A 72,089-nucleotide genomic window follows, 5' to 3' on the forward strand; every position below is an offset into this window, starting at 1 on the left:
CAATCAATCCAGTTGGAACATCATACACTAGGATCTCTATGAGATTGTTTCTAAGGCCTTTAACGAGAAATCACTTCTATAAATGACGCATACGTTGTGCTAATCTCTAAGAACCAATCTCCTTCAACTCTAGCAGACTTTTGGTCTATCAGACTTTGTAATGCTTCTTACAAGATGATTATTGCCAAGCTTCTTGCCAACAAGGTTGAGAGAAATTGATGCCGATTTCTTTGGTTTTATGGCACATTTGGAAGGCTCGTAACAGCCTTATTTTCGATAGAAAGCTGACTTTTCCCCTCACTTTTGCTCATGCAACTCAGGGAGTTCAAGAGAGTGATGGATCAAGCAACTGATTTTTTACCTTAAGTGAACCTACTTCGCCAACTGCCACTAAAGCTTTAGCTTTTCAGGAGGCTCTTTTTTTGCCCTTCTCACATAATTTTAAAGGCTTCATCAATGAGGGAGATATTATGGGTATTATCTAGTTCTTGTTGGATAGGGATGACAATGGAACAGGTTTGGGGAGGGTTTTGTAAATTCTAAACCTTATCTGACTCCCTAAACCTCCCAACCCATACCCACCCCAAAACTGTAGCAGGTTGGATTTTGAGAATCTAAACCTTCCCTACTTTCAAGGGTAAGGGTGTGGATTGGGTTTAAAGCCCACATTATTTCTTGTCATATGTAAGCAATAAATAAGTAAAATAACACAAACAGTGGCTGGGGAGGGTTAAGGGAAAGGGGATGGGCTACCCCCTGTTGTGTAGCCCCATGAAGAGAAGAAAAAAAAAGTAAAATAACACAAATAAACAACATAATTTCCAATACATAAAGTTTATATGCTTTCCAACAATATACGGGTCGAGGAGGGCCGGGTTTAGCCTAATACCATACCTGCATAGGTTGTAGAATTCCAAAACCTATCTCTGCCCCAAAACCCATCCTTCAAGTAAAAAACCGACCCCATCAGAGGAGCGGGTACCCACCGGGTTGGGTAAAAATTGTCATCCGTGTTGGAGTCTAATTCCCCACTTCCTTGGCACATTGCTCCGTGTCGGATTGCAGGTAGCTTCTCTTCTGTTTCAGTTCCATTTCGCTCTCTCATTCTCGTAGGAGTTATGACTTGTCGCCCACCTCTGGAATTGTATAATATGCAATACATATTGTGCACGTTGATGTTTTGAACCTTTTCTTTTCATGCCTCGTTCTCTCAAATCAAACATAGCGTTATGGAATACCTAAAGCATTCCAAGGGAATTATTGGACAACCAAGGTATTCTTCATCCCAGGGACACAATTTTCGCCAGTTGATAAGACTTAAGAGGCGAAGTTCAAAGAAAATGATCATAAGATAACCAAGACGAAAACAATAAAACAGCAAATTAAATGCACATGATCACCAAATGGTGGGTCATCCGTGTGAGTGTAAGCAACACTAAAATACAAATGTAGTTATCCATAGTTGGTAGAAATATAAAATTATAAATACTTGCCCAATTAGGAGTCTAGATCCATGGAACTTAAATCAAGTAGAAACTTTCAAAATAACATTTATATTTCCCATAAAACTGAACCTGATTCTGTACGTGTAAATCCAAAATGTTTCATAGAAACGACTCGGTGCAACGAACTAATAATACGCACGAAATAAACAAAGTAAAATAAAACCATGACCTCTAATATAATTGATGTATACATACGCTCACAGGAAAATCTGGCAAGAATTTGGGAAGGAACCTTAACCTATAAATAAATGTGCAGCATCATTTCTCTGAACCCGACCCCATTGTCTGTACAGGTGGGGCAGTCACAACCGCAAGTTTAAGATCGGATTGATTAGAATTTCCTGATTTGTCACGGATCTCCCTATATTCTTGACAGATCGCACACAGGTGGCAGAACAGGTGAGTAGTTAAATCCCCACAAGGTGCTTCCTGTGCAGCAAATCAGAACAAATATATTTTATTTCTATAAGATTTTATCAGGTAAAATAAGAGGAAGAAACGGCTCAAGACAAAACTACAATGTAATAGAAGAAAAACCGAGCCCCAAATACAAATACAGGACTATCTAAGAGCCAAAAGCAATTGAATTCCCACCCATTACAAAGTCTGAAAATTGGGTCCATTCTAACTCCTATAAAATGGATGTCCAAGAAAAGATGGTTCATTCAATTACCCCAGTTACAACATGGACATTATAACTCTTCCCTTCAAAGAGTGCAATCTCTCTCTCTCTCTCTCTCTCCAAATACTCTAAATACTCCAAAAAACGGCATATATAGAGGAGCAAATTCCAAAGAAACCATTCCTTTTTCCAGTAACCGTAGTCCGATAAGCATCTATTAAACTTAAAAGGTCACCAGGAATAACCCAGGGTTGATTAAACAGCTTGAAAAAGTGCCACCATACCTACAGAATTGGCAAAGAATCAGAAGGTGCTACAGCAGCTTTAAGGAAAAGGCACACAGCATGAATATCATCAGCAGCATCATCATCATCCATGTCTTATCCCAACTATATGGGGTAGGCTACATGAATCCTGCTTTGCCAATCCATTCTATTTAAATCCATGTCCACTGTTATATTATTAATGCTTAAATCATTTCTTACTACTTCTACCATGTCCTTTTTGGTCTACCCCGAGCTCTTCTAGCCCCTTCAATGTGTAACAAATTACTTCTAACTGGCGCAGTTGGTGGCCTTTTATGCATGAACTTCAATCGTCCTAATCATCCAAGAGCCATAGATTAAGTAAACTCAAGGTTCGAAGTATTGATACAATATCAGGCATATCATATTGTATTGTATCTTGGGAGTTGGGGCCATCAATATGATATGATATTTTAGGGAAGTTGTTAGATTTCAATGTTTTTATGATAAAAGATGATGTGACAAGACAGCTGTTAAAAACTCTCAATATTGAAATTTTGCATATTGAGAGTACTATTAACAATGGGTGGGGTACCCACGGGGTAGGATACTGGAAAAGATCACCTACCCTACCTGGTGGGTACCTGCCTTTTGGGATTTTACAAACCGTACGGGTACGGGTAGGGTACAGTATTAGCTAAGCCCAACCTTCCCCAACCCGCATAGGCATATGAACTAATGTATAAGGTGTTGAGTTTAATAATATTTTGAATTTTATGTGAAGGATAATTGATAGTTTATTTGTTTTCTACATGTTTTAATCAACTAATTGGAAAATTTGATGTTTGTTCATGTTATTTTATTTGTTTATTGCTCATATATAACAGAAAATAAAAGGAAATTAGATGCAGGTTCTAGAACAAGCCTGCCAACCCAACCCGTCCACCCTCAAATGAGGGTAGGGTCAGGGAGGGTTTTGCATTTTCATGTGTGGGGAGGGTTGGGGTTTTGGAAATCCAACCCACTACTGGTTTGGGGAAGGGTACGGGTTGGGAGGTTTAGGGAGATGGGTAGGGTCTAGAATTTACAAAACCCTCCCCAAACCTGCCCTGTTGCCATCCCCAACTAAAAGGATACTTCACTACTTGAAGGCTATTTCAGGTTAAGGCCAATTATTTGCTAATTATGGCTATTTTCAAGTAGATGCATATAGAAATGCCAGTTGGGTGTTCAATAGATGATAGAAGATTTACCTCAGGATACTGTACTGTAGTTGGAGAGATTCTAGTTATATGGGTAAGAAGAAATCTGTGGTGACCAGGTCTAGTGCCAAGGCTAAATGTAGGGATTTTTTTTTTTTTTTATAAGAGGAAGATTTTACTAATGAAAGCAAAAAACAGGTGCATCTAGATAGGGTGTCAAGGCAACACCCACCCATATACTTGGAAAAGAAAAAACTAATGGAACAAACATCAACAAAAATAACTAGAAAAGTCACAGGCTTGTAATTCTGGCACCTCCCAAAACCTTTCCTCTAAATCTCCATTTTTTATCTGAGAAAATTCAGGGTGAACCAGCACCCAGCCAGCGGAAACTTTGCCAACAGCAGCCACTAATTTCTTCAAACTCCAGCATCTGTCTTCAAAACATCTCCTGTTCCTTTCCTTCCATACGCACCAGCAAACCACAAAAGGAATGCAGGACCAATGCAGCTTAGCCTTTTACCACCTCTGAATTTTGGATACAAAGAAAAGAACTGAGCAGGGGAACCAGGTTGGATATATCTCACCCTAAATAATGCAGAAAACAGCTTCTAGATGAAAACAGTCACCTTACAATGGATGAACAGGTGACGCACAGATTCCCCTTGCTCTCTGCATAAGTGGTACCTACTAGCAAGACACAAAACTCTGCTCTTAAGGTGATCTGCAGTGAGTACACTATCCATAGAAATAAGCCAAGCTAAAGCTTCCACCCTTGGGGGCACTAGGTTATCCCAGATACCTGCACTCTGATCAAGCTCCAGATAATTTTTACACAGCTAAATAGCATGATTTGACTGTGTATTTGCCATTAAAACACTCATTCCACCACAGCTCATCTCTTGAATGGTCTGTAACCTTAATGCCTTCCAGTTTTTCCAGCAAATAAATGCATTCCTCCAACTCTCCCTCTAGCAAAGATCTCCTGAACCTCTGATCCCCTTGCCACTCAAAACATTGGCTGATGGTGACACATAGTATTTCTGAATTATTATGGGTAGAACATGTTACCTGTCTTAATTGGTTTGGGAGTTGATGTTGATTAGTCTATGAGACTGTATTGTGATAATAAGGCTGTAACAGATATTGCTCATAATCCTATCTAGCATGATTACACCAGGCTTAGGGTACACTTAGGACTGGAGACCAAGAGACAACTCAATGTGATCTTTGCCACTACTTCGGTTCAATAATTCATAACAAGGGAGAGCTTGAGGAGGATGTCACCCGTGGACTTAGTGTAGAACGAGCAAAATGGAAGAGTGCATCTGGAGTATGTGATAGGTGAATACTGCTTTAGATTAAAAGGAAAATTCTATAAAATATTTGTAAGGAAACAACATGTCCAAAAAAAGAGTGTGGCAGAAATGTGTATACTGTATAGAAAGATGGATGAATGGAAAAACTGGAAAGGATAGGATCAACAATGAAGTCATTAGATGGAACTTAAGAGTAGCTCCATTGCTCCAACAGTGATAAAATGAGAGAAAGTAGATTCAGATGGTTTGGCCACATGCATAAAAGACCACCACAGTATCCATTAGAAAAGGACATGTGCTGAAGTAGTAAGAAATGATTTAAGCACTGATAACTTAGCAGTGGATATGACATTAAACAGAATGGAGTTACAAAACAGGATTCAAGGAGCCAACCCCATATAGTTCGGATAAGGCTTAGATGATGATGATGATGATGATGATGATGAGCATGACTGTGCCGAGCACATGGAGGTAGGCTAGCATTTTATACATGAGAAAGTGGACAGCCAAGAAATTTGCCTTATGTGAAGACTTAAGAGCAGTTTGCTAATTTTCTTACCCAAGCTTTTCTCAAGGCCAGGTTTGTAGACATTCTTAGCAAGTTGAGTATGCTGGATGTGAGTCGACTCATTCTCATATAAATATCAATGGAAAGAGTAGGCATAAGCCAACTCATTCATGTAAAAATTTCTCCCTTTGTTCTTTGTTCTCTATTTTTCTCCTTTCTTAGACTCTCTTACTCTATACATAATATTTGTCAAGGCATCACCTAGGTTCCCTTGGCTGGGCATCTCACCTAAACACCTTGTTTATAGCAACAAGGCACCTGCCTAGGTGACAAAAAAGACAAGGAAGCTTTATTATAATATCATTCATAATGTTCAATTGTTCATATCGCTACTCTTATTCCTAGCATTAGAAGCACCTAAATTAATGAGTACAAGGGTGCCAATAGTGGAGTTGAAACGTTAGCAAAATGAGTACCTGTGTGAGAAAAGGCTGAAGATGATCAAGCTGTTTATCAATGCTGTCCTAGACGAGACAGAATTTCTCCACTTATTTAGAGAGGGAAAAGCCACCGTTAAGAGGGAAAACCCAGACATCATCATCCTCCAGGAAACTAAAAAGGAAATGGTGGACAGGAAGTTATTAAAAGCTATTTGAGTGAGAAATTAGGAGGGAGGAGTGTATTGGAGGCAAAGATCTATTGTAAAATGGTTGAAGGAGGGAGACAATAATACTGGATTCTTTAATAGTTATGTTGCAGGAAGACAAAAAAATTACATCTCAAAATTGGAGGTGGATCAAAGAGAGGTGGAAGATCAAGAGGAGATTGTGGAGAAGTTCCTTTCCTTCTTTAAGGACTTGTACACCAAGAGCAACAACAGATCCTTTTCTTTGGTTAACTAGGGAGGTGGTTGTCTATTGGAGAAGCAGGAATGGAAGGAAAGGGAATTTGATGAACAATAAGTCAAAGAGGTGGTCTTTAGTATGGATGGAGACAGGGCTCTTGGGCCGGATGGCTTCCCTTTGTGTTTCTACCAAGTATGTTGGGATATCTTAAAGTTGGACTTGTTGGAAGTGTTCATAGACTTTTTTAATTCAGCCATTATAAATAAAGGCAACAATTCAACCTTCATTACCTTAATTCCCAAGAAAGAAGGCATCCTGAAAGTGAAGGACTTTAGGTCAATTAGTCTAGTTGGAAACATTTACAAAATTGTGGCTAAAGTTCTGGCAGGTAGGTTAAGGGAGGAGTTGGGAGATTTAATTCCTAGCAACCAATATGCTTTTGTAAAAGGTAGACAGATCATTGATAGCATTTTAGTGGCCAATGAATGTGTAGAATATAGAAGACAAAGAGGCAAGCCTGAAGTGGTCATAAAACTTGGTTTGGAGAAAGCTTATGATAAAGTCAAATCGGATTGTGTTCAAAATATCTTGGATTGTTAAGAAGATTTGGAAGCAGAGGTGTGTTGGATGAAAGGGTGGATTGTGTTCAATTCTGTGTGATTCTCAATGTTGGTAAATGGAGAGCCTCAAGGTTATTCTCAAGTGGGTCGGGGTCTAAGACAAGGCTATCCCCTTTCCCCTTTCTCTTCACTTTGGTTGTAGACATCCTCAGCTATTTCATTGAGAAGGCAAAAAGTCTTAGTTTGTTAAAGAGAGTTTGAAGTTGGAAGGGAAGCTGCTCATTTGTCTCATTTGCTTTTTTCTGACGATATCATCTTGTTCTTGGAGGCAAATCTGGAGAACATCAATAATTTAAAGAAGGCAATCACTTGTTTTGAAATGGTCACAAGCAAGGTTCTAAATATCAATATAGCTGATACTCCGGCAGGGCGTATCGGCCTGTATCGGTGCTTTTTTTTGTGTGTTTTATTTTTTTTTTTCAAAACCGGTTCAGAGGGGTTTGTTTAAGTCCCGGCTACCCTCTGAACCATGGCCTGACGTGATACACCCCCTGTAGGAGAGTATCGGGAAGGCCTCGATACGATACGTATCGGCCGATATGTAATGATATTTTGAACCTTGGTCACGAGCCTTAAAGTAAACTATTTTGAGAGCAATATTGTGGGAATAAATACAAGTGAAAGCTTGATTCACAGTTTTAGGGAGATTCTAGTATGTAAATTGGAGAACTTTCTCATTTCTTATTTGGTGGTGGAAAATTGTGAAAAGAGATTGGCCATGTAGAAGAAGGGTTACCTCTCAAAAGGGGGAAGGCTCACCTTAATCAAGGTCTCACTAGCTAACCTTCCAACTTATTATCTTTTGCTTTTTCAGATTCCAGCCAAGGTCAAAAAACAGAACTGAAAAGTTGCAATGGGATTTCTTGTGGGATGGGGGTGGATATAGCAAGGTTCCCTTGAATCAAGTGAGAGCCAACCAAGGTTCTAAATATTGATACAAGCCGATACACTGGTAGGGCGTATCGGTAATTTTTTTGTGTTTTATTTTTTTTTTTTCAAAACCGGTTCAGATGGGTCGGCCGGCTACCCTCTGAACCATGGCCTGACCCGATACACCCCCTGTAGGGGCGTATCGGGAAGGTCCCAATGCGATACGTATCGGTCGATACATAACGATATTTCGAACCTTGGAGCCAACAACCCTTGGAAAGGCATTTGCTTCATTTATTTTTCCTTTATCTTTTTTATTAGATATAAAGTAGGGAATGAGGCTAAAATTATGTTTTGGACTGGCCTCTGGTGGGGAAAAATGCTTTAGCTAACACTTAACCTCGATAGTTTAACCTTCCCCAAAACCAAGAAGCCACCACAGCATCCTGTATTTCAGATCCACCTCTTGCATTAAGCTGGAACATAAACTTAAGAAGATCCTTAAGGGACGTAGAGATTGCTGATTTGCAAGTTTGACACAAACTTTAAGGGGAGTCTACCTCTCCCCCTCAAACCTAGACCAAAGAATTTGGAAGCTCCATCCTGTTGGAAAGTTCTCAATAAATTCCTTTTTCAAGACCTTGGTGTAGGGGGGACTTAAACTCTGGGCTTCCTTCTAGAAGAGTTTGGATTGACCGCATACCTACTAGAGTTTCTCTTTTTGTCTCAGAGGCTTGCTTGAAAAGGATAAATACTTGTGATTTATTACAGAAAAAAGCACAAAAGTAGACTGTGCATCTCCCACCATGTCTGCACACTTGGCCTCAGTTATGGTGAATCAGCTGAACACCTCCTGCTTCATTGTTTGGAAACAAGGAACATCTGGTGTCATTTCTTAAACCTCATAGGCTAAGCTGGGTTTTTCCTTCTCACATTGAAGATTTCCCAAGGCAATGGCAAGGAGATGGGTTAGGTAAAAGAGGGAGAATCTATTGGAACACGGTGGCTCAAGCAGTTATGTTGGGCGTTTGGGAAGAACAAAACAATTGCATTTTCAATAACAAAGTTAGATCAATGGAAGATCTAACTTCTCATATTTTTTACGCAATTTAAATGCTATAAGCCCTCTCCCCCCAAGTTAAGAGAAGGGGAGGAAGTGACTCTGTAGTTCAATGGAAGTGTTCTTGGGAATCTGGGATTAGCTGGAATTGGCGGTGTTTTTAAGAGGAAGGATGGAAGTCCTTTGTGGTGTTTTAGTGGTCCAGTTGGGGCTGCAGACTCCATGGCTGAGGTTTTAGCTGCACAAAATGGCCTCTGTATTACTAGAAGTCTAGCCTGACTTGGTAGTCAAAGGTGATTCTAGCAACACAATAAAATGGCTTGGGGAGAAGCAAGGCATGCCTTGGAGACTGGCTCACTACTTGAACGAGGCTAGAGATCTGTTGTTTTCCTTGAATGTAAAATTATTCTGGATCCCCAGGGAGTTAAACTCTGTAGCAGATAGTTTAGCCAAACCTGGCACACACAGGGAGAGCTTTTATAGTGCTAGTCTTATGCCCTTGTAACCTGTGTGTGGCCTCTGTACATCATCTCATGTACTCTCCTTTGTCCTTTTAATATCAAGTTACTCTTTTTCTCAAAAAAATTCTGTCCCTTGTGGGGAGAAGAGACTGAATTGGTTAAGGAGAAGTACCACTTGGCACTTCTTTAGATGCATTATTTGCATGCTTCTTCTGACTTCAACACCCACGTGACCACCCATGCAAGTCAAAACATGCATCTCTAGCATGATTTTTCCAATGCCAGTAATCAAACGCCAATTCTTCATTACTAGAGTACTTGTAGGTTTCTGATGATTTACTCTTCTTGAGATTGATGATCTTTTAGGAATGGAATTATTTTAGATAGCCATTTCCCTGCTTTCTTAACTTTTCATCAAGGCCTAAAACTGGCCTACAGTAGGTAACTCCTCTCACTCAAAATCATCACCATATTAACTTGAACTCTGAATTCAATCAGGCTAAAAACTCATATTCTATATTCTCCATCTTCTAATTAAGACTTCTTCCCATCTACAACACATTCTCGCTCAACGAACTGATAGTAGCCCTTCACCAAACAGAAGCTTTGGAGTGTATATACTCTCTTCCTGACAAATATATGCAAATTCCTGCCTTAACTGGTAGATACAAGCAATATTCTTCCTTTAAGAGGAAGCTTCCACTAGAAGATCCGAAATCTCCTTAGCAGTCCCAAGGAATAAATAGTTACTACTGATATTTTTTATCAATAACAAGCCAAGTTTATGTAAATAATGCTATGCTAAAGAGATAAGCCAAAGCTTCCCTAACCATTGGGCCAATCCCGCTGCCCACCCAATAACAATATAGGAGATCCTTCCTACTGAAATGGAGAAGCATGGAATCCAACAGCAATGCATCCCACTTCTCAAACGTTTGATCTTCTTCATTGGGAATTCCTATTCATATGTCCTTGTTTTGTGTGACACCATAACCACTCCTGTATATTCTAACAGGTGGTGACATCTCCAAGCAATTTTTGCTGTAAGCTTCACAGTAGTGACTTCAATCCCAGGATGATCACCCATACCAAACAAACATTGCAACCAATCAGAGCTAGTACGGTTATCTGAAATACCACTCAAAACAGACATTATGGAAGAAACAACCAATCACACACTTGTTCAAACTTACAATAGAACTTATCTGATGACTCCAAGGCCAACAAATAGCCAACAAATGATCAGAACAACTTTAAGGAAAACAATAGGCTTTATTGAGACACCACAAGATACCCACATCTCAAGGGATCAATGGGCATACTCAAGACTGATAACAACCAATTCTGTTTCCATACAGACTTCATATAACAAGAAACTACAAACCAACATCATCAATGATGTAGGTGATGGACTTGGTCTGGACTCTGAAAGTCTGAGGCCAAAGGTATCTGCATCCCAACAGATCAATTTACGTACTGAAGACTAATAACAGCCAGTTCTTCCAAATGCACTTCATACAATGAGAAACTAAGAACCAACATCATTGAGAGAGGGAAAGAGATATCCCCAGTCTGAATCTAAATTGGTTGTAAGTAACAAGATCTCACAGAAAAAAAAAAAAAAAACACCTGAAACTTTCCAACTTCCAGCTTCTTACATTCTTCTGATCTGGATTTGGTCATTGTCTATTAAGTAAGCTGAGAAGAGCAGCCAACTCCTCTATTTCCCAATTGTTCAGATTTCTTCTTAGGGATGGACACCAAGACACCCTTCCACCTTGTAAATCATAGTTGTCTATCACTCTAGCATCTCTGTTTTCAGCTAGAATTAATAAAAAAGGGAATAAAATGTTTTTTTTTTTCTTTTGATAGATCAAAGGAGATAATATTAAGCTAAGAAAAACCAGCTACAAAAGGTCCCAACCAATTAGGTGGGTGACTCCACCAAACATTGACCATCAAAAGAAACTTTGACAACAGAAACTTTGTCCCTACCAGAGGTTAATCAATAAGAATTAAAGAAAGAAGATACACCAGTTATATGGTTTGCAGCCCCATAGTCTATGATTCAATGGAGTGTACATGAATGATATGCCATGGAGTGGATGCTTAACTTGGAAATGCAATGGAAGGATTAGAAGTTGTAGGCTGCTGAGAGTGGTGACTTTTAGCTAAGTAGTAGTAGTCGTAGGCTGCTGAGATGTGGTGACTAGGTTAGCAAAGCCTTTCTTCTCTCCCTTAAACTTGGATGGTCTCAAGTGAGAATTGAGTTTCTAGAACTTCTCCTGGGTATAGTGAGGCTTCTTACAATAATCACAAATAATCTCCTCAAGTTCTTCACTTTGGACAGCCTTCCTAACTCCTTTTTCCCAATAGAAACCAAGGTTGTGCAATCTAGGTGAGATTATTTTTCCATGAAATACATTGTTCCATCTCCAAATCATCAATCTCCTTCTACAATGACTGTAATGAAGAAAAATACATTGATATAGACAGATCTCCTGGTGAAGATCAATCACTTATTTTCTCAACTGATACACTCTGGCAGTGTTCTCAACCTGTAGTATGCTTCAATTAATGCATCCCAGATCTCCCTGGCTGAATTGAGGAACATAAAGTTCCTACAATACGAGGCTGGATCAACCCATCCATTCACAACATAACAATAAGATTTCCCTGTTCCCGTTTAGAGTGGCATGGATCATCTGGTGTAGGTTTCTTCTCCTTCCCTATTGGGTATCCAAACTTTCCTTTGGCACCTATGGAGAGTCTCATTGATTGATCTCACTCCAAACAATTTGTCCCATCTACTTCACAGTAGTAATTTGCATGTTAGTGTTAGAACTAGGGATCAAGAACCAATGGACCAATAAACATCACACTAGGTCCCAAAGCCCTCTTATTATCATATTCAAAAGCCAATTTTCAAGCCAAAGTTTGACCCTGTTACTTCACATAGTAACAAACTCCCACCACCAGAAGGGAGACTTCAGGGATGGACTGAGAATAAAACACATCAAACTGCTCCCATATAGCAATAAACAAATATCACAACCATGTCAGGGGCTATTAGATATCTACTCAACCACACATAGTAGGAAGAAATGGTTCAAATATACCCAATAAACAGGCCTGGGTGGTAACTTGTATTTGAAGAAAATTCTACCAATACTTCCTCAAGCATCAGAAAAATGCAAGGCCACTTGTCTCCTTTCAGAAATATGAGGCAGATTAAATACACCTAGTCCCATCCAAAAACCTCTTATCACTAATCAGTACAAACTAGAAAACCAAATCTGGTATTTTTCTACTGTAAAATCAATAAAAAATCTGAAATTTCTTCAACCCAGAATCTTTTTTCCATGAAAAAGTTCCTAAATTTGTTCTCTATTAGAATAAAGGGTTTTCTCAAACTAGGCTAAAGGCTGACTGTATGGTTAGTGACATCATCTGTATAGCTAGTGACATCAATGAGGTCTTGTCAATCAGGAGAATCTTCAATGCCACTCCAATACCAACTTGTTATGCTATAACGGTGACTCAATGATAAAAGAGCAGAAAAAACCAGTGGAGTAAGGAAAAGGAAGAGATATTTGGAGGGAAACTTAGGGGTCATGCCCCACTCTTGAATTTTTATATCATTTGAAAGAAAAAAGATATCAAATGAACAATCCCCCTGATAATAATAAAAACATTATATAGGCAAATATACTCTTCACTCTCATACCATTTCAGCAACATAGTTGTCTAGGTGTATAGGCATTTTGGGTGATAGTGAGGCACCTAGTAACCTAGTCAACAAGAATTTCATAAAATAAAAACTAAAGCTTACCTATCTCCCAAGTTTTATATACCATTCAGGATTCAGCATGTATATTAATTTAAAAAATAGTAAGTTTATTAAGAACATTAAACATTTTTCTCTCAAAACATGGCAAATCATCATATCTAGGATAAAAGTATTTCAAATACATTAATTTCAATGCTTTGAAAAATAATACTAATATAATAAATATTGATAGAGAAATTTCATATCAAATTAGCAACCAAAGAAGGCTAAACTTTTATATGGTCAAATTTAAGATAGAGAGTAAATAAAAAGAAAAAGAACAAGGGTAGAGCTGTAGTTTTATTCAATATAAGAGTGAGAGAGAGAATACAAGAAAGAAAAAGAAGAAAAAGAAACATCATTATACTTCTGTTATTTCTTTCTTTTTTTTTCTTCTCAAAACCCTTGGACCTTTTATATTTCAACAGTAATACTTTAAAACGAAGTATAAATGATAATATAGTATATAATAGAATGTATTAACACACATATTAATATGATGTATCAATATGGATGATATTTTAACATGGCTCCTGCCTTGTCATTTTTGTCACCACAGGAGGTGCCTTATTGCCCAGGCAGGTACCTAGACGCCTAGATGGGTGCCTTGTCACAAGTCAAGGCACCTAGCCAAGGGTGCCTAGGCGATGCATTGACAACTATGTTCAGCAACCAAAATCCAAATACATAGTATGCAGTCCAACTGCCTGGTCCTGTCCATGTTTCAGAGTAATAGCTAAACCAGTACAGTTCTACATGCAATCAACATTTCACAACAACCAACTTCCAGTTTAAAATTAGATGACAAAATTGAGAAAAAAAAAATGACCCTAAAGCTGGGCATAGCCCAATAACCAAACAAGGCCAACAAAGGAACTCACTAACTTCTGCTGGCCCTTTTATATTTTGTTTTTGTTTTGTTCTTTCTTTTAGTTTAGTTTTTTTTTTTTTTTTTTTTTTTTGGGAGGGGGGGGGGCTGCAAACTGCTCATTTAATTAAAAAAAATTACAAAAAAAAAGTCAATGGCATACCTGCAGATTATACTTTGTCCGTAATGCTCTGCGGTAACCACAAGCATAACATGCAACAAAGCATCCTGGCAATCCCAAGAGAATGCCATCAGTCAGAAGACAGCAAAGGATATTGGCAAGACCGCACAAAATAAAATGGGTCGTGCACGAGCCAATCAATGTTCCAGAGCCCAAAAACTCCGCATTCTTTGCAAACAAGAAACAAGGACAAAAGAGGCCTATCCAACCTGCACAAAGATGTCGAACAATAAGATTTTTTTTGAAGATATTAACATATCTTTCTAGTAAATTGTTTATAACCATAATGTCATCAATAGCCTCATGATCTTATTTCATAAAACCGCAATTAGATTAATATCTAGATAAGGAAGTAAACCAACATTTGAAGTTAGCGAACTGGATGGAAAGAATAACAAGATAATTATGTGCCACATCATGCACCATGCTTGGTAAATTTCAAGCATAGATGAAATGTGTTCTGTACATAGTTCACATAAATCCTACACCCTGTGATGTAGATGTGCTGCATTCCTTCATCAACCACAAATTTACCAATAGACCATAACTTACAAAAGTAACAGAAACAAGCAACAACACATAATATACAGACATCTCCCAACTAATGTTTTGAAAGGTGGTAAGGTGAGGCAGTGAGGCAGAACCAAACTACTTTGCTTCATCCACATTGCACAAATGACAAGAGGCCTCTACTTCAAATTTGATGAGGTGTATGCCTTGGGCCTCAAATTGGTGAGGACGCACCTCATTTATGCAACATTAAAGTTGATAAAAAATAAAACATTACAAATATTATTAATCTATAACATTCTCCAAAATTAAACAATACTTGATTATTTATTTGGTTACCTCTCATAATAACTCATAACCCCCAAAATCTGTTTGTTTTTCTTATTAACTATATATAATAATACTAATGCCCTACTCTATGTCTCAATATGCTGCATATGAGAATAGCATCTCAATTAATATGTTCACCCATGACAATGTGACAATGGAACCTGGCTCAACCAGCCAATCTACAAACTAAAAATGATAATTATGATTTTTTTTAAATTAAAAAATAAAAAATAATATAGAAATTATTAATAAAACAAAAAACCAAACAAAATTTTCAAACTCTTTTATCCATTCTCAGAGTCTCACAAACTTCTTAGGTCCAACAAAAAAGTTGAATATGATGAAAAATGTTCATTTAAAAATTTATAAATTAGTATTTATTGAAAAATAGATTAGAATATATGTAAATTAAGTAAAATTATAATTTTGTTTAGGTAGAAAATGCTATAAATGTAAAATAAAATTTAATAATGCATATAAAAAAGAATATACATGTAATAAAAGTAAAAAGTATAAATTAACTATAAAAGAAATAAATCATATGTGAAAATATTTGGATAGTTTTATCAAGGAGAATAGTCACCATAATGTAGAGATTTTGAGACTCATTAGATGGTGGGCCATGTAGGTCATAGCAAAAATTCACGCTATGTCCTTCACACCCATAATGGTTACACTTACACACTATACCATGTTCACCAACACCTCTACCCCTAGCAGTACCTCCTCTACCACCTCCATGTCCACCTCTTATTCCACAACTACCACTTCTTATCATACACACCTCTGCTACCTCTGATTGCAGCTAAAGCAAACTTCTCAAGCATGGGAGAACTATTAGTTTGTGAATATAAAACTCTTCTACTTTAGAGAAGACTTCTAACAAGGTAGGAATATCACTACTACCCAAAACTTGTGCACAAATTGGTTCATATTCAGATCTCAGTCCTGAGAGAAACCAGGCAACATCCAAATGATCCCTTTGTTCTTGTTGTACCCAAGGTTCAAAGTAGCGATACACCCATGTATTGGCAGAGGCATATCAGTACTAAAAACCATGCACATTCTATTTTTCTAGTTTTTTTTTTTCAAAAATTGGTTTTTAGGAATGTTTCTACTTTCTAAGTATATTTTTTATTAAAAAAGAGGGTTCAAAACACCTGTAAACAGGTGTATCAGAACCCCAAAGATATGATATGATATGCCCAATATAGGCAGTGATTTAAAAGGCACGCCTAGGCGTACAGGCAATGTGCATTTTGGGGCACCTCACCCAGGTCCTAGGCGCACCCCTTTCAAAAGGCGCACACCTGGTGCACTTACACATGCGCCTAATGCACCTTGTGCCTCAGCCCAGGTGTGCGCCTTTTTAAAATTTTGCACTTTTTGCCTTTTTTTAGTTATAAAATCATTATTTTTCATGTGAGAAATAAGAATTTCGAACCCTAATATAGACTTGTTCGGGCTTGCCTCGACGGGCGTGGTATAAAGGCGACTCATAGAATCAAGAATGCAATATGTTTTACATCACATTAGCTACTTGAAGCAATGCAATTAAGGAAAAGAAGAGATTGTAGATTTTACATGCTTGAAAATGCTTTATATGTTTGCTTTTATTTTAAAATTTTCATTTGAAAACGCTTTACATGTTATGTCTATGTATTTTAATTTTAGATAATTGGCTTTTTAAAAACATTTATTTTAAATTTTATGTTTATATTTTTTATTAACATTATGTTTAATATTTTTTGAATTTTTGCATCTTTTAAAATTTTTTTGGCTTCTTTTTTAATTTTCTGACTTTTTAATCTTTAGCCTTTTTTGTAGTTTTGTGCCTTTCTTAAAAAGGCGCGCGGCTCGCCTTGCGCCTTGCACCTCAGGCGCAAATTGGCCCTTTGCACCTTGCGCTTTTAAAACACTGGATACAGGGCATATCATATCGAAATTTTCATCCTTGGTTGTACCTTTAGATCAATTGACAATGGCTGGTAGGAATTTAGTTTATTGTGCAAACTCTTGAGACTAGCATAGTACTCTTACACACTTTTGTCCCCTTCTTACAAATGAAAATATTCCTGATAAAGTTGATAAATTATTGTATCTTGCCCAAAATACAACTGTTTAGCATGACCCCATATCTCTTTAGCAATGTCAAGAAACACCAAATTCACACTAATGTGGGTCCCATGCTATTCCAAAGCCATGTCATGATTTGCACATTTTCTTGCACCCAATCACCATATCTGACGGTTCCAGATTCTGACAGTAGGGCAACTTGTACAGAGAGCATCCATCAGATCACCCAGTCAGGTATACAAACAAAGCAACAGCAAAGAAAAAGGTTTCCAGATTCTGGTTTATCTTTTTTTTTTTTTCTGATGAATAGGTTTTGGTTTGTCATTCTTAATGTACTTAAATTTGCCCCTGCCAGTCAGATTTACTTCAATAGACTTCACCCAAAGTATGTAGTTTGCACCATTAAGCTTCAATGAGCTCATCTGTACAGCCACACAATCTGGCTGCAACACCACTCTAGACTTAACTTCACTATTCTATGATGCCATAGCTCAGAAGAATAATTCCAATGTGGCTCTCCAGCAGCTTCCACCAAAAATCAATCACACCAACACAAAACGAGCACTAAACAGCAATTTTCAATACTTAGAAAGCACAAAAAAAAGGCCCTAAACACTAGCAGCCCGGTTACATCATCATACCAGCTTTATTATCATCATTAGACAAAGCCATGATAGGAGAATCAATGCTGAAAATCACTTAGCACCATAACAGTCTCTTCCAATACCTCCGGTTGCCTCTATGAACCCTTATCTACACAATCAGCCCCTTATACCACAACAAATACCATACTAGAGAACTATCTTTACTCAAAGGTGTGGATACACCCAGAACAACTGCTGATTCCATAAACCCAACCAAAAAATAACCTTTTATCACCTCAGTCTATCAGCCAAGCACAAGACATAATAGAGAACACAGAAAAGTAACCTGAGACCAGCATCCAAGAATTCCTCTTCAAACTGCCGACTAGAGGAATCCTAAAACAATACTCAACAACCACTAATCTGCTCAAATTAAGGCATGGAAGCCTCTACTTCTTACTGCAATTAGTTCAGAAGCCTTAGATGTAAACTCCTGTGTATGAAGAAGAGCTTTCTATGTGCAAGACTGAAAGAAAACATAGATCTGTTCAGGCAATTAGTAGTGCTCTGACACCATGTTATCTGCCCCAAAATAGATCACAAAATAATGAGAATTAAGTAGGAAATCTTGGTAACAGTTCTGAATTTAAACAACTGAAAGCAGAGGAGATCAAACTGTGCTCTTGATCTCAACTGCCACCCAATTTTATTAATCTTATAATAAAATGTAAAACTACAATTAGGACCCTGCTTAAGTAATAAAGAAATAAAAGAAAGTTTACAAATTTAACCCCTGCTAACTCTAATATAAGAAAAGAAATACAACTTTTAACATCTTGTAAAGAAGGAAAGTCATTTGACTTTGGGGAAGCTGTAACATCAAATGAAATCTTAGTCTAATACTGAAAATCCGATCAGATGTTGGAATCTCCAGCATCATTCTTCCCTGTTGTCTCTTCTCCTTTTCTCAAATAAACCTTGTGACCACTCACTCCCAGCTCTCATGCTTCGTATTACCTCTTACCACGATTAAGCAATTTTTCTTATTCTTAAAGGAAATACCTTTTCACCCCTCCTTACCTTTTTTTTTCTTTTCATTAGTCAAGGGATTAATGCTACTTTTTTGGCCCTTATCCCAAAGAAGTCGGATGCTAGTCACCCTAAGGATTTTAGTGAAAGAATGGTAGGATCCAAATAATGGACGCCATAAAGGTTGCGGAATGGGTGGGCGAATTTCAAAAATTTCCTACCTTCTCTCAACTGGGAATCATATTCCCTAAATTTAGAATACAATATTCAAGGATCTTACTTGAACCATAATCAAACCAGATCTGTACCAAAAGATAAATGGGAGGAATATACCTGATCCGGAGAAGCAGTATCTCCCAAAGTTGGTGTTCACGCCCAAAGAATGCTCCAAGATCCGTTCCTGCTGAAGATGACATAGCTGTGAATGGAACAGAACCAGCAGGGTGCGTCCTACACACTGGATCCTTCACAAGAATCCTCTGGAAGTACTAAACACTGAATCCTTTTCAGTCTTTCTTGCAAGACTGATGTCAAGAACAGATTTCTTGACTTTCTTCTCTGCAAAGATCTAATCTTGCAATGGCAGATGGCGGCGGCAGGAGGAGATTTCAAAAACAAAAAGGCTGAACTATTTTTCTGTTTTTCTGGAGAGTATGAATCAGATCAGATCTGAATTCGCAGGAGGTATCCTATACCTCTTCAAGGTGGTTCGAAATCTCCTCCTTTTTTCTTGATTAAGAAACCTCCTTTTTAGGAGTTATCCCAATCCAAATCAGTATTTGGATAGGGGATAATCTTAATCCTTTCTGCAGATAGAGTTAGCTTACTCCTGATCTTATCAGGAGGTTACCAGATTCAAATCTAATTTGAATTTGGTCTCTTAGAGTGGATAAGGCTAAATGGCCCAATCCTTTTACTAACTTTAATCTCAAATTCGCCCCATGGATGGGTGATCATATCAGCCCACCTCGAAATGGGCTTTTGGCCCATTAAGTGTTCAGTGTCTAATTACTTTCCAATCTGCTGCCCAATTGGGCTTCTTTGTATGGCGTGGGACCCAAGCATTGATCTACACACCAGCCACATGGGTTCGGCCCAGCCTTTAATACAAGGCCCAACCGAATTCACTGAAAAACTCAATGAACCCCTTGAGTCCATCATATGGACCCTATGGGCCCAACACTTACATTAAGTGGTCCCTGGGCCAAGCCATCTTATAAAAACCCAGGGACTGTGGGCAGGTGCAAGATTAGCCCATCAGGTATTATCCTCAGTGGTCTTACACTTAACCTCTCAGCCCTTAATGATCAAGCACTGCCCGACAAGAGAGGACCTCTCCCTCGGCTGCAAGGAACAGTGCCGCACTCTCCTCTCATATGGATCCCGGGAATTAAAACCATTTGCAAACAATTCGAAACCGAACATATATATATATAAATATATTAATTTTGCAAAACAAAATTCCAACGATTGAAATCAACTGCCGGCAGTTTGGTTTCCATCAGAGAGAGTGCATTCCCGATCATTACCCTTTGTCCGACAAAGTGGCTGATTCTGTCACTATGATCACCCACTCAGATGAATTCTCAAACTGCCCCAACATACCCAGGTTTTGATCCCCGCTAAGGATCTCATTGATTGGCATATCAAAGGCAGCCTGATCCAACACCTAGTGAAATGTCATAACCGAGTCTAGGGGTCAGGTGTAACTTTCCAGTTTTGCCCATCTATCTCCAAGGTCCAGGGCAATACTGGAAATCTGGTCCGGTTCAAGGATTCAAGTAATCCCATACTGCATGTGCCTCGGGTCTTACCCTGATGGCTGAGACAGGCCATCCCAACACTTGGTAGTACACCAGTATCAGCCTTGGCAGGATAAATCTCCCCAGACTTATCCAACGGCTGTGAACATTTAAAACTAACATGAGTCTCTATAAATGTCCAGTTTTAGGGTTTCACACAGAATTAAACCAAACAACATGAATCAAACATGCACTTTATTTATTTCCACTAAATAACAAAAGTACATCAAATCAGATTGAAGCTAAGGGCATACAAAACTGTCTAACATTTAGGCACATCAGTTTGGTGACTAGTATTTATAAGATTATTGCCAAGGTCCTATCTATGAGATTCAAATTTGTGCTCCGTCCTTAATCAGTCAGTTCTAAGGTGCTTTCCTCCAAGATAGACACTGACCAAATTCTTCTTGCAAATGAGTGTGTGGAAGAGATGAAAAGATTAACCATAAAGGTTCTGTTTGCAAGTTGGACTTGGAGAAAGACTACGATTTGGTGTATTGGAATTTTTTGATTGAGGTGATGAGGATTTGTGGCTTTGGTGATAGATGGTGCAAATGGGTACGGGGATATTTAAAATCATGTCACTGCTCTGTGTTAGTTAGTGGGGTGGTGAATGATTTTTTTTTTGAGAAAATTTAACCAGAATTTATTAAAAAAAAGGGGGGTGATCAAGGGGGGATATACAAAGCAAGGGGGGAATCCCTACAAGTTACAAAGGAGGAAGCTTGTCGCTATACAAATGCTCCAAATATACACTAAATTTAGCTAGGCCATCTGCAATATGATTGTGTTCCCTAGGAATCCAAACTAAATTAACATTCAAACCATCCAAAGAATCCCAAGCTTCAGTCAGATAATGATACAGTCTCCAAGGGCCCCCCCTCTTTGTCTCTTAACCATTTTATCGTATTTGCTGAATCACCTACAATGATCAAATTCTGAATTCCCAAATTCTTTATTATCCTGATTCCGGTGAGAGCAGCCATTACTTCAGCCTTTGTGGAGTCAGCCCAGCCAATTGGACCACTAAAAATCCAGCAAATATTGCCCCTTTCGTCCCTAACTGTACCACCGATGCCTGCAAGGCTCGGATTACCTAAGGCACAACCGTCAAAATTAAGGGTTATCACTCCTTCACTGATGGATACGGGATGCCTCAAGGATGTTTGCTGGGGATGAGGAAGAAACAGAAAGGGGTGAATGTCTCTGATAAAATCATTGACTGAAAGTCCTTTAAACAGAGCTGAATTCACCGTCCAAAGGATGCAAAGATAGGTAATATCTGAGATTAACTCCTCCAAGGTTCTGCTTTTATTGTTGAAGATGCGGTTGTTTCTTTCATCCCAAACACCCCACATCATTGCATGTGGCACTGATTGCCAAAAGACTTTACCCCTTTTGCTTAGCCCTGTTCCTTGCCCTTGATTCAAGGTGTCCATAATGTGTTTTGGAAAAGCCCAGCTATAACCTGCCATATTCAAGAAGTGGGACCATATCCTTTGAGTGAAACTGCAGTGAAGAAGAATGTGATCTGCAGATTCACCCTCGCTGAGACATAAAATACAAACACGAGGAGAAATGGAGCGTCTTCCCAAGAGTTTTTTCTGTAGGAGATCACAACTATTAACTTTCTGGAGACAGGCTTCCCAAACAAAGAAGCAAATTCTTGAGGGGATGTGGCTACACCAGATTTTCTTGTAAGGAAAAGAGGAATGTTGATCAACAGCAGTCAAAGCCCTGAACATAGACTTGGAAGAGAATTCGCCATTTGGGTGAAGGGTCCATATTCGGGTGTTAGAATGAGAAGGGGATATGTAGGCATCTTTGAGGGTTTGGATTAAGGATATAAAACAGAAATCTTCGAGTCCCTTAGGGGTCTTTTGAGGTGGAGGTTTAAAGAATTCTCGGTGGTCTGGTTTGGGAGGCAAGAAGAAATAGAGGCTTCTTCGTCAAGGGTAAGGTCAAACAACCTAGGGAAAGAGGTTTCTAGGGTAGATTCCCCCCACCAAAGATCTTTCCAAAATTTAATTTTAGAACCATTTCCCACTTTTTACCTTATAAAAGGAAAGAAAGAAGTATGAATGGAACATATACCTTTCCAAGGATTTGTCGCCTTTATCCTGTTCAAATGGAGATTGCAATCCCACTCGTTAGTATTTCGTCCATATTTACTTGAGATGACAGCTGTCCAAAGAGCATTGGGTTCTTTCGGAAATCTCCAAAGCTATTTGCCTAGGAGAGAAGAATTTTTCTCTTTAAGCTGTCCAATACCCAAACTGCCTTCTTCTTTTGGTCTGCATACTTGTTTCCAGCTGACTAAATGGTTTCTCTTATCTCCACCACCTTCCCAAAGAAAGTTCCTTTGAAGCTTCTCAATCTGATTTCTGACTTTAGTCGGATCGGAATCTGGAAGACAGAAAGAAAGTAGACTGGCAGATTTGATAAGGAGGCCTTTAAGAGAGTAAGCCTACCCCCTTTTAAGAGATAACACTTTTTCCAAGTCAATAGTTTCTTCTCGCATTTCTCCATCACTGGTCTCTAGAAATTGAGGGATTTTGGATTCCCTCCAAGAGGCATCCCAAGGTAGGTAATGGGGAGATTCTCCTCTTTGCACCCCAACAAAGATTTGAATTTTCTAGAAGTTCCACTTCACCGAGTTAATAGCAACAATACTATTTTTGCAAAAGCTAACTCTCAAACCAGTGAGAATCTCGAAACATTCGATTACCCTTTTAGTGTTTGTGATGTTGGTTGTGGAGGCATCCAAAAGTAGGATTATGTCGTCGGCGAACTGTAAGTGAGAGATGTGATTTTTATCCCTACCCACTTCAAATCCTTTCACCAAGTTGAGAAGAATTGACTTGTCAAAGAGATAGTTAAATATATCCATCACCAAAGTGAAAAGTAATGGGGAAAGAGGGCAACCTTGTCTTAGACCCCTACTAGCCTTGAAATAACCTTTCGCTTCACCATTTATCAATGTAGAAAACCAAGGAGTGTCAATACAACCTTTAATCCACCTAATCCATTTTCTCCCAAAACCTCTTAGCCTTAAGCAATCAAGAAAGCAGTCCCAATCCACTTTGTCGTACGCCTTCTCTAGATCAAGTTTCACAAGGACCCCCGGAATCCCATAGGATTTTCTATCTTCCACACACTCATTTGCAATAAGAATGTTGTCCACAATTTGTCTTCCTTTTACAAAAGCAAATCGATTTGGGGAAATAAGATCTTCAAGGACTTCTTTAAGTCCGTTGGCCAAAACCTTCGCCAAAATTTTGTATATGCTCCCAACTAAACTTATAGGTCTAAACTAAAGTCTTTAACTTCCAAAACTCCCCCTTTCTTAGGGATGAGGCAGAGAAAGGTAGAGTTAAGGCCCTTATTAACAATGAAAGATGAATGGAAATCCCTGAAAAACTCCATGAGATCTGACTTTACAATTTCCCAACACTTTTGGAAGAAAAGAATAGGGAAGCCAATCGGCCCTGTCTCCGTCCATGCTGAAAATAGTCTTCTTGACTTCTTCCTCTTCAAAGCTTCTTTCCAACCAATCCCTCTTTTCAGCTGATAGGGTAATGCCATCCCAATTATATAAGGTAAACTGGTTATCACTATCCTTGGAGTAGATGTTTTTAAAGAAAGAAAGGAAAGCTTTAGAAATTTCCTCAGGATTCTCCACTTCTCTTTGATTAAGATTGAGCTTAGAAATAAAGTTCTTCCTACTTCTTCCCGAAAGGTTGGTGGTAATAATGTTGTAGTCACACACCTCCAAGTTGCAGATGATATCATAATCTTTTGTGAAGGGGGTGAACAAAGGTTGATAGGGCATTTGAAGAGTTTGGTCAAGAAATTTGAAGTTGTCTCGAATCTCAATGTTAATTTTGAAAAGAGTTGCATTACAGGGATTAATTTGGAGGATGAAGAACTAGAGGCTATTCCAGAGAGGCTTGAGCGTTCCATTTCTAGTTGCCCTTTGACCTACTTAGGGCTTCCTTTAGGAGCAAATCCTAAAGAGAGTAGGTTTTGGTCCCCAACTATAGAATGGTGTGCAAAAAGACTATAAATGTGGAAGAACTACATACCTTTGGGTGAGAGAATTGCTCTAATTAGATCAACTCTAGCAAACTTGCTATTATATTATCTGTCATTCAGGATTCCACAAACAGAAGCCAGGAAGATTGAGAAGGTAATGAGGGATTTCCTGTGGGAACCAAGGGAGGAGAAAAAAGATCACATATTGCGATGGGAAATAGTGACTAAAGATCTAAAGGAAGGAGAATTGGGCATGGGTAATGTAAATAAAAAGAACTTAGCTTTGTTAGGTAAATGGATTTGGAGGTGGCCTATGGAGAGGGACTGGTTGTGGCGCCAAGTGATTACTAGCATTCATGGCAGGATGAACTCTAGATGGGGTGCAGGAGTCTCTCGTCGAGCTATCTTGGCCTCAACGTGGAAAGCTATTCATGGATTTCTTCACTGGTTTCTTAGCTTCCTCAAGTATGATGTGTGTTCCGAGGAGGTTGTGAAGTTTTGGGAAGATCTTTGGGTTGGTTCCTCAACTCTTAAGGATCGATTCCCTTCCCTTTACTAGTCTCCTTGTACAAAAACAAGTACGTCTCAAATTTTATTGATCCTCCTATCCTTCCATTGAATCATAATTGAGATTTTGATTTCCAAAGAGGGTTAAGGGATGCTGAAATGGTAGAATTGAATGGGATTTTGCAACTTCTTGACTTCGTTTGCTTGGATCCTACCAAACTGAATAGACATATCTGGGTTCCTCATCCTAAAGGTCTTTTTTCTTGTGCTTCTCTTTTCAAGTATCTTTGTTTGCCTTCTCCTCCTCAACCTTTCCCTACTAAGGAAGTGTGGTGTTGACCTATCCCTACCGAAATTGGAGCCTTTTGTTGGGAAGCATACCATGGGAAGATCAACACTATGGGCTTGCTACAAAAAAGAAGACTCTTTTATGCTTATCCCCAAATTGGTACACCCTTTGTAAATCTAATGAAGAAAATTGTTTTTTTTCTATCGATTAATGAAGGAAATTGTTACTACTTACTAATACTTGCCCCTTTGCTTCAGATATATGGGATTGGCTTTTCTCTTTGTTTGGTTGTAAGTGGTCCTTGCCAACGGAGGTAGATAAAGTTTTTTTACCCTTTGGCCTTTGTTTGGCCTAAAAGGAGGGGAAGGATTATGTGGAGAAGTGCTAGAGCAGCAATAATATGGACTCTTTGGGAAGAAAGAAATAATAAAATTTTCTCAAGAAAGGAGAGATGCATAGAAGCGGTAAGAGACTGCATATTGGTAAGGGTGATACATTAGCTTAGAACCATGGATTCTTTTCATCTTGGTCCTTTGATGATATCTGGAGAAATTGGGGGGTAGTGGCTAGAAGTTCTTCCAGAAAAGAAAAAGGATAGACTTTATTGGAAAACCCCAGTTGCAGACTTTGTAAAATTAAATTTTGATGGGAATAGTCAAGGCAACCTAGGCCCCCCTTCAGGCATGGGGGGTGCTGAGAAATAAAGAAGGGATTATCAATGCACTATTATCCGGTCCTGTGGGAGTGGGGGATTCCATTAGAACAGAATTGCTTGTGGCTATGACAGGGCTACAGATTGCAAGTGATGTGGGCCTGACAAATGTGGAGATTGAAGGGGATTCAAAAAAGTGATAGGGTGGCTAAAGGATCCAAAGTCTATTATTTGGTGTTTTAGGGATGAGATGAAAAAGTTTAACTGGATAACCAGAAACATGAACTTGAAAATCTCTTGGGTTAGGAAAACAGCTAATGCTACGGTAGACGGATTAGCTAAACAAGGGGTCAATAGGGACAGTTAGTATTGGGCTCAGCTATAGATAATAGATCAGCCACAGCCACACAGGTAGCAATTATTATCCAAATTCATCCCTTTTCTGATTAGTAAATCCATAGTCTGAATGCAATACCAGCCAGCAGATCACACCAAAAAAAAAAAACTTTGAAAGGAACATTTGCTTGCCAGATCCAGCACCAATCAATCCTACTGAAGTAACCAAAAAAAAAAAAAGCTTTATAGCAGGATTTAGGAAAAAAACGACTGTCCCAAGGTCCAAACCCTTTTGTCCTTCGAAAGGGTTTGGACCCACACCCACTGGACTGGACCAATCAATAGCCTCCTTGACAGAAATATGTCAATCTTCAGCTATTTGGAACAGACTAGGGAACATATCACATAAAGCATGATCACCACACCAAACATCTGTCCAAAAGAAAACTCTTTCACCAATCCCAAGTTGCAACCTTACGTTGATGACAAAATCCTGTCTTAGCTTCAAAATTCCTTTCCACAGGCTTGAACCATAAGATTGAGAAGGCACTAGTGATTCCCAACCCATAGGAGCAGATCCATATTTACCCTCTATCACCTGCCTCCACAAAAGAGATTGCTCATCCCCAAAACGCCAAAGCCACTTTGACAGCACTACTTTATTCATCAATTTCAGATGCCTAATGCCAATGCTGCCTTTCTCCTTAGGTTGAAAAATTTTGTCCCAGGCAACCAAATGCAATTTCTGCACCTCATCAAGATCTTGCCAAAAGAAATCCTGCCTTATTTTGTTCATGTTTTAGGTCCTCATATATACAAGTTTGGTCCCAAATCTATCACGTGCACATTATTGATATTTGCTTCTGACTAAAAGGGATATTGCTATGTTGGACCTATTATTGGGAGGAGATTTGTTTCCATGGATGTTATCTTTTATGACTTTTCAGATCTTTCTACACAAGAGGAGAATGATCCATTTCCTATTCCTCTTCCTTCTATCATCCTTGAGTCTGTTTTTTTAAGATAAATATAAAAGAAAACTCATTAATGAAGAGAAGAAATGTAGAGGGGCAAGGTGACAAGTCATCACCCACAGATACTAAGAGATCACAAAACACTCTCAGTACAATTAGCATATATTCAAAGTGTTCTAAAAATGAGAAAAAAAAAATCTTCTCTTTTTGAGTCTTCAAAATCTGGAAACCAACATCCAATCCAACAACCTTGAACCTATTGCAGCAAACAATTTTTCCTTGCACTTCTCTTTACCATTAAATATTCATCTATTTCTCCTTTTCCACACTTCCCAGCAAACTTAAAGGGAATACAGCTCCACATAATCTTAGCTTTCTTTCCCCCGATAATCACTGGCCACTGCTCAAAGATTTCCTTAGGCACCTGAGGAGCCCGCCCCTCTTGAAGAGTCGAAAGAAGAACCAAATACATCTAAAAGAGCTGCAGTCCACCATCAGATGCATCACAACTTCAGATTCAGCCTCACAGAGCACACATCTATTTGCCAAATAAAAAACCTCTTCTCTTCAAGTGATTTCAAGTCTGCTGCCTTTCCTCTTCCTATTATAGTTCCCAATCCTAATTCTAAGCATCTTAGTGATAATCCTAGTAAGGAGTTGTAGGTGTATCAAAGAAGGAAGAAGTCACCATCCACATCTCAGCCTCTGTGAAGATGCTAGTCTTGGTAATTCATAAGTTCCTCTGCTCCTTTTGACCTTAACCTTGACCTTCCTATTCCTCCTAAGATTGAGAATTTTTGTTGGGAGGTGTACCACGGAAAGATTGATACTTCCAACAATCTTTAGAAAAAAGGCCTAATGGGTCCTTATCTCCACATTTGCTTCCTTTGCAAAACAGTGGTGTGTCTTGCTACCACTATTAATCTCCTATCCATTTTCCATTAGTATTTGGGAATTGGGAATGGCATTTCTCTCTTTTTGTTTTCAAATAGACTTCCCCTGTGCATTTGGCAAGTCTATTCGCATCTTCCACTTTTAGATGGCCAAGGAAGAGAAGGAGGGTATTTGGGGATGCACAAGAGCAGAAATGGTTTGGTCAATGAGGGAAGAAAGGAATATAAGGATCTTCAAAGGTCAAGAAAAAAGTATAAAAGCCATCATTGAAGCAATCACAGTAAGAATAGTTCATTTGATGAAATCTTTTAAGTATTTCTTTTTCTCCATTTTCCTTTTATGATATTATGTGGAAAACTGGAAATGGAGGAAACTCCACCAGTGTGAGCTTATCTTACACTATCGGTCCCAAGTCCGGATAAAGGACAGTGCGTCAAGTTGGCATCCGGCACTAAAACTTTTGCAAACTCTCATGATATGGATCCTGATTTGTCTTTCCATGCTCATACTAGGGTGTTCTCTAGAAATGAATCCCAAATGAAGAGAAAATTTTTATAGGAAGAAACTTAATGGGTATGTATGGAAAGAAGTGTCCGATATGATATGGTAAATGGAGGATTTGGGTTTGGAGAGAGAAATGATTCAAGAGGTACAACATTAGGTTTGCATTAGCTTATGATATGGCAATTTTAAACACTTTTTTTCCAAAAGAATGATGAACATTTAATAAAATTTAAAAGTGGGTCAAACATAAGTCCTCAATGAATCCCAAATATCAAATGACAGGGTAAGGAAAGACCAATCTTCATGTGTCTCCTTTGCTCCTGATTGAAATGAAATAAAAGCAAAACCAAAGATTCAGACGACAATCATAAATCTGTATTCAGTAAAACGTTTGACATAGTAGTCATCCAATTTGGGCATGTACCATTCATTAATCAAGATTTATACTTATTGAGACAATTATCTGATATGGTCATGATAAATAAACAGTTTCCTGGTACATCTTCCCTCAGTTATATGAGTGTCCTGAGCCTGCACGACTAGTTGGGCAACTAGAACATCCAATTGGTATGATTTAAAAATGTTCAATCTAGAAGTGGACCATTAAAAAGGTGCCAGCTTCCATAGAACATGTACCAGTTCAACAGTTAAATGGCAATTTCAACTGTCCTGTTTACTAATTAGAACATATGCCACAAAGGGCTAAAAGTATTCTTAACTTGTCAAAATGGTCAAGTTGCAAATCATATATATATATATAGATAGATAGATATAGGAATAGGTATAGGGTAAATCTATGGTGCTGAAAAGGTATGATACTGGAAGCCACCTGATTGGTTACCACTTTTCTGTTACTGGTTGATTGGTTATAAGACTTTCAGTATTATGTCTTTCCGGTATCATAGCTGAAAGCTAAATACAGATATGTGTATGTATGTCTAATGCATCAGTGTACGTTAACAAGGGTGTAGGCTAGAGAGTAGCATACAACTCTGCATATCATCACAGCAAGCACAGATCCCAGAAGACCACTGCTCAGGACCATCACTTGTCTGACGTTGAGCAGGAAGTTCATCACTCTGTCTAACGCCATCATCTTCTACCTCCGACTGTCCCAATGGAATATAAGGTGGTGGCACATAACTTCCTTGACCTTTCATTTTTTTCTGAAATACAAAGTGTAATTCAGCAGCCAGAATCCAGGTAAACAAAATCAAGGTTTCAAGCCAGCATCCTCCAATAAAAGGTTGAAGAAAGCAAACAGAAATTAGTATTTGACAAATAAAAAATAAGGATTTTAATTCAAATAAGGAATCCGCATGATCAGATTGACGCCTACTTAACCACTCACAGTCCACCATTTTTAGACGAGATAAAATCACAATCAGATCCCATGGTTAAACCCATCTTGAAATGGTATTATTACCCCACTGACAGCAATACAAAGGTTAAAAAGCGACATCAAAGTTGAAACCTTGATTGAACCACTGCCCAATGAATTAATAGCCCCACTGAACCAGAAGTAATAAAAAATGACTTATATTGTTTATGTCTGTGATTAACGTCCACTCATAAACTAGTTGGGCTGCGAAATAATGCCCATGATCTAAGTAAGGTGAAACTCATTTAAGAAAACTCGACTAGGTAACATATTTAAAAAAAAAAAAAAAAGAATAATCAATTCTCCTCTACAGAGTATTTCATGGGTATCGCTATGGATTCAACAGCAAATATTTTCTTCTTCAAATCCACTAAATTTCTATCTTGTTAAAATAAAACTGTAAAATGTTAACTATACAGTTGTTTAAGATGAAATGCAATGCTTCTCCTTAAAATTCAGAAAGTGATTGAGCTCAAACATTACTTACATCTGAATTTTCATCTCCCCAATTACTGCCCTGTCATCACGCTATTCCATGCAAATGCGAGATCCAAAAGAGAGCGCAATTTGATTCCTACAAAATCGAACTATACGGAATTAGGTTTCGGTTTGGAATGTTTTTGAAAGAGCGCCAAACGAGATTGAAACCCTAATTAATCCTCTACAGTCAGCAGCAGCAGAAGCTATATGAGCCTATATCCTACAAGTGGGGAGAAAATCATATTTGTTTTCCCACCGCTACTCGTAGCCGTCGCTCAACTTGCTATCCTTGCTGCTAGCTTTTTCTCGGTCAGAGAGCAGAAAGCAGGGGAAAGCAGGGGCGATCATTTTCAACCCAGTTCAGCCCGAAATTTTCCGGGCTTGGGCCTAGCTTTTGAAAATGAGGGTAATGGCTTCTTCTTCTTGAAAATGTTGAATTCAACAACGTTTTCGAACCGCCGTTGACCCGGACGGTCGGACCGCTTGGCCCGAAAACCGTCTAAGCAACCGGTTCTATTTTAGTCCAAATTCAGAATTTGGTAAAAAATCGTTGAAAAAGTCAATAAACTATTGATCCAGGCGGTTGATCCATCGACCCATTCAATGGTGTTTTACCATTTTTTAATTATTTTTTATTTTTTTTTATTTTGTTGTAAGAACAGTCCGCTCATTCAAACCGGACAGTCAGACTGTTGACTCGGAAACCGGTGCCCAAAACAGTTCTACTTAAAAGGTTCCCTAAACACTTTTAAATAGATATATAATGAAAATTTTAAACCTTGATTTAATTTAGATTTTCTTATTTGAATTGAATTACAAATAGATATGAACCTTAGGTAGGACTCCCCGTTACTTGATTTCTCTAGAATCCAGATGGTCTAAAGTTTTGGTCATCTTTTTATCGTTGCATTGTTAATTGATGGTTGGGCATTCTCCAAGTGCACTGATCGCTGCTCAAACACTTAGGCTGTGTTTGGTTACAATGCAAGCAAATTTGCATTGGTGCGAAATTATAGTAGTGCAAATGATTTTAGTGTAAAAGTTGACCTATTTATTAAGCAAAATTTAATTTATTTTATTTGATTTCAGTACACGTGATGTAAATTAAGAGATAAAGTAGAATAAAATAAAATCCAAAACAAAATTAAATAAGAATTTGCATATTATTTCATTTACATTCTCATGAATTTGTATTAGTACAAATAAAATTTCACTGCAACCAAATACAACCTTATGAAATAGAGTGGTCACGAGAAGTCAGGTGATTCATCTTTGTTGGCAATTTTCGTTGATTGTGCAATATTTCAGTATTCGTGTTGGTTGTGTTGGAATTGGAGTGGGGTTATTGCCATCAACATAGAGGGTTGTTTGTATGTTAATCTACAGTTGAAAGGGGCATTATTAAAGTCTAATATGAGATACGGTGGAAAATTGGTGATATTTTCTTTTTCTGCTACTGAATTAGACCCATATTGTATAGTATCGAGGGTGTATAAGTGACACACTGAGTATACCAGTTAATACGTTATGAAGAAGATATAGATAAAAATGAAAAATAAAATAAAAAGGGAAAAGCATGGCTTTCAAAACCGGACCAGACTAGATGGTCGGACCAAAAAAATTGGGAACCAATCACCTGACCGGTTCTGTTTTACCCTAGAACCGTTATTTCGCCAAAAACCATTGATTTGGTCAGCAAACTATTGACCCGAGTGGTCAAAACGTCCAACAATTTTGGCCATTTTTTATTTTTGTTAGAATGGGCCATTTGTTTGATTTAAACGGTTGGACCGTTTGGCCCAGGAACCGGATCCTGATTAGTTCATTGTCCGGTTCAGTTTTAAAAACCTTGAGGAAAAGCTTTCTTTCGGGAGGTTCTCCCTCATTGATTCTAAAACTCCAAGCCTCATTCCTAGAGTGCTAGATATGCAAAAATGAAAAATGCAAGAAACAATTTTGGATCATAAATGTTTTTGAAGACTTTTCAAGTTTTGAAAATATTGCAAAAAATAGGTAATTTTCTTCAATCAATTTTTCATATTATCTTGTTTTTTTTTTTTTTTTTTTGCTTGAATGCTTGAAAAATGTTTAAATCTATGTTGACCTATATTTCTTATGTTCAAAATCACAATTTTTTTTTGTGTGTTATGAATAAACATATGAAAATTTTATGAAGAGATTTGGGAAATTATAAAATAACAAAAAAATAGAAATGTATTTTCTATTTGCCTATAAAGACTTGATATGTTTTAGATATATAAATTATCTATCATATCCAATTGAGCAATTGAAATTTCTACTTTAATATTTTTTATTTTTATATATTTTATAATTAAAAAATAAATAATAATTAATTATATTTTATGATATAATCATAAGGATTGAATGTATTATAGATCTATGGATGATCTAGCATATCCATAGACCAATTGATATTTTCACTTAGAAGTTTGCCAATGCATGTTTTATGGTTGGATAGGATGGTTGGATTTTTTTCATCCCTTAAAACTTAAGAATTATAATTTATAAATTATAGTTAATCATATGATTTTTTAATGAAATAATAATTGGTGATGATGTATTTCTTCATAAAACCATTAAAATATATAATTAATGTATGTATACCTCATTGATGCCTTATATTTAGTGTTATTGATGTATTTTTATGATTTATTGAAGCATTTATAGTATTTTCATGTGTATTTGTGCATACCTTAGGTGTTGTTTGCAATTCTTTTTAGAAAGATCTTCCAACAGCCTAAATGGCCAAAGGACATAATGAGCCTTTGGGGTATTGTCTTTAAAGAAAAAGACTGTTTGGTAAGCAACTTGATTTATCCAGGCTTTAAAAACATGTTTAGAGGCTATTTATCATGCAAAAGACTAGAAAAGTTCCATTTGAAGCTTGTTGAAATTCGGCGTTTTCGATCATTCTGAATCTTTTTGTGCATGAGTCTTTTCATCTTCCTAGCTTTTGATTACCAAATGGAAAAATATTGATTTTCGGTCTTTCAGATTGCCAAAGCCCAAAATACCATACAAAAAAACTTGCCAAATGCGACCTTAATTTTTCTTTGATAGATATGAATATCAAATATGCATCCCAATACATCTCTTAAAATTGTATCTCTGATGCACTTCAAGATTTAGATACTTTTGGGTGGTTGTATTGTAAGGTTATTTGAAAATATTTATTGTGTGGATGTTGTAACCTTGTGTAAATCATTTGATGAAGTGAAGAAAACGGTACTTTTTTTTATTCTCTTGGTTTTTTCTTTTTTTTTATTAAAAAAAAGAAAAAAAAACAGTTTTATCAATTGAAATGACAAAAGTAGAAACTGAATAAACATGAAGAAAAAGAGGCAGTTTATCACTTGAAAGTTGGGCATGGCGAGAGTAATAATACATTGAAAATGTTAGCTAACAAATGATGTCTACGAGAACACAGAATGTATTACGGGGATGTAGGTCAGATGGTAAAGCGCTCGCTTAGCATGCGAGAGGTACGGGGATTGATACCCTGCATCTCCATTTTTTTGAGGGGCATTTTTACCTTCTCCTTAAATAGCAATGCTTCATTGCTTCTATAATTTTTACTTTCTATTTTCAATGGGAAACTGCCAAACTGTCTATATGGGTGTTTGCGCCGGAGGGTTTCACAAGTGGGTTTCAATTTACAAGTGTTTTGTTTCACTTGTGTTTTTGAAAAATACAAAAAATAAAATTGGGGTTGCAAGCTAATTGGGAGTTTAAAGTGATTTGATTTAATAATATAACTAGTAGGTTTATAAAAAATAATTATTGTTAATTGAATATGAACAAATATTTTTTAATAAATTTAGTTTTATTAATAATTTGTAGTAATTTTAATAATTTTTATTCTTTTTTATTTTTAAATGAAATTTTGATTAACTTTAAATTAATAAAAATAATTATAAAAGCTAACATTTTTATTAATTCCACTAATAATTAATAATTATATAGGAATGATAATGGGGTGGGTTCAGGGCAAGGCACCCCATCCCTTTCCATGCCCCATAGTCAAGACACTCTACCCATCCCTGCCCCGTCCACAGTGCCACACGGGTTCAGGGCAAGGTAACCACTCCTCAATGTTAGGCGAGTTCAGGGGCAAGGCACCCCACTCCTCATCAAGGATGGAGAATCCTTGAATTTCCTTGTCCCGTCCCCAATATGGGGTGGGATCAAGTAGAGGTATAAATTGGGTCGTGCTGGGTTGGTACAACACGACCCGCATGTGGCCCGCACAAAGTGCGAGTCGTGCCATGTTGACCCACGAGGAGTCCTAGGCCGTGCCTCCCTACTCTAGGATAATTTGGCAATTGGTTCGGCATGACCCACAGCCTGAGCCCACACGGGTCCGTGTTGTGTCATGGGTCAGGTTGGTCCATGGGTCGGGCCTTGGGCTAGGCAATGCCGCACACCAAGCCAAGATCAAGGCAAGGCACCCACTCCATGTCCAAGGTTTTTAAAATTGGACCGAATAGGGAACTGTTATGGGGTCAAACTATCCGATTGTTCGGTCCGAACGAATGACCCATTCTTACAAAATAATAATAATAATAATAATAATAATAATAATAATAATAATAATAATAATAATAATAACAATAATAATAATAATAAACTAGAAAAACAAAAAAAGGCCAAAAAACTGTTGTCAAGGTTGATGGCACATTCGCCCAGGTTAGTGGTTCGCTAACCAAATAAACAGTTTTTGGACAAAAAGCGGTTTTTGGGGTGAAACGGTGTCCGATTCCCAATTTTTCTAGTCTAACCATCTGGTTTAATCCAATTTTGAAAACACTATCCCGCCAACTCAATATTCAATTTGATGGTATAAATGATCAAAATGATATATTGAGTATCAACCACATGGTAAATTTCTAAAAGTAGACTAAATTGTCTTTAATATTCAAAAATGTAGTTTTATGAAAATTTTGGAAAATTTATTATATTTGTGTAATTTTGAAAATGTATTTAAATTTTGATTAAATAATTTATTTACTTTTAACAAAATTATACTAATTTATCTTATAATTTCTAATATAAACTAACCAATAATTTCTTTTTTTTTCCAATATTATACTAATTTATCTTAATAATTTGTGTAATTATTTGTTCAAATTACAGTTTTCCATTTACTATAGTCATTTATCTTTAATAATTTTCAATAATTTGCAATGAAAATTACAAAATTTTTCAATGGTTTTCCAAAATCTATCAAATGTAATAAATTCTCCTAAAATTTCTAAAATATTATAATAATTTTCAATAATTATTTAATACATTTTAAATAATTATATTTGTGTAAATATGGGGATTTATTGATTTTTTTAAATTGTCATTAAATTTATATTTTTGTTTGGTAGTTTACTAACTGATGTAACCGTTTTCGGCCACGTACCAATGTTTTGTGATGTAAAATTTTTTGGCAAAGTACCTTGTTATTCGACCCGGTGGTGGCGTACCTTAGTGATGAGCTACTTGGTGGCGAACTGCCTGGTGGCGAACTGCTTTGGTGGCGAACTACCTGGTGGCGAACTCCCTGGTGGCGAACTGCCTGGGGGCGAACTGCCTTGGTGGCGAACTGCCTGAGGGCGAACTGCCTGGTGGCAAACTCCCTGGTGGCGAACTGCCTGGGGGCGAACTGCCTTGGTGGCGAACTGCCTGGGGGCGAACTGCCTTGGTGGCGAACTGCCTTGGTGACGAACTGCCTAGGGGCGAACTGCCTTGGTGGCGAACTGCCTGGGGGCGAACTCCCTGGTGGCGAACTCCCTGGGGGCGAACTGCCTGGTGGCGAACTCCCTGGTGGCGAACTGCCTGGGGGTGAACTGCGTTGGTGGCGAACTGCCTGGGGGCGAACTGCCTTGGTGGCGAACTGCCTGGGGGCGAACTCCCTGGTGGCGAACTGCCTTGGTGGCAAACTGCCTGGGGGCGAACTGCCTGGGGGCGAACTGCCTTGGTGCGAACTGCCTTGGTGCGAACTGCCTTGGTGGCAAACTGCCTGGTGGCGAGCTCCCTACTAGGCAGTCGATGCCTTAGAGAATGTTGGAGCTCCCTGGTGCGGCGCAATCCGACTGCCCTCAGCATGAGGTGGTCTTCTTTCCTTTGTAGGCTGCGGGAGATGAGGGACCTGCGAGAACTTCATCTTTTCCTCCTCTTTGTAGGTGGCGAGAGCTGAGAGACCTGCGAGAACTCTATCTTTTCCTCCTCTTTGTAGGTGGCAGGAGCTAAGGGACCTCCGAGAACTCCATATTTTCCTCCTCCTTGTAGGTGGCGGGAGTTGAGGGACCTCCAAGAACTCCATCTCTTCCTCCTCCTTGTAGGTGGGGGGAGCTGAGGGACTTCCGAGAACTGCATCTTTTCCTCCTCTTCGTAGGCGGCGGGAGCTGAAGGACCTGCGAGAACTGAATCAGAGGTCCCGGGGGTACTTTCCCGGTGGGGGCTCTCCGATGCTTAAGTTAGCACTCTTATTGTAGAGAGCTTTGAAGATAATATGAGAGAGCTAGAGAGCAGGGTTACTTCCCTTTCTTTTCCATCCCCTTCCCCTTTGGGGGGTGAGGTCTTTATATACCGGAGTCTTCACGGGTTAGGTGGGTGAAAAGCCTCCAAATGGTAAGACTCGTCGCATCCGGTTAGAACCGGGGTACGGTGGTGAACTCCTCGAGGTCGTCAGGCTGGCGCTTGTGTCAGGCGGCCAGGTCGGCGCCTGGGCCGGGTTGTCAAGAGGGGTGCCTGCGTCAGTCGGCGGGTCAGTGTTTAGGCCAGGTCGTCAGGTCGGCGCCTGTGTCAGTCGGCGGGGCAGTGCCTAGATCAGGTCGTCAAGCTGGCGCATGTGTCAGTCGGCGGGTCAGTGTCTAGATCAGGTCGTCAAGCTGGCGCCTTGGCTGAATCATGCGCTAGGCTGGTCCAAGTCGGCCAGGTCGCGCAGGCCGTGCACAGTTCGTGCAGGCTGCGCGCACGTCGCGCCAGGCCGGCCAGACAGGTGCCCGGGTGGGTCACCAACTTCGTAAGTTTGTTGGCTGGGTGTTTTCCTAGTTGTCACGAGGTGCCATGTGTCACAATTTTACTGGAGGGCCAAATCTGCCCTCATCACTAACAAAATTACACTAATTTATCTTTTATTTTTCAATATAAATTAATTAATAATTTCATTTTGTAATGTTATATTATTTTGTTCCCCAATTTGTATGTGGTTAATAATAATAATAATAATAATAATAATAATAATTTTATACTTTTTGATAATTGTTAAATATAATTCTCAATTTTATAGAAATTAGTTAAAGAGTTTTCAATTTCTATAAAATGTTGTTAATGAGTTAATTAATAACAATATTTATTATTTTTAGGTAATTTGCTAACTATATTTATTAACTTTTGGTAATAACACTATTTAATAATCATTGAATATGGGTGGGATTAAATATTAATCATATTTAACTATTTATTAATTAATATGAATATTTTAAATGAAGGAGAGTAAATACAGATTAGGGGGATGCATTTTAGGAATTGATTAGGGAGTGGGTCAACATGATACTTTCCTATTAGGTTAAATGAGATACCTTAGGAGAGAGATGATATGAATATTTTTAGGTAGTTGGGTGACATGGCTTAATAGAAGTGGTGGGAAGCGGAGAGGAGAGAAAGTCAAAGAGAATGCAGGGTGGGGATAAAGGAGCAAGGAGGGGTGTAGTGACGGGGACATGTGCAATGCACGAGCTTTATTAAGCGAAAGTTAAACAATAGGAATACATAAGAGTATATAATTGTTTTATATTTTAACTTTTTTAATAAACAATCCGATTAAACTCAATCCAATTTGATCGGTTTTCTAATATTTTAGATCGATTTTGGTTTAATAAATATATATTAATATTTTATATTTTAAATTTAATTTTTTAAATTAAATTTATCCTCCACTCATCTAACACTTGTCACTAATTTTCTTTTATGAACCTTGAATTGCATAACTGTAATTCCAAGATTTCTTTGGTATATACCATCACTTTTAACCAAGCCCATCTCTCTCCAAGGGGGATTTTTTCTTAACCCCATCCCTGGTGATAGGATTTGATGCCAGGTCTTTGCTAAAACAAGTAGATCCTATCGAGCCACCAACTGTAGTATTCAGTTGGTATTGTTTCTTAAGGGAGTATAATAATAATAAGGGATTTTTACTGTTCACTTCACCCTCAGAAATCCTAGCTCCACCTTATAGTTGGGGAAAGTACCAGCTCTGAATTGATGCCAATTTACAAGCGGATATAGATGTTATAGATGGAAGTATTTATAATTTTGAATTACTGTAGATCTGCGATTTAATTCAAAATTCTGAGGTGGAATACAGTTTACTTTTCCTTAATAATGATGATGGATCACATTTATTTTATAAATTTTTGACATGAGACAACGCTTTTCTTAATATCAATGTTTGATATAAATAGTGGGTCATTTTTTTATCTATGTATAATCCATCAAACATAGATTAACGCCCAAGGCAACAAACAAATAAAACATTGAAAAGACAAAAACCCTTTCTCCACGTCTCCTCATCTAGATCTTTTGCACCACCTGTATGAAACCTCAAACGAGAAAAGAAGAAACCTTCTAGGTGTTCTCTCTTGTCAAAGACAAGATTTAAGAAAAAGAATGTGATGAATTTATTTTATTTAAAGCAGTGGGGCTTCGTGTTTGGGGAATTGATACTTGTAAAGTTATAACTGCTATGTCATTGCATACTTTTAATCAATATAGTCAAAGAGCGATGAGACCCACCAGGCACATTATTTGGACTGCGTTTTGTACATTCATATTTATTAGACCAAGAGGAAGGCAAGCCATTTATATATGCATCTTTTTTTCTCTCTCTGTTTCAAGAAAAGTCATGTATATATGAATCAATACCCCCACAAGGGAGTGCCCCACAACGCTTCCACAGTACATCACTGTGTTGAAAATATTTCTCGATGATAATATCATCATTTTTGGTATTATCATTGAGAGATGTTCTCAATATATAGTAGGGATGTGCTGTGGGGCGTTATGTGGCGCAGATGTGAACTGTCTTTAAAACCTGAATAGGCTTCCAAATTCTTGGGGGAATGTTTGGAAGATTTTGACTGTATACATGCTTACATGCAACTCTTGAAATCAGTATGAACTTTCAGGGTTTGATTCACATAAGCTCTTTTTTTTTTTTTTTAATTCTGATATGACATTTTTATTCCTTGCTTTTTTTTTTTTCGGCAAAAGCCCCCAAAAAAACTTCATTAAATAATTAGGATTCTTGAAAGTATTTACATCCAGACCTTGGGGGTAGTTGATGCAAATATTTCCCCTCCTTATAAACTTTGTAAGATAGCCTATGATCTAGATCATGTTGGTAAAATTACATATGTGATATGACATATATCAAATTATTTGAGCAAGTCCAAAGTCTTATCCCTATATATCTTATCTCTTTGGGTAGTGCCTTGAGGGATGATTTAACAAATGTATCATCTATATGTGGCATCAGACAGTTTTCAAAATCAGACTGGACTGGATGGTTAGACTGAAAAAATTGGGAATTGGTCAGGTGACCAGTTTCGTTTCACTTCAAAATTGCTTTTTGGCCAAAAACAATTGATTTAGTCAGTGAATCACTGACCTAATTGGTCGAACTATCGATCCGAATAATAGTCTTTGATCATTTTTTATTTACTTTTATTTTTTTGTCAAAACGGATCATCCGTTCAAACTGGACGGTTGGACCGTTTGACTCAGGAACCAGTACAGTTTTAAAAACTTTGGGATCACAACTAATCAAAAGGCACTTGATATGCATGTCTTTCATTGCTTTTAATCCCAGCCTCCCCGGATTAAGGCCAACCATTCTACTTCAGTAATAGGGGTGTAAATGGATCGAATTTGAATCGAATAAGGTGATATTCGAATTCGAATCCGATTAGAAAATTCAATATTCGAATGCGATTTGATATCTAACGGATATTGAAAATTAATATTCGAATAAATATTTGAATATTCAATTCAATTCGAATTCAACCAATTGATTATTTTATGTAATTAATAAATATTTTATTTATTTAAAGTATATAAATATATAAACATTTTTATATAATTTAATTATTATATATAAATTATATAAAAAATTTAAATATTTTATATATTATATATAAGAATTAAATAATCCGTTGAATTCAGATATTTATCGAATCAAATCAATTCATATTCAAATTTGACCGATTAAATATTTGAATTATCAGAATTCGAATCGATTATGTTGAATATCGAATTCGAAATCGGATTTTCGAATACCATTGACAACCATAGCTCTAGAACTTTGTGTTCCTGTTACTATATGTAAATGTTTGATTAGAACATGACTAATAGCTGATCTATGTATAATAGGCATATAAGACCCATCGATATATAGAATGGTCTCTTTTGTAACATATTGTGTATGCCTTTGTAATTCTTTGGGCTGCTTAGTATGATCATTTTTTTAACATGATTAAGACGGCATTTGGTACTACTGTGGCAGATGTTCACCCCAGTCCGTTTTAAAATATAACACAGTAAATGACCTCTCTAAAAGTCATGAAACCGTTCTCTCTCTATAAGTTGTGACTCACGAAACCGTTGCCTCTCTCTTTGTTTAGAGAGAGCTTCTCTCTCGAGTTTTTCGAGGTTTTATCAATCTCTATGTTCATCATCCACTTTTCATCCTAAACATTTCTTTTGGGGTGGCTCCTTTTAGGGAGTCCCCCTTTTCATTATCCTCTCTTTTCTTTTCTTCCCTCCTCCCTTGCTTTCATTCTTCATTCATCCTCTCCCATCTGGTTCTCTCCATTCTTCCCACTATTCTATTTCCCACTGTTCTTCCTCCCATTTATTTCCCTCATCTTTCCCATTTGGTTCTCACCATTATTTGCCTCTTTTTGTGCTTTTTTTTTCTTCTTTTTGTAGGTGTTTTGACAAGGGGTTACTTTCTCCTGGATCCTATATTGGGCATTCGATACTGGTGGATGCTACTTTATCTTTTGCCATCCATGATTAAGTCCATTCGTGGTTCTCCAGCTGATGCAATCCATGGTTAATTTCGTTTGCAGTTCTCCGATGGATGCAGTTATGGAAGGCAATTATAGTCTTTGGTAGCGGTTGTAATGTTTGGGGCTCTGCCGTCTATTGCGGATCTACCCCAACCATACTATTACCAGCTCTTTAAAGTCTCTTTTGGGGAACCTCTCCTATCATTTCTCTCGCCGTTTGTGGTGGATTAGAGTTGTGCTTATCTACTTCTGTTGGTAATTTTAAATTCACTTTAGTTCGATCGCAGAAGTTCATTATGTTCTCCTTCATCCATTTATTTATTTTGTTCTTTTTGAGAAATTGTATTTGAGTTTTGATTGGCCTTGTTGGAAATTCTATTTACTTGTATCAATTTCTTGAATGAATAAAATATGCTTTAAGCCTTCAAAAAAAAAAAAAAGTAAATGATATTCGTTTAAGCATGTGTCACGCTATAAAACGAGCAATGGCTGGTTTTGAAACACAAAATATCGTGCCATTCTAGCCACAATAATTTCTCATGTTTTAAAGCGAACCAAACCCATTCTCTCTTATTTTTTGATTCCATGCTTCTCAACTCACTATTCCAAGCTTCAACCTATCAGCCATTAGTCCACTCCTGCCATCTTCTCTTTCACACTATTTTTTAAGGGCAATTTCTTAAACTACCCTTATGGTTTAGCTAATTGATTAACTCTATCCTTACTATTTATGTATTGTCTTAAAGCACTTCTACTGTTTTAGACAAATGTCGCCGTTTATTTTCCATCACACTCCGTTTACATGTGACATCACATGACTAGAAAATTTTTTAAAATTCCTAAATACCCTTATAATTCCTTATCTTCGCTTTGGCTTGCCCCAAACCACTCCCCATCTTCTGTTGCAGTCGAGCTGAAGACACCTTCTGAATTCCCTTCAACCTTTCTCCTTGGCTTGCCCCAAACCACTACTGCAAAGGATTTTAAATCCAAGAAATAGAATGAATGAAGCCCACTTTCTTCTATCAATCCTCAACAGATTTGGGGTAAAGAGACTCATGTTCCCACTTCCCAAATTTCATTGTTCATGGGGTACCTTCAATTAATCAAGTTTCAAGTTGGAACCCTCTCCTTGTGGCCAGTTGGTCTCCCAAAAAAAGAAAAAAAAATTAAGTCAGAGATTCAACAATGTTTCAAAACAAACATTCATACATATGACACGAACGTATCAGTTTACAAGGTCATTGAAACACTAAAAATTAGGATCTACAACCTATGCCCATGTTTTCAGTGCTTACATATTAGGGTCCACATTCACCATGGTGGCACTGGAAGGAGCAGCATCTGGTTGCTTGATGGCGGGTGGGTCCATAGGTGCTACATCAATGACAAAAGTGGACATAGGTGCTCTATCTGGGATTGCCATTTCAACTGGTTTGGATGCCTCCGGTGTTGTTGCTAGAGGGGACAATTATTCGTCAAGGACTCGACAAATTATTTAATTTGTTTTGGTTCATATTAGTGGATGGAGTGACCTACTCTCTACTGTTTTTTGTCTTTAACAACAAGTCTCACTTTTATCTTTATGAGAAGAGTTTCTTGGCATTATACACACTTACATTGGTATCCTTTTTTGCATGAAAAAGAGAAGAAGAGAGTGGGAAAGAAAATTCTTCTTTTAAAAGAGGAGAAGAAGATATTCAAACTTCTTGATACGTGAACAAGAGCACATTCAATCAACCACTGTGGCTGCTATTTTACACTTATTCCATCTAGTTTTTTTGTGGGTTTTCTTATCCCTTTAATAGTGGTTTGGAGAGGACTTGGGCAGTTTTATTTGGTGAGATCTTTCTCATGTTTTGTTGATTGAAATAAATTTTGTTTGATGACTGTTTTTGTGCATCAAAGGGAGGTTATTGTCTCTTAAAGTTGTTATCTTTTAATTGAAATTAGAGAAGTTGTAAACCCATTATTCTTATTGATAGTGGAAAATTTCTGGGTTAGTGTTTTTACGTAAAAAATTCTAGTGTGCTATTTCTCTTGTAGTGTTTGATTGCTTTTTTCATTGGACATTACAGTAGATTTTGAAGGGAAAATCCTCCTATCTATGGGTTGTTTAAATTTAACAATGTTATAAGTGGCGAATTATTTGGAAGGCCAAAAGTAGGGGTATCGATGGACGGTTTTGGATTGGACCATGTCCAAACCAAAATCAATTTGGACGTATTGGATGGACCAACAAGACATATTGAATTGGACCAGTCCATACTTAATGGTGCAAAGTATTTATTGGATTGGATTGGACCTGGTTCAAGCATAATGAAATTATACTAGATTGGGTTGGATTGGGCCAATATCTAGTACATTGATAAAAGATTGGAATATAGGTGCTAATGAACTAGGTTTGTGTTAGAATTAATCTAAATTAAAACAAATTTGAACATATTGGACAGTCCAGACATTGAATTGGACCAACCCAAAATGTTCCAAAATATTTATTGGATCAGATTGGACCTGGTCCATTTGTAATGAACTCACATTGGACTGAATTGGATTGTACTATATCTAGTTCAATTGACACCCATACTTAAAAGGAACTTCTATTTCTCTTTCCTTCTTTTTTTTTATGAACCCCTTACCACCTAGTGTTCATAGAAAGAAATTCTACCCAAATTCATGTGCAAAAAATACCCACTTTTACAGGTGATTTTTTTGAAGTCATAAGGCCAATTCATTCATTAATGCTCCAAGCACAGAATAAATTAATACAAATAGCAAGAAAGGTAATAAACAAAGTGAATAGGAAATAGAAACCAAATTGTTGAACGAAGATAAAAGAAAGACTAAGCATCATGAGATTTTTGCAAACAACACAAAGAGAGTAGAAACACCAAAAGGAGGATCGTTTGCCTCCAATGGGTACGTCTCAAAAAGCCGACTCCTACAACCAAACCGCCAAAGACTTTCTGTGTGGGGGGTTTAAGAGAAGAGAGACAAATTTCCAAGGCAACCCTTGGTCCAACATCAATCATTAACTTTTTTGATGTGAAGGTGAAAAGAAGCTTACAGCCTCTGAGCTTCCTGTATCAGAATTGGCTGCAACATCTCTTGTGTGGTGGAAGATACAGGAAATTCTATCCACATTGGGCAATTTTATCTGTTGTGGCCTTTAATATTTAGGCTACATTTGTTTCAATATAAATTTCATTTGCACTGGTGTAAATGTATGGAAGTGCAAAAGAGCTGAGTGTAAATTCCGGTTTACTTTTACTTCATATTTGATTTCATCCTTTTTATTGGTGAGAAGTAAAATAAAGTGATCTCCACTTTACATAAAAGAGAATGGAGGTAGGAGGAGGGCTCTGTGACTAAGAGTATAAACTGAGATGCAAAATTGTAGTTCCTGCTTTATATGAGAAATAATTGAGGTAGGAGGAACGTGGTAAAAATTTACATCGGTTTTTTGGATGCAAAATTTGCATTTCTAATAAGTGCAAAAGAAACAAAAGATACAAATTTTGTATCAAGTAGGAACACAAATCATAATTGGAAGCAAAGGAAAAGCAAAATTAAATCAAGTGCAAATTTTGCACCTACTCAAGATTTGCATTGTGCAACTTTAATTACAAGTATACAGTGACTTGGCAAGTCACTTCGGCTGGATGGATAGTGGGAACATTGCTGATGTATGACTCTACAATACAACATTAGTTTTTTTTTTGGTTTGTTTCTAATTTATGAGTTTTGAATTATCCTCCAAGTGTTAAGATCTTTTTGTAAAAGAATAACTTCTTTGTTAAGCTTTTAACACATTAGAAACACCTGCCTTGCCTTGTAGGTAGTAATTTTTTATGTTGATGCAATGATATTAAAAATGTCTCCACATTCTAATACATTTATTTTTATATTTATTTAATATGATGAATATATAGCATAAGAGATGTGCTCAAATATCTTCTATAAAATTTCTATATTCTTTACACACTTATGACCAAGGATCAAAATTTCATGTATCAGCCTGTATTGGAGTCTTCCCGATATGCCTCTACAAGAGGTGTTTCGGGTTGGCAAATGGTTCAAGGGTAGATTGGCGTTAAACTGCCCCCTCTGAATCAGTTTCAAAGAAAAAAAAAAAACATAAAAAACAGTACTGATACAGGCCGATACACCCCACCGACATATTGACCTATATCCATATTTTGAACCTCGCTTATGACTGGGCAAATTGCTTGGGCCGGATAAACACCTAGTGGGAGATGCATTTCTCTACAGTACAACACTAGTATGTGGTTAAGAGCTTTGTGTAAATGAATAACTTCTTTGTTTAACTTTTAACACACCTACCTTGTATGTGGTGATTTTTTATTGCATGTGGTAATTTTAGACAACGATGACGATGATATTAAACATATGTGTCCAAATTTGTATACAATTTTCATGTGTATGTGTACAAAAATAATTTTCATTTATCACAATTATTTGTTTAATATGACAAATTTATAATGTGAGAAATGTGCTAAAATGTCATTTACAAAATTTCTGTATTCTTTTTTAATTTTTTGTGTTTTTATCCTTTTGCAATTTTTGTTATTTAATCATGACATCAAGCTAAACACATTTGACCTAAAACATACTTTTTTTTTTTTTCCAAACTGCAAATTGCATTAATGATAACTAGTCTTGGGCCAAGACTCTTGGCCATACAACTTTGATATAAGAATATGATTAAGAAAGGATAGACAGGAAGACCAAGCCACTGTTGTAGAAAGAGTAAGTGCATACTTAGTTTGAGAAACCGAAATAGAATTGTAGTGAGAAATTAAATAATGCTTATGCAATCTTTATTAATTAACGGTGTGGACAGACCAAGGAGGAGAGGAAGAACTCTCCAACAGAATCTGAGTGATCATTTGGGAGTCGCTTTTAATGTGAATACAAAGTACTGGGCATTTCCTACTCACTTTTTTCACCCATTCTTTATCCGTTGTAAATTGGAGCCACACATCTCTTATTCCTACACACTCTCTACCCACTGTGAATTACTGCCACACATCTCTATTATGAATTAAGAGATGTGTGGCTTCAATTCACTGCAGGTAGAGAGTGGATATGAAAAGTGAATAGGAAATCTGGGCTCAATACCAAGTTCCAACTCAAGAGCAAATTGGAAGTTCAGAAATAAAGCTGTTGCTTTAACAAATAGCGGTTTACACTGGCTGTGGGCATTGTTCAAGACATAAATTAATTGTTAGAATTGTATTGGCGAGAAAAAAAATATCTTAAATATAAGACTTAATGAGATAGAATTAAATAAGGTGAGATACAGTAATTCAAATTACATTTTTTGTCTTACAATTATAGAAGAACTGAATTAAAAAACAGAAGTATTTTAGTCAAAATGTTTCATACTTATATATTACTCTAGATAGAGATAAAGATAGATATTTATTTCTATAAATTTAAGCAATTATTAATTATTAATTCAGGATTGAATTTAATATACTATTATGCAATTACCCTACTTTTGCGAATCCAAACAAATTTTGAGAGGTTATTATCAACTGTTTAATCAGATCTTTTTTTTTTCCTCCTTTTGAAATTTCAATGCTACTGCCTTCTAATTCTAACATTTTTTTTTGACCGGCTACAAGTTTCAATTTTGTTCATATACAATATAGAATTGTGCTGATACAGATCATGTTGGAACGTGTTGATTGATTTTTATTATTGGGAAAAGATCCGGACTCAAAATTTGTTCCATGAATATATCAATATAGAATTGATAGAGGAAAAGGGAAATCTTCTTGGGCTGATATGGAAGTTAATTTTGTTTTGAATATTGCATTTGCTGACACCTCCTAAATGAAAGGAAATTTCTTAAATTGACGTTTGGCAATTTCGTTCTATGTTCTATATTATTTCGAATTTTTAAAATCTTATTATTGACTCATAAATTAATTGGTTCAATTCCCCGAGCAGTAGAGTCAACAACTTATTGAGTGAGTTGAGCTTTTGAAATTCTAAATACGTAGCTTTCATATCTTAAGAAATTTTGTTTGGATCTTCTGTATCTCATAAACAGTTTCAATTCCGTCTCTGGGATTCTCATTTGATCTTTAGGCTGGTTTTTCCAAAGCCTCATAAAGCGATCTTTCGACTGTGTTGGATTAGGGTGGATAGCTAAATTGGATGCCAGGTTCTATCATTTAGCTCCGCTTTGATTAGAACTTGTGAAAATTGAGATTATATTCAAGTAGAGCTGCCAGCGGAGACCAAAAGTTGACACCGGACAGGGCTGCAAACGGATCGGATCGAATTTGGTAAGGGTATATCCGATCCAATCTGTTAAGAAAATTTGACTGATCAGAATCTGATAAGGATTTATCGGATTTTCAAAAGCATGATTCGAATTTGATTCGATTAGAATTATATTTATATTATGTAATATAAAAAATATATTATATTATTTATATAATATAATAATATATTAAAATATATAATGTATAATATATAATTATATAAATAATATATATATATATATATATATATATATATAATATGCAAATAATATATAATATATAATATTTTGTAATTAACAGATCGGATTGGGTTGCAACAGATAGGCTTTTCCGATCCGCTTTGTTAGGATCAAGAGGGATATTCGAATCTGCCTCTTAATGGATCGGTATCGGCTTCGAGTTGGATATGATTTGACTTATTTGCAGCCCTAGATTAGTGATAGAATTGATTATTTTATTTTCGGATTTGGATACTTGCGGAAATGGTTAGACCAGCTTATTGGTCGGGCTTTGTTTGTATAATAACATAATACATTTAGGCCCGAGCTTGAACCTAGCCCAACCATCAAACTAGATTTTGAGCCCGAGCCTATCCCTCAAATAAAGCCTGAAGCCCAAGCTTGAACTTGAAGCCCGACCAAGAGATTGGGAAAAGAAGATTATCTTTTTTTACTCAGTACAGAACCAATTCACTTATATTAAAATACCTTAAAACCAAAAAATAATGAAAGCTTTAACTATGGCTCGAAAAAACAAGAAGAGGAACAAAGAAAATAATATATTATATTTTGAAATATATATTTTTGTTATATAATATATTACCAAGTCCGGATTGGGCTTAGGCCAGGCTTTTTTGAGGAAGCCCAAGTCTGAAGCCCAAGATCGCAAGCCTAAGTTCATGTCCAAGCCCAATAACAACATGTCGGGCTAGGCAAACCGGTCGGGCTACCTGGCCCTTGGACAGGTCTAGTTGTGGTTAGGGGTAGTTATTATAACTAGGCCCATCCTGGGCCAACATCAACCCACAAATTTCAGGGTAGGGCATGTCCTGTGCGTGCAAGCACATACACATGTTATTAATACAAAATTTATACATTATCTATACATGTTATTACAGGTGGACATGATTTTGGATATTCACAAGTCATTTGAGCTCGGTTTGTAGAAGGCTTAATTTGGCTCGGTCCAAATTAGGGTTGTTCACAAACAATGCCAAACCGACCAAATTGGCCCAATCCAATCCGATTTGGTTGTTTTTTCTTCACCACTTGTCAATTTTAGGTCGTGAAGAGGGATAAACTGATAATTCGGTTTGGTTTCGGTTTTCACACATGAAAACCGAAACCAAATCGAACCGAACTGAATTAGTTAGTTTCTGATTTCCTAGTATTTTCCTAACTAGGTAATCCCTATCATAGTTTCTTCTTTCTAGTTAGTTACTTATTTTTAACATTAAAGAACAATAAAACATTAGTTAAATGAGAAATACTTTTGTCTTTAGGATTGTTTTCATTTTTTGTGTAAGAAATTTTACACCAAAATAGGGTTATTCACAAACAATGACAAACCAACCAAACTGACCCTTCATGTTTGGATCAATTTTGCTTAATGGCAGGTCGGTTTCGGTTTGCTCTTTAAGTAATTCAACCACGTCGGATCGGTTGTAAAAAATCTATTAAATCGACCCAACCTGACCCGTGAAGCCCTAATCCAAATTGAATATGTATACACATATTATATCTATCTATCTCTCTCTCTAACTTTTATTGTATGTATTCAAGTTAAAAATGATTGATTTTTTTTTTTTGAAAAATTTAGCATTTCTTTACGTTAAGAATAATGAAATGGAATTAGATAAATCTGAATCTGATACGAGACCCCTAGATTTATACTAGATTTGGATCAAGTTTTTACTAATTGGTCCGAATTAGCCCTATCTTTATCCATTCAATTTTATGATTGTTTTAGAGCTCTATTTTTTTTATTATCTCTTTTACTTCAGCACTTCAGCTTAGCTTGTTTGCAGTGTGGATTTCATTTCAATTGGTGCAAATGTATAGGATTACAAATAGGGCGAATGTAAATTTTATTTTATTTTATCCTTTAAATTTGACTTTATCTTTTTTTGTATGTAAGAAGTAAAATGAAATGATTCTTAAATGCAAATTTTGCATTATGGAAGAATTTGTTACCCCTTAAATGGGGGTTGCTAAGTTGGTAGGTCCCATGGAAAAGAAAGAAATTCACCTTCATGTTTTGCTATTAATGGGTTTCATGGAAAAGAATAATTCTTGAGTGACTCATTTACCAGGTAAGTAATACCCTCCTTGAGACTTCAATAAATAACTTTCTTGTCAGTTTGGAAAATTACTAAAGTGTGATGGGATAACATTGTCCCTTCAATAATGATCATTTTATGGTTAAAATGGTTATTATATAATTTTATTTGGAAAATAAAAGACTATTCCTAAATGCATTTATTTGGAAAAGTATTACCTAAAAAACACTTGTTCGACCGGATAAATGCATTTACCCAGTTACATGATTTACCGAAAAATGAATGAGGCTATAAATTATTGCAAATGAGATAAATATACATTTTGTATCAAGTAAAAGTGCAAACCATAGCTACAAATAAATTGACGCAAAACTAACTAGGTACAAAATTTGTATGCTAATCAAGTTTGCACTGCAAACAAAGAGAACCTTCAAGTTATTTTTACCGCCAAGAAGACGCAGAAAAATCGAAGGATCATTAGCCCATCACCTTGAGTAAATTCCATCAACTAATTAAGACCAGGTTTGATAATTGAAAACCGTCGCATGAATTGTCTAAATTCAATTACTTATTGCTTTAATTATCTTTTAATGGACAATATAGTTCCATATGAAATATTTAATCTGAATGACCACCAATTACAAATCAACTACTTAGCCAGGGTTACATATTTATACGTGTGACATCATCAGGACCATTGTTTTTCTCACCTTGATTACACCCATACCTCAACCCTATATTACCATTCAAACCCACTTAAGAGCAAGAAGCCTGGCCTAAGTCCATGTAAATCTTGGGTTGTGATTGATAGTCATAAATGAATCTGAACTGCAGCATGGGCCATACGAAATATGAACTGATGTAATATTTAAGGGCAAAACAGTCATCTCAACAACCCATTCTCCATTCAGTAGTTACATAGTTTGCCTCCCACTGAATTGATTATATATCTATCCACCAAAAGAAAAACCAATAAGTAAATTCAGCTCAGCCGTTTAGTAGTTACCAAACAGCCGCTTGGTTCCATTAAATGAGCTGAAAAGAAGTTTGGAGCAGAAAACAATACCATAATTATTAACAGAGAAATATCATCTAATCTATGCTATAATGCTCTTGGGCTAGACGATAGTCTCTGTTGTCTATCTGAAAAGAAGTTGATGGTTGATACATGGTCAATCCGGTGGTGATGGTCTTCAATGGGAAGATTCGACAACAGTCTATAACCTACCTACCCTCTCAGAGAGAGAGAGAGAGAAAGGTTAACAAATTAACAATCTGTAATATTTGAGGGATGTTCAATTCAATTCGCTGAACTAACAATCCTTTAGTGCAGATAGGGCCCCTCAGATGGGAACCAGAGTCTAACTCATGGGACCTACCTCTAATATTTGAGGTGGGCCCATTAAGAATCTCCCGCAGCCGCATGGTATGACTATGGGCTTGGCTTAGGGCCAGGCGGCCAGCCCTTTGTCAGCAGACGTTGAAGACCTCAAAAATAAAATCTACGTTCTCATGATGGAATTTCATGGATTAGAGTTGGTGGGCCTCTGACTAGGGTTTGTGTGGGCATGGCAGTTGGTTCGTTACGTAAACATCTTCTAGAAATAGCTAGCCTATAAATAACACCATCTCCACCTACTCTCTCCTTTCCGTGTACATGGCTAATGTGTTCCGTTTTTGTCAAGACTCAACCGAGATTAATCGTCTCCTTTCGCTTGACCCTCCAGTTTTTACCCGTACTGAAATTTCAGGACCTGTTTGGAGTCTTCACCGTTGTCGGTAGTTGGAGGGAGCTGCGTTCACAGATTCCAAACAAACTATGGAAGCTCAACGGTCATCTGTTCACACCTCGCAACAATCCTTTTTGTTGCTAGGCTGCATGTACTCGTAGTACTGCCAGCTGCAACTCTGCAAGATTGGAAACTTTGTGAGTTGACTCGTTGAGTCTTCCATGTTGAATCATTTTTTGGGTCTTTTTTATTTTGTACGCGGCATGAAGAATATAATGCCATCGACCAAGGCATGTACTGCCAAGGAACGAGTTAATTCACGGATCCAACTTCACCTTTTGACTCGGACGGGTCATCTACTTCACCAAAGCAAGCTTGGTTTCTTTTCTCCGTCTCGGTCGTATCATATATACAAACCTAAACTAACCTACTTGGTCCAACCAATGGAGCCATGATTTGGACCCTGGCTCCTGGCCAAGCCAGTTGGTTCTGTCTTATTTAGCATTATAGGTATCAACAGTATTTGAAAATCTGATTTTTAATTCAAGATTTGATATCATGGAATAAAATTCAAATAACCTAAATATTAGAATTGATTGAATTCAGATATTCTATTCATTTATCAAATAAGTAATCAAATCAAATTCGAATATGACTTGATTCAATTTAATAAATATTTAAAATTGATTATTATTTAATTCTCATATATAATATATAAAATATTAAAATATTTTATATAATATTACATTTATTTTACATATTATTAATTACTTAATAATTAATCGATCAATTTGAATCGAATCGAATATTCAAAGATTTAATCGAATTCGAAATGCCACTAATTTTCAATATCAGTTAAATATTGAATCGAATCCAATTGATATTAAATTTTCCAATAGTATTCGAATTAGATCCATTTACACCCTACATAGCACCGGTCTACGTTGTGAGTTGGCACAGATGACTCGTGACCGTGTCAAACTGGGTTTAATCGGCTTCAAAAAACCAAATTAAGGGGACAAGCTTCCTTTTCCTTTAGGTCGACTTCTGAAAGAATTAATTAGTTAATAATAGATGTGATGATGTCATTGGATTAACGAACATTCAATTCCAGCCGATGGTAGAGGCAGCCACATTGACTTTGGCTGCCCCAGATGTGGGTTAGGAATTAATCTGGGTTCAACTTTGAATTGGACGGCGATCGATTACTCCATCTGACTGGCGTAGATCCTTGCTAGTACATTGCATGATCAAATTCCTCAAAGAAAATGCTTTCGATTAAAATGAAGAATGTAGTAATTAAATAAAAAAGTAAAAGGCCCAAACGATATCATCAACACATTAGGTGAACAACATTTTGTTGTCTTATTTGTCGACTTTAATTAATCACGGAGGAACGAGGAAGTCGAATAGAGTTTGTCAACTGTGACCATTTTCAGTAGAAAGGGTTGGCCACTTCTCGTGGTTGTCTTAACTCAGAAGTAACTGGTTTTGTTAGGCAGAGGATTTCATGAAAAATAGTGAACGGTATAATGATCACATTAAATCTTATGATCTTATTGGCCTTCAGATATTCTTTAATTAATTTTGGGTGGTTAATCTTTTTCAAGGTTGAAAGTTCTTTTTTGCATTTAATACACCTGGGTGATCTAAGACATTCCTCTCTTTCTCTCTCTCTCTCTATATATGTTGTAAGTTAATTCATTAGCATTGAAGAAATTGTGTGGAAAGGGTAAGGTATTTGGATTACATGTTTGGCAAACTCTATGGTGGTTGTGTAATGGATTAATGATAACTTTGCTTCACATCTTGTTAACACGTCTAACTACATCCTATTAAATGTGAATTAATGAAAGTTAAGATGTTTTTAGTGTGATTGATTAAGATCTAGATTCAATGAGCAGCTAATAATGAACAGTAGTTGAACTTTACATGCTTTTTTCCCCTTGAAATGGAAATTCACGGTTCAGTTAGGTCTTGTTTGGTTGAATTCTCATTCTTTCTCAAAGATGAAATTCTAAAATGGACAAGAATGAGTAAAAATAGGTAGAATGAGAAAATATTGCTATGAACCAAATACTTTTTTTTTTTCTAAAAATTCTTTTTTTTTTCAGACTGACAAGTGTCCTATGTAAAAGTGCTTTGATAAAAGTAATTTCATAAAGGTGCTTTCGTAAAATTACTTTTACAAAAGTACTTTTGCAAGTGCTTTTATAAAAATACTTCAGTAAAAGTGCTTTTATAGAAGTACTTTCATAAAAATGCTTTTACAAGATTGCTTTCATAAAAGTACTTTTATAAAAGCACTTTCGTAAAAGTGTTTTTATAAAAGTACTTCGTAAAACTGCTTTTACAAAAATGCTTTCATAAAAATACTTTTGTAAAAGTTCTTTCATAAAAGTGCTTTCGTGTAAAAGTTCTTTTATTAAAGTGCTTTCGTGTAAAAGTACTTTTATAAAAGTGTTTTCATAAAATTGCTTCCACGTTAGTCCACTAGTTAACATGGAAGCAGTTTTTTGTAGGCATAACTTCCTCAAAGAAGAAAAATTAGCAAGATGGGGCATGATTATTTTTCATGCTATAGGCTACCTCAATTTTTGTGTTATGGGCTGATTTTTTAAAGAATGTAGCTCATGGAAAGAATTTTGTAACCAAACACTCTAATGCTATTCATTCTTGCCTAGAATGAACAAGAATTAAAAGAATGAGGAACATGGCCTAGTTTCTCCTCTTGGTTAATGAAACAAAGAATGCAGGTAATTTTAATATTATAAAACAGAATACCTACCTAGTAATGACTTTGCCCAAGCCAACATTTAGAAAGCTAGAAATTTTAATGGCTAAAGTTGCTGAATTGAATGGCTTTTTTTTTTTTCTCTTTTAGTGGAGAAAATAATTGTATTAAAATGTTTTTAGTAGTTGTCAACCTAACATACCCTTCAACCATTAAGGCCGAGTTTGGAAGGATTACAAATGCAAATATGTAGAGTGCAAAACCTTGTATTTTGCATTATTTTTATGTATTTGCACAGTAAATATTTGCATTTGTACTCTTTCCAAACTCAACCTAAGGTTAGGGGTGTCAACGGTATTCGAAAATCCAGTTTTGAATTCGATATTTGACATAATCGAATCGAATTTGGATAATTCAAATATCTAATCGGTTGAATTTGGATAACTTATTCTTATCGAATAGTTAATCGGATTCGAATTCGAATATGACCTGATTCGATTCAATAAATATTCAAATCCGACCTATTTTTTAATTCTTATATATAATATATGCAATATTTTATATAATTTATATATAATAATTAAGTTATATAAATAATTTATATATTTATATACTTTATATCAATAAAATATTTATTAATTATCTAAAATAATTAATTAATTGAATTCGAATCGAATCAAATATTCGAATATTTAATCGGATTCAAATTCGGATATTAATTTTCAATATCCGTTGGATATCGAATTGAATTCGGATATCAGATTTTCTAATCAGATTCGAATTCGAATATTGCCTGGTTCTATTCAAATTCGATTTGTTTAAACCCCTACCTAAGGTGTTAATACACACTCATTAAAATATAAAGCAATAAGTCCTTCAGTTCTGCAGTTCAACTGTTATCAAATGGACCTTCTATTTGAGAATACTACTATTGCTCTTTAATTTCGCATTAGAAATACAATATACAAGGGTTTTATGCTGTATATATTTGTATTTGTTCTTTTTCCAAACTGAGCCTTAATTTAATTTTAGTCATACTAAGCTCGCCGTGGTAGGACCATGGTAAGTATTAGAATCTAGCTTATGATTAATTGACCATGCTGGATTTTCTTTGTTTTTTCTTTTTCTTTTTTTTTTTTTTTGTGGGTTATGTCCTCTCTTGTGTTATCTAATTTTTTATTTGCTAATAATTAATGAAATTTTATGGTGGGTATCCCTTCTCTTGGAGTGATTCTCGTACCTACAACCCACCAACCCTTGTGGTGGTGGCAGTGATAGGATTTGATCCCAAGTCTCTACTAAAACTAAGGGTGCCCATGCTTTGGTTAACCAAAACTGTGGGGTATATTTTTGATAATAAGCCAATACTATTAGTTTTTGAAAATCCTCGAACCAAAATCAAATTAGTTTTGGTTTTTGACCAATTCAATTCTTTGGTTTCTTGATTTTTATATTTATATATATTTTATAAATAAATGTATAAATATATAATATAGTATATTATAGATAGATAATTATAAATTATATATATATATATATATATATATATATAATGCATATATGTTTATATATCATATATGATATATATTAAATATATATGTATGTCTGTATGTATGTATATATATAATATGTAAACATATATATCAATTCGTTTAATTAACCACCGATTTTTATTAGGGTTTTAAAAAATGTTAAACCAAAACCGAACTAATCAATTCGTTTAAACACCCCTAAGCCCTAGCTAAAACCAGACAGTGGTCGTACCAATTCCATTCATCTATTGGTTCCTAAAGTAAAATTTGGGGTCTAGAGAAATGGTAACATCTATCTACCTTGTTTTTGTGCAAGTATGGTACTTTGATACACCTCTATGTATTGACAGAGGTGTATTAACTGGTGCATGTTTTATTATTTTTAATTTTAAGTATAGAAATAAAAGAAGAAGTCCCTAAATTGATATACCCTTTATTTAATATATCGTATTTATATTTTAAAATTACATATAATTAAATTCAAATATCATATATCATATATTATTAATTATAATTACATACACGCATAATGTTAAAATGTAAAACTTTAAACGAGAATCCGGTATGGGTTTTTCTTTGAGAAATGAGTGATATGGTCACTTTCATTTTGATAAATCACGATGAATGAACACGAGTGTACAAACTTTTAAAATGCAAAAGAAAAAAAAAAATTGTCCTTTTCCACTAGGGGATGCGCCACTTTTATAAAAATGGGATGTGTACGAATTTCATCATTTAATCTTATATTGGACCCATTTACTGCACCAGGATCCGATAATCCTGAAACCTGAATATTTAGATCCGACACATAACCCGTGCCCCAGCCCCACCTAGTATCCGTCAACCGGTGGGGTACCGTACGATCTCCCATGATCCGAATCCGACCTACGAGTTAGATGTCGAGCCAATCATAATACGCCACGTCATCAAATCATGACCCACGTGTATGGAGCGGAGGTGGTGGTATATCACGAATTCACGATCGACTCAGTATTTTACAAAGTACAGAGGCGTTGGAGAAGGCGTAACTTCGCCACAAAGCATGCGTTAAACTTGAGCGATGAGGTGTTTTTTGTCGCTAACCCTCCTGGCTATTGAATGTTCATGCACGCTTTGAATATCAGACTCGCATCTGCCTCACATTGGGTGCGAGTGAGTCTCCCGTGGTAGGAAACGGCCTAATGCATGGCGACGTGGCAAAACCGTTGTAATGAAAATCATGTCCCATCTCTGAATAAGCTACCTGTGGAATTTGGGTAAATTGTACACCACGTGGCAAACTGGATGAATAGTAGATTCTTCTGGAAACAGGGAGATCACAGATGTGAACAGATATTCTGGTGTCCGATTTATCACGACCACGTAAGATCATGGGTGAGGTGAGGCCGTGAGGGTGACCCCACCCTCGGTTGACGCCATTTTATTCCCAACCTTCAGCTGGATGGAAATGATATCTCAGCCGTATCAGAAACCCAATCCAATTCTTCCAAGCAAAACGTAGCCTTAATAAAGAAAAGGTAATTATCATAATCATGATAATAAAATAATAAAAATTTCCCCTGAAATGTTCCTAGTTCCTACAATATGCATTCTTCTTCTCTGGTCTTCTCTTTCCTTGCTGTCATAGGCCATGGGTGGAAATGACCATTTCAGGCATTGACCCGGGCGGTTCCTGCTCTCCACCCGGGAAACCAAACCAAAAGAAGACAGCAAAACAGCATCCCCATTTCTTTTCAACTTTATTAGAAAAAAATGCATTTTGGGGTGATCGTCTTGACGTGAGGCCAAGTCCAATAACAAATATAGCACCAAATCATAAAATATATGTTAGATGAATGAATAAACTCAAATTTCTTCTTATATTCTCTCGTTTGGTCGTCGTCATTTCTTGATTTTCCCACTTGCCTATTCTTTTCCTCACTATACGATTTTCTCATCTACTTAACCATACTGCCTCTCTTTTTGTCTTTTGGATTTTAGCAAGGTGAGGACGGTAGCAGCTGAGAGAGAGAGATAACTCTTTATGCGGTCACGGAGAATCAGAGGAGAATTTCGGTATAACTGGACATATCGTTTCGGGAAGTTTTGGTGGATCAGAAACAACCAAAGAAAGAAACCAAGACAGAGAGAGTATAAAGGGAAAATAAAGACGATCTTCAATCCTAGCCTTGGCCTTGGTCCCTGGCTCCCTGCAGCGTTCGCACTAGCAGTGGCTCTCTGTTTCAAGCTTTGTCTTTTTCGTGGTCGTCCCCTCACTCTTTTTATTTCCATTTTAGTCCCACTCAAAAGACATCTCTGGTTCTCTCTCTCTCTCTCTCTCTCTCTCTCTCTCGCTTTAGCTGCGGCCACCGCGTAAATGTCTTTTCGGAGGGATTCCGGACGCGTCCGATGCCTTCTCTCCTTTAAATAATTCGTAAAGCCGAATACTTTTGTTAGACCCTCTCCAGTCTCCACCACAGCACAGAATTACAGAGCGTGGGATTTTCCACTAATAATGAGGGTCCTCCCGAAACACCAACGCCGATGGGCGTCAGATACAGTTCCAGCTAAAACACTCAGTGGATCGTCGTCGCCTGGAACGGAATACGGGTCAGCGGAGGAGTTCGTTGAAGTGACGCTTGATTTCCAGGGCGATGATACCATCGTTCTCCGGAGCGTCGAACCGGCTACTGTGCTTGACATCGATGCGGAAGTCTCCGCTGGGAGTGAGACTCCAGCGTCATCGAGATCGCCGTCGATTAGGCGGAGTTCTTCGAATCGGTTACGTCAGTTCTCTCAGGAATTGAAAGCTGAAGCTGTGGCCAAAGCCAGGCAGTTCTCGCAGGAGCTTAAAGCCGAGCTTAGGAGGTTCTCGTGGGGCCATGGCCATGCGTCTCGGGCACAATCTTCTTCGCCATCCTCAGCCGCCCAGAATGCTGCCGGCGCTAGCTCCGGATTAGACTCGGCTTTGGCCGCTCGAGCTCTCCGGAAGCAGCGAGCTCAGCTCGATCGAACAAAATCTGGTGCTCAGAAAGCGCTCCGAGGGCTGAGGTTCATTAGCAACACCAGTAACCAAGGCGTCGATGCCTGGAACGAAGTTCAGAACAACTTCGATAAGCTTGCCAAGGACGGCTTTCTCCACCGTTCAGATTTCGCACAATGCATAGGTTTTCTTCTTTTTTTTACTTTCCGGCTTTATCATCAATTCTTCGGAATTCTGCTTAAGTTGCTGCTATATTTATCATTTTTTGTTATATTAATATCATCTTTTGCGTCATTTGAAGGAATGAGAGATTCAAAGGAGTTTGCGTTGGAACTTTTCGATGCATTGAGTAGGAGGAGACGGTTGAAGGTCGACAAGATCAGTAGAGAAGAGCTTCACCAATTCTGGTGTCAAATTACCGATCAGAGTTTCGATTCACGTCTCCAAATCTTCTTCGACATGTATGCACTATAATTAACACGAAATCATTTCTCCTTTAATTTCTGTTTATCATAATCTTTCTTTCTAAATAATATATTTAACTTTACTCGTACATCATATGCTGCAGGGTTGACAAGAACGAAGACGGACGAATCACAGAAGAAGAAGTGAAAGAGGTATAGGATCAGTAGGACCTCGTCCTCATCTCTCCAATTCTCCATCCATTTTTTCCCTTTTTTATTACCACTAATTACTACTTTAACCAGCAAAAAACTCGACCAATCAACCTCGGTGAAGTGTAATTAATTATTCATTATTGATTTCTTCTACAAATTATGCCCGTCGTAGCAAGAAGCATAATTAATAAACTATTAGTAAATCACTCTGTCAGATTCCTGCGAGATAGAAATCGGGCCGCTGACCGTTTCCGGCAGATAAACACTTGGAGCTGAGACATAAAATGTGGGGTTTGTGCTAAAATAAGCATCACGTAGATAGGATTTGGTGGACTTAAATCAGCGAAAATACCAAAACCAACAACTCCAACCTGCCCATTGCTAAGAAAGAAAGAAACTAAAAGATCAACGTCTGACTTTGACCCTCTCTTTACTTCTGAAAATTGTGATTTAAATTTCCCTTTGGCGAAAAACGAATATCCAAATGGAACCAAATTCTAGAAAACGAGTGAGGTCATTTTCAGGAGGGTAGGTTAAGGGTATAATTGGAATTTAAATGGTGTCTTTTGCTTTTTCTTTCTTTCTTTCTTTAATAATTTGTTATTATCTACTACTACAACTAATAATAATAATAATTTGTCATAATTTTTTTTTTCTGTAGATTATCATGTTAAGTGCTTCTGCAAATAAATTGTCGAGGCTGAAGGAACAGGCGGAGGAATATGCAGCCTTGATCATGGAGGAGTTGGATCCAGAAGGGCTTGGTTACATCGAGGTGGGTGATCCTTAGCTACGTAGGTTATAAAGCTATACAAGTTATTATCATGCATTGTTATTATTATGATTTAATTAAGCCCAGAACGAATTGGGTGTCTGAATCCAATCGAGCACTTATTGTTCAAATCTTTTAAAAATTGGTGGTGCTTGAGAGTTAGACTTTTTCTTTTAGATCATTTAATAATTCGACCAATGACGAAGTTCTTTCTTTTATGAAGAGACACAGAGAGAGAGAGAGCCACTATCAGATGAATAATGGCTTCTAATTAAGTCTTGACTTTGGAGAAAAAAAATATATATACAGTAAACAAGTTCAAGTCTGGCTCTCGTTTTCTTGTTTCAAGTTAGCATGCATATGATATTCGAACTTGAACAGCTGCCCGTTCTTATGTAATTCTTTCTTTTTTCACATAAAAAAAGAGAGGAGAAAGGGAAGGGAGATGAGCAAAGAAATTATCAATGGAAGTAGGGTATAAGTGTAACGTTTTGGGTGAGGGTATTTTGGTAATTGTGGGAAGTCCACTGTTTTTTTATCTGACGTGGCGGGTCAGTGGACAATGGGGGAGAGCTGGTTCCCATGATTCCATGTGGAATGCGTAATACGCACTCTTGCACTAACACAGGGCGTGCTCGAGTGGGCAGCCAAATGAGTAGGGACTGTAGCAGAGCTGCTTATGATTGTGATCATCATGGGTCAGGTCAAATTTGTGATTTCAGATAATATATAGTTTTGAATTTTTGATGGGTTGGTTTGCTACTTTGCTTTGTTGCATTGCGTGATGGATGGTGGGTGGTGGGTGATGCAGCTTTGGCAGCTGGAGACGTTGCTGCTGCAGAAGGACACGTACCTGAATTACAGCCAGGCCTTGAGCTACACGAGCCAGGCGCTGAGCCAGAACCTGCAGGGGCTGAGGAAACGGAGCCGGATTCGGAGGCTGAGCACCAAGGTGATGTACTACCTGGAGGAGAACTGGAAGAGGCTGTGGGTGTTGGCGTTGTGGGTGTGCATCATGGCCGGTCTGTTCTTCTGGAAGTTCTTTCAGTACAAGCAGAAGTATGCCTTCAAGGTCATGGGCTACTGCCTCCTCACGGCCAAGGGCGCCGCTGAGACCTTGAAGTTCAACATGGCTCTCATCCTGTTACCCGTTTGTAGGAACACCATCACCTGGCTCAGGTCCACCAAGCTCGCCCTGCTCGTTCCCTTCGACGATAACATCAATTTTCACAAGGTACCCTCCACTCTTCTCTTTCTTCTTTTTCTTTTCCATGACGCCATGTTAGATGGGTTCCAAGAGTAATTGCACTCACTATCTTTTAACCAAAAAGATAAAAAGGGGACTGAATAGGATAACATATCATGTAGAAGAAGTTCTACAGAGCCTAATCACAGCCCAAATGGATGAAAAGTAGGCAGCGACTTAGAATGACGGGTTAAACTTAGCAATCAGGTTGACAAATAATGTTTGAGGAGTACTGGTCTGGATTTTTTTTTTTTTTTTTGCATGATTCCTTTTGAATTCCAATCAGATGATAAAGAATAAATTGTCACGTAAGCGCGTGATTTTTTTCTTAAAGTAATGCTTTATGAACTCGTAAGTTCTAATGCATATATGGAGGTTGTTGACTTTGGGTTTGGTACTAGGCGGCAAAGGTCGACCTGAAAATTATTACTTTCTTTTATCGTTTGTGAGTTGTAATATAGGGGTGCGGGTTTTTTCTTTTAGTTATTATATAGAACCAAATAATGTTTTTTCTTTTTTTTTTTATCTAAATAATTATATTATATTATAACTATATGAGGAAATTTTAATAAGGGGAGAATAATATTAAAGGAAAGGTGATGGACATTGGTGATCTATTTTGACCCTCTAGTTACTTATAAATGGGCATAAGACATAATTATAACGAAGAAGAAGAGTAGCTGATTCTAGGATTTTAGAACAAACTAATTTACATTATGTTATCTTTTAAAGTCTTGGTTTGGTGATGTTGAATATCAACAGTATTGTTTGGCAATGTTTTAAAAACTGGTCCGGAGGTTGAACTGTTTTTACCTCTAGGTCGTGGATCACTGGTTTAACTGTCCGGGATATATACACGTTTTCATTGGTATCCTGTCTAGTGTCTTCTAGTAAAGGCATTTTCACTGTTATCCTCTCTAGTGTCTTATGATGCTTAATGATGCTTATCTTATTAAACAACAAAAAACAATTGTAATATTATATTATGGGGTAAGTTGCTAAAACCTTTCCTAAAGTTTTTGGTTATTGCTGAAACTTTCTTTGAAGTTTGGTAATTGTAATCACCTCTCTTGAACTTTCTGACATAATTGTAAGTAGACTCCCTTCAATAGAATGTTCTAAAAAGAGGCATGCAAATATCCATACAGTTACTTTTAGCAAAAATGCTTATTTTTCAAAATTTCTTTTCATATGAATCACTACTTCAAACCCTTCCAATCTCTATTTTGAAATAGATTTATTTTTTAAATTTTCCCTTTATATCAAACACTCAAAGTTAAAGCTGCAACTTCAAATTCTCTTTGTTTTTGTTGTTCATAAAGTTTGTATTGTTTTATTTTTCATATATAGAAACCAGCCTCAATAATGACTACATGGGTATTTTGGAAATTCCCATGACTTTTTTAGAAGATTCTACCTAAGGTTGTCAATGGACTGGTTTTGGATTGGACTCCGTCCAGTCCAAAATCAATTTGGACAGATTGGATGGACCAACAAGATATATTGGATTGGACCAATCTAGTCCAAAATATTTATTAGATTGGATTGGATTGGACTTGGTTCGTCCATAACAAATTTATATTGGATTGGTTGGATTAAGCCAATATCTAGCCCATTGATATAAGATAAGAATATATGTGTCAATGGACTGGGTTTGGGTTAAAACCAATCTAAATCAAAATGAATTTAAACAAATTGAATGGTCCAGACATTGAATTGGATCGGTCCAGATTGGTCCAAAAACATCAATTGGATTGGATTAGACTTGGTCCATTTATAATGGACTCACATTGGACTGGATCGGATTGGACCAAATCCAGCCCAATTGACCCCTAATTCTATCAAAGGGGGTCTAATTGCAACTGTATTAGAAAGTTCAAGAAAGATGATTGCAAATACTAAACTTAATGGGAGATTCCAGCAATGGTTAAAAAATTTAGGAGATGTTTCAGCAATTTGCCCTTATATTATGTGGCCAAACCTTTTTTTTCTTACAATACCAAACACCACCAAAATTGGTGGACCTTACCTTCTCCCACCCATTAATATCTTGTGATGTGATGTAATACCTATAAAAGACAATTGTTTATACATGAAAAAACACTAGGCACCAATTGAGGGTTGATTGTTGGTGTATTAACTGGTTTGTTCGAGGTTAATGTAAAATAGAATCTTGCACCCAACACTTTAGAGAAAAAAAGGGTCAAGAGGAAATTTATTAATGGTGCATGGTACCAAATACAAAAAAGAAAAAAAAAAAAAAGAAAACGCATTAGGTCATATTATTGTTTGCAGACATGGTATATTACTAGTAAGCCTCAAGTTGAACAATTAAAGATCAAGGTGCATTTTGTGATACCAGTATTGTGAAACATGTCTTTGTTTATAGAATAGCTCATTTTTTATGGATACACACGTATGTTTGATTTGTTATTCTATAATTTTTAAATAAAACATATTTATGCATGTTAGATAAAATGTTCTTTGGAGTCGAAACGGACATCCCCATACCATGCCGATTTCTTGTTTACTAAAAAGATGTTCGGGCTTCTTGAAGAAAATTTTAAATTTGCAAGTAATATCAGGTTTTCCCAAATAATGTCATTTTCTTCTGGCTAAAAGAAAAAATAGTCATAAGAAAAACATTTGCCTTTTCTTATTTTATTTTATTTGTTGTGCACAACATTTGACTTCATTTGAAGTAAAAATCTTTAGCATGTTAGATTGGAACGAAATTGCCTTTTCTATTTTCTGTGTAGATGTGAAGAAAAAAGAAAAAAATCATTAGCGTATTAGCTTGGAAAATGGGAATAAGATGTGGGAATGCAGTCTGCTGATCCAAATGTGAAAACGAACCATGTCAACGCATGCAACTCCAAATTTGCTTTCAATCAAAGACGTATTGAACAGGTTAAGTAACAGGCCACACCACATGTGCAAAACACGTCACATCCTATTTATATGGACTTTAGCTCCTATCATAAAAAGAGGTAACCATTTAATACGGTGGATGTTAAAGCCACCTCACCGAAAAGTACAAAAATTTAGAAAACAAGGAAATATGGTCATATCATTTCTACCTTCTTTCGGCCTTTCCTCTTTTATAGGAGTAAAAGTTTTTTCATTTATATGGATCACTGACATGTCCTGTCCACTCCTGTTGGTGGGTCATGTATTCACGTGGCCCTATATATGCCTTGTTTGTGACCCAACATATGCACACGAATGTTCCTAATTGGTCCTATGGATGTTAACTTATTGTCCATATGTATATATGTTATTACCTATCCTAACATGTCAATATAACCATGTCAACACGAGAAAGTTTTGGCTTTGGCTGTCTATGTTTGATAGCCTGTGCTGTCCACGGGCTCTCTTAGCACTATTGTCCTGTTATGGACATGACCACTTTTATTTTTGCATGTAATTTATATGAAGTAATGTGTTATTGCAGAGAGAGCCTTGTGTGGATAGAAGAGGCTGTACAGCATAGCTGATTTTTTTTCTGTTTTTTTTTTCAAACATTTAAAGTTTATCCTTAGTAGGGAGTCTCACATGTTGACTGACATGTGTAATATGATATAAAATTACTACCCATTCTTTTCTTTCTTTTTCTTTTTATAAGAAGATTTTCTTTCAACTTTTTGGAGTCATTTATAAGTCTATTTGAATAAGTAGGGTTCTAAACCTATTTGCTCTAATCTTTCTGGTTACTCATCTAAAAATTCAAAATTTCACACTCATTTTTTTTTGGACATATTGTTTCTTGGCCCCAACTTTGCTCCATACAACATTATTAGCTTTACAATTATTTATTATTATTATTATTTACTTTTAACTTGAGTTTTATTTTCCCATCATCCTTCTATGATTCTAGGAACAATATCCTCTTGAATCACTTGTTTTTTTTTCGTTTTATTAAAGAACCAAGGTGATAGAGTAGTTACATTGACTAAAGCACCCTTACTCTTGTTTTAATTAAGGGAGTATTCAATACTATCGCCATGGAAAATGTGGTGTATTTGAAATGAAGGTTTTGGAATTCACTATACACTCTCCACTTTCATACTTTGGTATGTTCCAAAGCATTTGAATTAAAAATATAAGGGATAATTCTTAATTAGTACCCTATACTTTGGATCTACCATCATTTTGGTCTCCGAACTTTAAAATGTGATAAGTCAATATCCAAACCTTCAAGTATGCCAATCCAGTACCAACCGTTAAGTGGCATTTGAAAAGACACAAATGCCTTCAAGTGTCATCTAATTTTCTTTTTAAACCATCCAAATGTTGATAAAAAATGAATAGTCCCAAATCCTTGCTTCTTCTATTCAAGAAAGTTGGAGTTACGAGAATGTCTACTGAGATGTAACCCCAACTTTCTCAAATAAAAGAGGCAAGGATTTGAGATTGTTCATTTTTCATCAACATTTGGATGGTTAATAAAGAGAATTATATGACACTTAAAGGGCATTTGTGTCTTTTCAAATGCTACTTAATGGTTTATTAACGAATTGGTTAACGACAAATACTAGATTGGCATAGTTTTGAAGTTTGGATACTGAATTGTCATTTGTCATATTTTAAAGTTCAGGGACCAAAATGGCACTAGGCCCAAAGTACATGGTACTATTCGGGGATTTTACCAAAATATAAATAGGAAAAATTCTAATTTAATATCCTGAACTTTGGGGGTAGTGTCAAATTAATATCTGAACTTTCAAACGTGTTATTGCAGTACCCAAACTTTCAAAAAGTATCAAGTTGATTCTTGTCGTTAACCACCGTCAACTTGTTCCTATTCCATGGAGCCAAGTTAATATCCATATGGATTGGTCAAGCACTATGCATCTAGTTTTTGTTCGGCTCCGACACATCAGTTGAGGGCAGAAGGAATTCCATGACGCATTAGTATTGCTACCATCTTCTACAGTTGAATTTGTAGTGCCAAAACAATATCTTTAGTGTTAACTGACTGGTTGCCACACCAAATTGGGGGAGCACACTATGTGGTTATTTTCATTGAATGGAAATTTTCTAAGCCATTTTAATAGGAATCAGAATTTGGGTAGCACACAAATAGAGGAAATGAAAGGTTCAAAACAGAACTGAATAGCGCATTCAATCAGTATTTTTCTTTTATTTGTTCTTTTTTACTGACAACCAGAATAATTACGACTATTCCAGAGGAAAATTAGGGACTGCACCACATTTGTATTCTTCCCAAAGAGTCCGTCTGAGTCGTTTGGGGCAACTGCATTTCAAGAGTTAATCATAACCAACTTGATATCGGAAGTAGTTACTAGTTAGAGATTGAATATCAATCATAAGAAAATTAGATGGTAGACAGGACATTTTTATCTTTTTACATAATAATTAACATCCGTTTAATGGTTTTGTACCAATTTAACACTTTTTAAAAGTTCGAATATTGCAGTGACATGTTTAAAAATTTGTATACTAACTTGACAGTACCCCCAAAGTTCAGTTTATAAAGTAGAATTTTCTCATATGAATATTATCAAAATATATCAAAATCAATGTTTATATTAAGTATCTAAATCCACCATATTTTACGTTTAGAATTAGCCACAGCCCATTCTGTAACACACCACACCACAGACAGCCATAATGAATTTTTGACACCCCTAAAACACTGCATTCTTCCTTCAAAACAATATTTAGTATGGATGGAGCAAAGGGACTATATCGCTTACTTGGTCTGTGTTGCTCCTTTTCTTCCTTCCTCTCTCTCTATTCAATTTCAATTATACAAATTGTTTTAGAACTCACATTTCTTATATCCTTTATATTGATGATCTGCATCTTTATTAATTATTCAAGGCACATCCTTAATTACATTTGCTGAATTATCTACCCTAAAAATATATACATTTTGTCGTATCGTTTCTGGTACAGACAATAGCGGCAGCAATTGTAGTTGGCGTCATTCTTCACGCTGGGAACCACCTCAGCTGCGACTTCCCACGGCTTATTCATGCTTCTGCCCATGACTATGAACACTTGATAGACGACTTTGGGAGCCACAAGCCCACCTACATGAAACTCGTCCGGGGCGTCGAAGGTATCACTGGAATTCTGATGGTGCTGTGCATGGCCGTGGCTTTCACACTTGCGACGCGGTGGTTCAGGCGGAACGTTGTTAAATTCCCCAAGCCCTTCGACAGGCTGACAGGTTTCAACGCATTCTGGTACTCTCACCATCTTCTTGTCCTCGTCTACTTTATGCTCGTCGCCCACGGCTTCTTTCTCTACCTCGTCCATAAATGGTACCTCAAGACGGTAACAACTAGAAACCCTCCTTCGCTCTACTTCTCTATTGAATTTAAAATTACACATATTGCATTATTAGCTTGCAGTGGTTTCTTTCTTATATGCAGGTTCTAAATTAGTTGCTTAATTTATTGATGGTTAATATTGTGTTTGTAAAATCTGCAGACATGGATGTATCTAGCTATTCCTGTTTTGCTTTATGCCGGAGAAAGGACACTGAGATTCTTCCGGTCTGGATTTTACTCTGTCCACCTTCTGAAGGTAACCACTGATCAAAAGTCAAAAACCGATGAGTCACTTTGGCCTACTAGCATCATCTTTTGCTAGGGACTTGGGACTCGAAATTGGCCCAATTTGAAGCCACAATAAATGTATGCTAGGTGTTTGAGCCTTTGGGGCACTGATCCATATTCTAGAACGGGAAGTGCTGAGCACTTTTCTAGTTTTGCGTGGCCGTAGATCTACATTTCTCGGTTGTTTGTAGACGTTCGGATGGATGAGTGGAAGAACCAGAAGAGAAAGGAATAAAAAATGAATCTATTGGAAAGAGCCTGGGAGTAGTTCCGACTTCCATGGGTGATAAAATGAGGAAAAATAGACTATGATGGTTTTGTCACTTGCAGAGTAGAACATCTACAGCATGTTTGTGAAGAAGTGATTTGAGGGGTGTAAAAGAGCTTAGGGGCAGACCAAAAAGGAATGAGTTGAAGTAGTGAGAAATGATCCAAGGGCCCATAATTTAACAATAGATATAGCACTGAACAGAGTGGAATGGCAAACAGGATCCACGCAACTGATTATATACTTCAGAGTTGGGATAGGCTTAGTTGAGTTGAGAGTTCTGAATTGATATGAAATTTGGAAAAAAGGAACAAAACATTAGTTCTAAATGCAATAATCCCAAGTACTAGCATCCGAGTTACCCAATGTAATAGCAAAAGTGTCTTTCTAATGTTTCTGGAACATTGTGCATAAACAAGATGTGGTGTTGATTCTGTGGGCGATGCATGTTAGTTGTTCTCTGGTTTGGCTATTTAGTCTATCCAATTTTGTCCTCTGTTGACTGGTTTTACTTGTTCATTACCTTATTTTTGGTAAAAGAGTTCTTTGTTACTTATTTAAGCTCTTATATTGCTTTTTTGAAGTACTGTTTACATATTTGACTTTTGTTATTTAAATTTTCAGGTTGCTATTTATCCTGGTAATGTCCTTACTCTGCAAATGTACAAACCTCCCTTGTTCCATTATAAAAGTGGCCAGTACATGTTTGTCCAGTGCCCTGCTGTTTCTCCATTTGAGTGGTAATTCTCACATTACCTTATGTTTTGCATATATCCCATTCAATGTAGATATTGAATATCATCTGTTTCTGCATACGATCTTTTTCACATTACCTCCTGAGATGCAAATGAAAGCACTGATTTCCTTTTTAGGTGAACTGTAATGATCAAAAGCTTAATTGAATTTGGATCTTTTTTCTATTCTTAAAAGAAGGTAATAGGGATGCTGAAAATGTATATTGTGATTATCAATTTATCATCTTGGTTAAGTTCTTGCTTAAATACCTCTTCTATTTTCTTCTTCATAAGAACATATGAAATGTTTGATGTTGCAAATGGCTAGGCTTATTTAGACAAGATATGTAATTCAGACATATAAGTTTTAAATTTAAGACTCTTACAGTGACTAATAGAGAGGCCTTTGCTGACTCAGCCCTTGGTTTTGGATTTTGGACCCCCTTTTCACCAAAAACATAGCAACCACTGTTTAACTTGCCCTCCAGGAAAAGTAAGGGAAAAGAGAAAAACAAAACAAGGAAAAAAAGATAAAAAAGGTCCTCTGTGTTTTGCATTTCTTTGGAATATTCAAAATTCTGTCTATAGGCTTGTTATTTATGATCATGATAAGCAATCCAACCAAGAAAACAAAAGTAACTTGGGTGATATGCTGGTTTTACTTGTCTATAGGCTTGTTGGCCTAGATGACTTCTTTTGTGTATAATTTATGTATTATGCTGATATGCTGTTGTAAACATTAATTTTCATATTACAGGCATCCATTTTCAATTACTTCAGCTCCTGATGATAACTACTTGAGCATTCATATCCGGCAGTTGGGTGACTGGACACAAGAGCTCAAGAGGGTTTTTTCAGAAGCTTGTGAGCCGCCTGTTGGTGGAAAAAGTGGCCTTCTTAGAGCTGATGAAACAACCAAGAAAAGGTACATACCATGATTGCAATTTTGTTAAATTAAATATCTTTCTTTTGTCGTTCTGTGGAATGCTGATTCTTTATACTCATCAAATTATAGTTTGCCAAAGCTCTTAATTGACGGGCCCTATGGAGCTCCAGCACAAGACTACCAGAAATATGATGTCCTGTTGCTTGTTGGGCTTGGAATTGGAGCAACGCCTTTCATCAGTATTCTGAAAGATTTGCTCAACAGTATAGTCAAGATGGAAGAGCTTGCAGTAAGTAAACCTAAATCTTAAAGAGATTGAAGCAACAAAATTCTTATATCTTTTATTTGATCCACATAAGCTCATAAACTATTGAAATTATACTTTTTTGCCATTTGTCCTCTGTCTTCATTGCTTAATGTATTGTCTCCTTTGAAACTTAGTGGTCCAACATAATTAGATCATTATCAGGTCTAGTCAGTACTTTTTGTCCTACTTTTCATGCCCTACAGTTGTAAGTTGGCACAGTAAGTAGTTGAAAGCCAACCTAATTAAATGATCATAACTGTATGAATAGTAAACTAAGCCTTGTCCCAACTATATGGGGTTGGTTACATGGATCCTGTTATGCCATTTTGCTCTTTTAGGACTATTCACCGCATTTTGCTTTGATTGTCTGAATGAGTATATTGATGGAATGGTGTTGGTTAATTGGTTATCTTATAGGGAGGGGTGTAAGTTGGGTACCCAATTTAAAGATTTTCCATTACATTGTGCATGGGCCCTTGGTCTGGGCCCCTTCAAAATTTTACAAATGCTAAACCCAGGCCCACCCAAGTGCATGCCTAGTTATCTAGGACATTATGTTGGTGCAACTCTTCTAAGAGTAGTCTAATTTTCTCATCTTGATCCAGAAGACTTTTAAAATATGAAGTTTTTTAAGAATTTACTTTTGTTAAAATGGAATGCTTTCATTTAGAGATACTGATATTAGAAACTTATTTTCCTACTTTTTAGGATTCGATTTTGGATTTCAGTAGGACAACAGATCAGAGTGTTGGAACCTTGGATTCATCCTCTACTAGCAAGAGCTCGCAAAAGGGAAGAAAGATCTTGAAGACAACAAATGCCTATTTCTACTGGGTAACTAGGGAACAGGGTTCCTTTGACTGGTTCAAAGGGGTCATGAATGAAGTTGCTGAGCTTGATCAAAGGGTAAGAATATATATAAAAATTGACAATCTGTCTCCTTTATTTTTGTTTCATTATTAAGATTCTCAAGGTGGTTCTTTATCTATAATATTTGTACTTCAGGGTGTGATTGAGATGCACAACTACTTGACGAGTGTATACGAGGAAGGTGATGCCCGTTCTGCTCTCATCACAATGGTCCAGGCCCTCAACCATGCCAAGAATGGAGTTGACATTGTTTCTGGGACTAGAGTAAGAATCATGATACCTTCTCAATGATTTAGTTTATGAATTTATTGCATCTTGTTGAGTTGCATGATGCATGCTAATATTCTTTGGTAAATTGTGATGCTGCGATTGAATGCTATTAACAACACATTGTACCACCTACTTTCATCCTGGTATCTGGACACGTTAGTTACTTGATTTTTATTTATTTATTTTTTATTTCTAAGTTCTGAAGTTGTTGGGTCCATCTTTTATGAGGTATTGGGTCAGCTCTCTTTAGTGGGTAGAGTATGGGGATCCGAAAAGAGTCAATTTACATCTTTCTCGACTCTTTAAGATTGGCTTTCTAGTTCTAGCTCATTAGCTACCGTACCGACGGTTTCACATCCAATGACTATTCACTTAGAATGAACAATAGTGTAGTT

At 36.8% G+C, this 72,089-nt stretch overlaps 2 protein-coding genes and 1 long non-coding RNA gene across 7 annotated transcripts in view; 2 read left to right on the top strand and 1 right to left on the bottom strand.

Annotated features, from left to right (window-relative positions):
- Positions 1-1,520: 1,520 nt before the first annotated feature.
- On the bottom strand, positions 1,521-30,932 carry LOC148845751 (PLAC8 family protein). Of its 3 annotated transcripts, none has more exons than XM_088953738.1 (5): positions 30,775-30,932; positions 30,526-30,612; positions 29,646-29,823; positions 14,118-14,344; positions 1,521-1,934 (listed from the first exon to the last, which is right to left on the bottom strand). In XM_088953738.1, the coding sequence occupies exons 3-5, from the start codon at positions 29,815-29,817 to the stop codon at positions 1,764-1,766; spliced, it is 570 nt and encodes a 189-aa protein (XP_088809864.1). In that variant the 5' UTR covers positions 29,818-29,823; positions 30,526-30,612; positions 30,775-30,932; the 3' UTR covers positions 1,521-1,763. The 3 variants fall into 3 exon arrangements, with proteins under 3 accessions (XP_088809864.1, XP_088809866.1, XP_088809865.1); XM_088953740.1 differs by having other exon boundaries at positions 30,743-30,929; XM_088953739.1 differs by lacking the exon at positions 30,775-30,932 and having other exon boundaries at positions 30,526-30,663.
- Positions 30,933-41,291: 10,359 nt separating this feature from the next.
- On the top strand, positions 41,292-43,501 carry LOC148845752 (uncharacterized). Its single transcript, XR_016102568.1, has 2 exons — positions 41,292-41,854; positions 43,246-43,501. It is a non-coding gene; the product is annotated as an uncharacterized LOC148845752 (long non-coding RNA).
- Positions 43,502-58,336: 14,835 nt separating this feature from the next.
- Positions 58,337-72,089, top strand: part of LOC148845753 (respiratory burst oxidase homolog protein A-like) — a 15,051-nt gene continuing 1,298 nt past the window's right edge. For 2 of the 3 annotated variants that reach the window (XM_088955732.1, XM_088955733.1), the window contains exons 1-12: positions 58,337-59,318; positions 59,436-59,595; positions 59,703-59,751; positions 60,413-60,526; positions 61,335-61,757; positions 67,692-68,075; positions 68,232-68,327; positions 69,252-69,367; positions 70,119-70,286; positions 70,377-70,536; positions 71,263-71,460; positions 71,560-71,688. In XM_088955732.1, coding sequence (XP_088811858.1) covers positions 58,667-59,318; positions 59,436-59,595; positions 59,703-59,751; positions 60,413-60,526; positions 61,335-61,757; positions 67,692-68,075; positions 68,232-68,327; positions 69,252-69,367; positions 70,119-70,286; positions 70,377-70,536; positions 71,263-71,460; positions 71,560-71,688 — 2,649 coding nt within the window. In that variant the 5' untranslated portion in view covers positions 58,337-58,666. Of the gene's footprint in view, positions 59,596-59,702; positions 59,752-60,412; positions 60,527-61,334; positions 61,758-67,691; positions 68,076-68,231; positions 68,328-69,251; positions 69,368-70,118; positions 70,287-70,376; positions 70,537-71,262; positions 71,461-71,559; positions 71,689-72,089 lie in introns of all 3 variants that reach the window. The other variant, XM_088955731.1, reaches the window with a different exon arrangement.

The sequence above is a fragment of the Nelumbo lutea genome, chromosome 7, assembly GCF_056320005.1.
Source record: "Nelumbo lutea isolate HS-2025 chromosome 7, American lotus-T2T, whole genome shotgun sequence".
Classification (NCBI taxonomy): domain Eukaryota; kingdom Viridiplantae; phylum Streptophyta; class Magnoliopsida; order Proteales; family Nelumbonaceae; genus Nelumbo; species Nelumbo lutea.

Coding starts and splice junctions, on each gene's coding strand:
- LOC148845751 (XM_088953738.1), bottom strand. CDS start 29,817: ATGAAAGGTCAAGGAAGTTATGTGCCACCACCTTATATTCCATTGGGA. Junction 14,345..29,645: donor CTGTGATGATATGCAGAGTT/GTATGCTACTCT, acceptor ATCTTTGTGCAG/GTTGGATAGGCCTCTTTTGT. Junction 1,935..14,117: donor GGACAAAGTATAATCTGCAG/GTATGCCATTGA, acceptor TTTGCTGCACAG/GAAGCACCTTGTGGGGATTT.